At 42.8% G+C, this 69,803-nt stretch overlaps 1 protein-coding gene and 1 pseudogene across 4 annotated transcripts; one reads left to right on the forward strand and one right to left on the reverse strand.

Moving 5' to 3' along the window:
* Positions 1–1,459: 1,459 nt before the first annotated feature.
* On the forward strand, positions 1,460–37,695 carry NAP1L4 (nucleosome assembly protein 1 like 4). Of its 3 annotated transcripts, none has more exons than XM_083723194.1 (16): positions 1,589–1,799; positions 8,272–8,305; positions 11,021–11,082; positions 11,905–12,004; positions 12,254–12,395; positions 13,263–13,349; positions 14,765–14,896; positions 15,720–15,791; positions 18,504–18,643; positions 21,006–21,151; positions 23,988–24,010; positions 25,300–25,419; positions 26,852–26,881; positions 27,695–27,751; positions 29,141–29,178; positions 36,143–37,695. In XM_083723194.1, the coding sequence occupies exons 2-15, from the start codon at positions 8,292–8,294 to the stop codon at positions 29,144–29,146; spliced, it is 1,131 nt and encodes a 376-aa protein (XP_083579320.1). In that variant the 5' UTR covers positions 1,589–1,799; positions 8,272–8,291; the 3' UTR covers positions 29,147–29,178; positions 36,143–37,695. The 3 variants fall into 3 exon arrangements, 2 of the variants coding, with proteins under 2 accessions (XP_083579319.1, XP_083579320.1); XR_014560436.1 differs by having other exon boundaries at positions 1,590–1,799; positions 25,300–26,322; positions 26,681–26,881; XM_083723193.1 differs by lacking the exon at positions 29,141–29,178 and having other exon boundaries at positions 1,460–1,799.
* Positions 37,696–55,898: 18,203 nt separating this feature from the next.
* On the reverse strand, positions 55,899–59,564 carry LOC310837318 (pleckstrin homology-like domain family A member 2 pseudogene; annotated as a pseudogene). Its single transcript, XR_014568724.1, has 2 exons — positions 58,862–59,564; positions 55,899–56,344 (listed from the first exon to the last, which is right to left on the reverse strand). The product of XR_014568724.1 is annotated as a pleckstrin homology-like domain family A member 2 pseudogene (transcript).
* Between the last annotated feature and the right edge of the window lie 10,239 nt (positions 59,565–69,803).

Raw genomic sequence — 69,803 nt, forward strand, 5'->3', positions numbered from 1 at the left:
TAAGCAAGCATGCAGCAACTCCTCGCCAGCCTGCTCTCTCCAGAGTGGTTAAGTGAGCCAACGTCTCACCTGCTTGCCTGCCTACTCTTGCTTGAACCCAGAAGGTCCAGATAAAGCTGAAAGGGACCCGGGTTTGAAACCATGGAGAGCTGCTGCTGGCCAGTGTAGACAATATTGAGCTAGAGCCTGGATGAAGAGCCTAAGGCCCGGGGACCAAATACAGGCTTCTGGGCCTCTTCATTTGACTCTCAGGACTCTTCCCCAGACCACCCCTTCCTTGAGTACTTTTGCCTGTCTGGAAGGCAAAAATATAGGTGTTGTGTGCCATGCTCTGCATGGCTGAAATGTAGGCTTGAGGCACATCAGTCGCTCTGCCTACTGTTGCTTCTGGCCGTATGCAGCCCCCGTTAAGTTGACCACAAGGAAATGTGGTCCTCAGCCTGAAAAGGGTTCTCCACACCTGAGCTGGAACAACCAATTTTCTGACTTGCTATAAGGCAGCTTCCTGTGCCTCTGTGAGGTGTGCACTGAAATAGCTGGATGCTCTGAGGGCATCTTGCCTTAAGGGATGCTCTGAGGGCATCTTGCCTCTGCAATCTGGAGTTGGCACTGCATGGCAGGAGAAACTTTCTGCCCCAAGGGGTTTTCTAACCCTTTCTCCTGCAGCAGCTGTCACCACAGCCCAATCCTATGTCAATTTCAATGGCGTTTCATTCTAAATCAGACATATTGGCACCCTCTGGAACTCATGGTAAAGTTGGCCTTGGGCCTATTTGCATGTTCATTTGTGATGCTCACGCATAGCAAGAAGCCCAACTTTGAATCTGTGAATTAACTACTTTTTACAAAGTTATTACACTTCACAGCGGGGATTACTGTGTTCCGTCTTACACGCCTGTGATGGATTTCTAAAACGCTGCATGTTCAGGGTAGGAAGTTGCGAATGTAATTTCTTGCCAGGATGTGAACACGTGATTCTGCACAAATGTGCAATACGTTTATTCTTTCCTTGATGCTTTCTTGCATTATCCGTCACCATAGCACACAGTCCCTTTCAGACGGGAGTAGGGAACTGTTGCTGATATCCAGCTCCCATAATCCCTGACTATATGACGTAAAGGCTGGAGCTGATGGGGGCGGAATCCAGCACAAGTGGAAGGGCCACTGGTTCCCACTAAATTACCTGCCAGTAAATTTACTTATGCGTCGAAGCACTGGCACAATACTCTCCCTTTCACTTTAAAACGCCCTCAGCCTCGAGGTGAGAGTCGACTAGCTCTAGCTTGGCGCCAGGCGCTCAGATGTTGTCCATCACAAACGTTGCCATGGCAAAACGCAAGCATTAAGTTAGTGCAGAGCCGACCGCCCCTTTCACCTCCCCACCCATTGTTTCCTTAAACAGCTCCTGCTCCTTTAAATGCCGCGGCGCGTTCCAGCACCTCCCTCGCTCCACCGGACAAGCCCCGCCCACCCCACTGCTCTCGCCTCGCCCCCTTCCCCGCATCGGAGAATTCTCTCGCGCTTAGAGCGGTCCCGCGCACGCGCGAGCTCTCCCACCTTCCCCACGCTCTGATTGGCTCATCCCCTTTCTGCCGGAAAGTCAACATGTCCCGCGTGTGGAGCAGCGGCCGCCGCTAAGCCTAGGCCAATCCGAACGGCTCTTACTGCGTGCGGCGCTGTCGCGTCGGCCAATGGGAGGCGGTCTTCTTTAGGGCGGCGCAGCCCCGAGTGAGTCGGAGTGAGAGGATCAGCCTGGGCGCTGCTATTGCGGGCGTGAGGAGACGCAAGGGCCGGGCCAGGTGAGTTGGGGATAGCGGGGGCTGGGCCCGGGCGAGGCGGGGCGCAGCGCGGAGCGGGCCTGTTGTGCTGCTGCTGCACACCCGGGCTGAAGGGCGGAGAGGAAGGCGAGCAGGCCCCGTTGTGCTGCCGAGGCCCGGCTGACGGGGGGGAAACAGGCAGGGGAGCGGGTGGGGCAGTCCGGTCCCAGCACGGGCACCATTTTAAGGAGCGGCCTCGCCTCTGGGCGCGGCAGAGCGGCTATTAAGGCTCCGAGATGCGGCGCTTCAGCGAAGGGGCGGACGAGGCGCTTCCTCGCTCTCTGGCGGCGATTCTTCACACGGGTTGCCGCAGGCGGATGGGAGGAGAGCCGCTTTTTTCCGCCGCCTCAGGGCGGACCCCGGGCTCATCCACACACGCGCGTATCGCTTCCTCTCTCTCCCGTACCTCTTCTCGGCCATGTGCTCTGCGATTTCTCTTCCCGTCCTGCTGTCTAAGCCACGCCGCTTTAAAAATGGCTATCTAGGAAGGTGTGCCGTGGGAAACGGGGGCGGGAGTTGCGGTGCGGGGAAGTCAGTTGGCGCCGTGTGTGCGCGCCTTATGAAAGGCTTGTCGTATAGATAAACACCGTGAAAAGCGCCCCCCTTTTTTTCTCCCGATGTAGGCCCTGCAGTATGTAACCTGGCAGGCCCTTGTTTTTCCTGCCAGCGCCCTCTAGTCACTGCTCCTCTCTTCCTCTCAGCCTCCCCCCACCCGCTGTATAGAGCAGTGTTTCCCAACCTTTTTTGGGCAAAGGCACACTTGTTTCATGAAAAAAATCTCGAGGCACACCACCATTAGAAAATGTTTAAAAAATTAACTCTGTGCCTATATTGACTATATATAAAGTAACTCTCTTTAATAGGAATCAAATAAACACAAAGAAAGTATTTTATAATTACTTTATTATGAAATAGTAAGTAAACAGAAATATGAAAAATTATAAAATACTTTATTCAGTGCGCCTTTTGTCCCTCTCCTCGAAATGCTCCAACTCAATGTTCCTCCGCGGGCTGGCCATTGGAGAGCCGTGTCGCCCACACCGCAGCCCAATACAATATGAATCCTCCCCTCGCAAGCGGCAACCCCTCCCCACTCCCCACCTTAAGCCTCACAACAAGCCCTGCCCAAAGAGATGCCCGCCCGCGCGCGAGGGGATCCTTTACCTCAGCATCCCGCCCCCCCAAAAAAAGAGGGCGGGAGACTGCGGTCCCTCAGAGGCTGGGCGTTAGGAAGAAGCAGCCGCCTTCATCCAAGCAGGAGCAGCAGCAGCTGTAGCTGTAGTAGCGCCAAGCTGTGCCGGGGACTCCGTGCCCATGAGGGGAGGGAGGGGAGAGAGAGGAGAGAGAGGAGAGGCAGCAGGTCGCCCTCTTAAGTCACGCGCGCGCAGGCACCACCACGCATCCCTCGCGCCCTCTCGCAGAGCCCCTGCTCAGCACCTCCCGCCTCGGGGACGCCCGTCATGAGCCGCTGAGAGGCCGCCAAGCCTCCAGGCTGCTCCCATTCAGCCTTAGGCGCGCGCGCGCCTCGGGAAAAGCGGTGCTGGGAGGCGGAGAGAGAGAGAGAGAGAGAGAGAGAGGACGCCGCTGGCCGCGTCCCACCCTCAGTCAGTCGGCTCGGAGCTACTGAGGAGAGGGAGGTGGGGACGACGGCGCGTCTGTTCCGCTCGGGGCCAGCGCGCCCCCGCCCCCCTCTCCAGAATCCCCAACTAAATACGATGCGCTAAGGGAGGGGGGAGAACCCACCCACAAAGAGGACGCCTTTCTGCAGGGCGCCTAAGGCCTCTCGCCGCCCGACTTGCCCGCCTCCCTCCCACGGCACACCAGGCAACGTCTCGCGGCACACTAGTGTGCCGCGGAACACCGGTTGGGAAACACTGGTATAGAGAACACATAGTTTTGTTCCTGCCCGAGGGTTTCTGACTGCAAGTTCTGTAACGGAAGCCATAATTTTCCTTTGTGGTTTGGCATCGCTACTTGTAGCTCTTATTGCAGGGGCCGCACCATCTTCCAGGCTTAGAAAGATAATTGACTCGCACTTGATGCAAGTTTTGAAAGAGTCTGATAAATGCAAGACCTTGGGGACGCAAGTTTCATCATGCTGGACTGGTCAGTCAGCTCGGACAAACTTTTAAATGTAACACCTAGCTGAACAATGTGAAACTCAGTCAAAAAAAAGAAAGAAAGAAAAGAAAAGAAAAGGGGGGGGTTGAGTCAGTTTTAAACTTACTGCACAGAAACCCATTCCTTCAAAAATAGGTGGCATTGTGGAAGATAATATTCAGTAATGAATTGTGTACACAATAACACCATATGGGTTGAAATCTTCCTGTAGTAGAATCTCAGCATGACTACTGTTCGTGTTCCTTAGCATACGGATTCTTTCCCCTGTTAGTTTGCAAACGTTTGCTCCTATTTACCATTGCTTCATCTTGATTCCTCCTATTTGAATACTCAGGGGATTGATAGGAGTTGAAGTCAACTGCAGCTGGATAGCCATGAGCTCCTATACATTATAAGAATTAAATTTCACTTCATGACAGATGCTCTCCAATAAGTGTGCACAAGCCCCATTAAACATTATGGAATTATATCTGAGTAAACTTAAACAGCTATCTTAGATCTTAAACCAATTTGAGGGGTTTTGTGGTACAGTCAAGCAGTATATAGATGTTATGAAATAAAATATGGAGTCAGGCCATTTAGTTTGTTTTGCACATTTATTTCTAATTGGCTGTAGCTCTTCAGGGTTTCAGATGCGATATTCCCAGCTCCACCTGGAAATGCTGATAGTTGAATTTGGGACCTTCTGGGTGCAAAGCAGATGTTCTACAACTGAACTGCAGTCCTTCTCTCGTTCATATGAATAGTAATAATTAGTAGTTGTATGTATGTATTCAGTGTATATCCTGCCCTTCCTCCCAGAGGAGCCCAGTCTACAAGACTTGATGAAACAAGATGCAAATCTTGTAGTTTAACTGTGGTTGCATTAATTATAACAAATAATCCACTTTTGGAAGGCTCCCAAAATATAGACACTTACCAGCAGTTTTCTTTAATTATTTTCGACTGACAGTGTAGATGGTCTCTTAAAATGCTCTTGCTTCTTAGGTATAATTCTTTGCATACTTGACTGGCTTTTTAATAAGTATGTACTATTGTAACTGATGGGGCAAGGAAGAAAAGAAAGAACTGTCAGTCCTTTGTTGAAAACCAAATTAATATTGGTTGGAAACTAAATTATATTTTGCTTACAACTTGCTGTCAGTTACTCTTTGAGATAAAGTGGCTAATTTTGTTGCATAGCAGTAAAGACAGATGTAAGTTTACATCTTCTGCTAAACATGTGCATATGATCCTTAAAAGGCCTAGTTCAAACAAGCCCTTGTTGGCTACAAATTCCACTAGGGACATTGCAGAAAATCTGTCTCAGTTCTACACGTTTACAAAGTAATTCTGAAATGAGTAAGCAAATGAAATTAGTAGATTTCAGGTATCTTGTTGATCACCATGTTGTTGGTTGGTGGTATTCAGGACAGTTACTGTGAAGGACTATGGCACTTACATAACATTAAGTATAACTTGATTACCTATGAGGACCGAGTTGTGTTCAGGATTTCCATGAGTAGAACTCCCACCATAAGATGATCCCATCAGAGGAGGGAGTGGAAGCAATTCCTGCCAATACTTTCATTCCTCTGTACCACCTGAATATTCTGCAGAAGGTTGGGGGCCCCTCCAAAACATGGTGGGAAGTGTTGTGAGGAGCTGGAGGAAGAAGGTCCCATCTGTAAATGGAAAGAGCCCTTCCATTCACAGTAGGACAATTCACTACACAACATGTTTTGTTTGTGGGTCTGCTTTATAAAAGTTTTGAAATATGGTCATGTTGACTGATATCTAATTTAATATACATTATAACCATAATCCTACAGATTTCTGGCAATTCACCTTGCTGAAATACTTCTGCAAGTGTTTTTGGAATTTGTTGACTGTTGCTGTTGGTGAAAACATGCTTATAAAAGCATTGTGTTCTACCTCACATGACCGAGAATTTGGTGTTAATACACATTGTCACTTAACATTTTTCTTTAAACTACTTTGTGTAGTTTTAATGTTATTCTATGGATATTTTATTTATTGTATTTATTTTTATTATTTATTGCATTTTATGTCCCATCTTTTTGTCCAAGGACCTCAAGGTGGCCTACATGGTTCTCCCCGCTCCTCAAATAATTCCCGCAACAACCCACTGAGCGGCGGTGACTAGCCCACAGTCACCCAGTGAGCTTCATGACATAGTGGGGATTTGAACCCTAGTCTCATGGGTCCTAGTCCAACACTCTATAATCACTATAACACACTGGCTGTCAGTGTGGATAATGATGGGGGAAAGTCAAAGTAGAATTTAGCATTCCATCTATGAAACAATCTATTGCTGACTGAATTGGTCAAACTTTGTCTTATTATTTGATAGCAACTTCACGTAAAGTGCCTTTATTTTTAATTATGTCCCATATATTGACCATTCAGTAAACTTTAATTCAACTACCTTTGCAGGCTACATATCTTTAGAGGTTGCTTATAAGTTGTGATTATGGTTAAATATTCTGATGTTTGTCTTCTGGGCTTCTAAGTGGTACTTCTAATATTTTATATCTTTGAAGTAGGTATTTTGCTCTGTTACAGAGGTCATAACTACATGTTGCACATGACACAGGACTGCTGCCAAAAATTGCAGCCCCATATCAAGTTCTTCTCTCCCCACCATCCTTCATCCATATCCCATTTAATGCAGTCATTACATTGTCTGTCACCTCTCCACCCTCCCAGCTAATGCCAGTAACATGCAAGGCAGAAACTCAGAGTATTATATTGACACAACATGGAATAAATTATCCTAAATGGGAAGACAGGGAGAACTTGAGAGAGAGGACTCTTTCAGCAGCCTCATATTGGGTGTAAAGTATAGTTTTAGTATTGTTGCAGTAACTGTTGCTCCGATCACTCCTGCATGTTTAGCTGTTTTCTTAATCTTTCTGACCATAAGTCAGAAATACTTCATCTTAAATTTATGAAACAGTGAGCTGGCCCAGATTTGTGATGAATAGCTTTTTCCCAAATGAGTGGCTCTTTCAGATTTTTGCTCTTACCTGCTTTTCAGTTTGTCATGTGATCTTGTGGGCAGAAGTAGGTAAGAATCTACAAAAGTAGGGAGGGAGGGGGGGTCACGACTCGGCAGAGTCAAAGGGAATGTATGGTGCTATTACAATTTGGTGGAAAAGAATATGTAAGGAAAACAATAAAAAATCACTTGGAAAAAAGTGTCGTGACACATTAGTGTGTTGGCTGCAGTGTATAGGTGTGTCATGCTAAGACTCTTATAAGGGGTTAGTTTAACCTCTGGTTTGCTAATAAAACTGAATTACTGTGTCCTGAAATGATATGTGTCTGAAAAGTGTGTCACCAACATGAAAAGTTTGAAAAACTCTGCAATAGAGTGATACCAGTTGCTTGACAGATGGGTGTGGTTTTGGGGAGATAGCCTCTCAGACTAAGATTGACTTGCATGCCAAAGGTTCCCCATACATGCCTGTAGCCTAGGCCATGACTCTCAAATGCATAACAATGACAATACTGCTTCCTTGCCTGGATGGAGGCATGTGTTTGTATAGAAACCCCCAACTTCTGTGTAGTTGGAATGTATCCCTACTGTACAAAGCAAGAGTTGCACCCATTATTTCACTCACTTTTGCTTCTGATCCTGCCCACAGGAGTAATTTCTTGAGTTTCTCTCTTCAACACTTGCAAATGATTCATTTTATTTATTTACAAGGAAAAAAAATGGAGGGAGGAATGAAAAGCATGCTTAAGCACAAGTTCTTAAAGTTACATTTCTTAGAATGCAGTTAAGAGCAGCAACTCCTTGCAGATGTCAGTATAGAGATATTTGATCTATATACATTACAAAAGTAATAGAGAATAGAGGGCAACTCTGCTATGTACAATGATGCATTTATTCAAGCTCTAAGTTCATTTAAGCTTTTTTCAAAAATTGTGATTGGCTAAATAAGTTCTACCTCTAGTATTGCAAAAATGAAATATATGAACTACCATATAACGTAGGGATTTTAGTTTATGCTATTGTTGTTTGGATGTTTGTTAACGAAGGGGGGGAAACCATATATCTTACACATTCTAGGATTGACTTTTAGTCTGCTAAGCCCAATTCAATAGGCTTTCAGTGGAAAATAACAGAGAGAAATGTATTTCAACTTCTAAAAGCAAGTCCATTCCATAATACAAGATGGTTGAAACCATTTTTAAATGTGATTCAGAAGTGGTTTATGCTGTAATTGGCTATTAGTAAAAATAATATACAAAAATAATACTATTCCATGAAAGTTGCTTTGGAAACATATCAGCATACTTTTAAATTCTTTGCATTGTCTTACAGGTGGATAAAAGATCTCACAGATGGCAGATAACAGGTAGGTTCTGAAAAGTCCTGAAAATTAGAAGAATTAGTGGCAAACGTTTTGCGCTTGTCTGATTGATGTGTGATCACTGACACATGCAGTGTTTTCGGCACAACCACTATGCAAATGGGGAGTTCCCTGTACTTGAGAAAATCTTTCACTGGACTTAATAAAACATATTTTCTATACTGATTTTCTTTGGTTAAGACGTGGTCCCTCTAATGAGTCAGGAGATGATTACCATTTATTAAGTTTATATCCTGCCTTTCTTCCCAGAGGAGCACTGCAAATGACTAAACAGCAAAACAACACAATTGAAAAGCATTAAACATTTCTGAAAATATATAATTGAAAATGTTTGTGCTTTTTTTTTCTTCTAATCTGTGTGAAATTGGTTGGTCTGTGTAGCCCTGTTACTGGGTCATGTTGTGTCAGGGAGTGATGGTCAGTTTATGGTGCATTGTACATTCTTGATACCCTTAAAACATAGAACATGTGGGTCCTTCCTACTAAGGTTTTTTTTTTGTTTTGTTCTTAGTTACCCATGGGAAGCTTACTGAGAATTTTTAGAACCTGTGCTTCAAATTGTGTACTAGCGTTATAGCCAAACTACTATTCACAAAGCAAGAGAGGAAGAATAGGTCCTGAAACAGTAGTGGTCCAACTTCTTGGCAGGTGTACAAAAATCCAACTGAAAATATAAGAGTGCAACTCCAGGGTACAGTACAGTTAAATATGCAATTCCTCATGTTTTATGATGTGTTTCCTTCTGGTCTTAATTAGAAATGTGAAGGCCGGTGGGAAGGGGTGTGGCTTTGAGCTATGGAATGGAATGCAGTCCTGCACTGGAGTGGCAGGTGGAGCTCATTCTGTCTTAGATAGGCACACTAGGTTTCGTTGCTCCTGCCCTGGCATGCCACAAACTCCTGATTTGTCTGTCTCTTGAGGCATCCATACTGTGTGCCATAGGAGCCAACTCCTAAGGAGCAAGATCCCTTCAGCCCCCTCAGTAAAATATTTGAGGGGGCCATCCCCCCTCCCAGGGCATTGCTATTCAAATGATGTATGTGAGCCACATCCAGTTTTAGAAACTTTGATATACAGTGGTGCCTCGCAAGAGTCTTTTCGTCTTGCGAGTTTTTCGTCTTGCGAAGCACGGTTTCCCATAGGAATGCATTAAAAATCAATTAATGCGTTCCTATGGAAACCGCCTTCAGACCAGGTCCGGGGACAGTCTGTCCCCCGACCTCTTCTGAAGGCCGGTGGGGGGCGAAAGTCTTTGCTCCCCCCCGCCTGCCTTCCCGGGGCGGTCTTAAAATGCTGGCGGGCGGCAGCGAAGCCTTCGCTGCCGTCCCCCAGCATTTTAAAAGCCCCTGGGACAGCGGAGCCTTCCCGGGGCGATTTTAAAATGCTGGCGGGCGGCAGCGCTGCTGCCCGCGAAGCCTTCGCTGCCGCCCACCAGCATTTTAAAAACCCCGGGACAGCGGAGGACTTCTCCGCTGTCTGGGGTGATCTTAAAATGCTGGCGGGCGGCAGCGCTGCTGCCCGCCAGCATTTTAAAATCGCCCCGGGACGGTGGAGGAATTATCTGCTGTCCCGGGGCGATTTAAAAGCCCCCGGGAAGGCAGGCAGGGGGGACAAAGACTTTCGCCCCCCACCGGCCTTCCCGGGAGAGCGGAGAAACGCAGCGCTGCGTTTCTCTGCTCTCCCGGAAGGCAGGCAGGGGGGGAGCAAAGACTTTTGCCCCCCGCCCGCCTTCAGAAGAGGTCCAGGACCTCTTCTGAAGGCCGGTGGGGGGCGAAAGTCTTTGCTCCCCCCCCCCGCCGCCTGCCTTCAAAAGCCATCCGGGATAGCGGGAAGCGCTTCCCTGCTATCCCGGACTGCTTTTAAAATGCTGGCGGTGGGGAGCAAAGCCTTTCGGCCCCCGCCGGCCTTCCTGGACCTCTTCTGAAGGCCGGAGGGGGGGGAAAGGCTTTGCTCCCCACCGCTAGCATTTAAAAGAGGTCCCCGGAGATTTCCCTATGGGCTTTCTTCTTGCGAAGCAAGCCCATAGGGAAATTCGTTTTGCGAAGCGCCTCCAAAATGGAAAACCCTTTCGTCTAGCGGGTTTTTCGTCTTGCGAGGCCTTCGTCTTGCGGGGCACCACTGTATAAGCTAGGTGCCAAATAGATCTTTATACAAGGGTTACAGTTTAATTTTCTCCAATTGCCTTTTCAAGTTGGAAATTTAGAAATAGTGATTCGTAACCAATGAAATTCTCCTGGCAAGCTGTTTGGAAATATGTGTCATGGGAATCTTTCCAAACACACCTAGAATGCAGTATAATTCACCTAACAGCATCTTTAGCCTTTATCCTGTGTACAGTCTTGGCAAAAGTAATGGAAAATTGAAAATCTGATTTATTTTTAAGTGCCTATTGTACAGGTTCATTTGAGTGTCAAAACTGCCAACAAGAAATTGATATCTTTACTAATTTTTAAAATACCAGTTTACATTGGGTTGGATCCAGAACTTATCCTGTCATGAATAGAAGGGCAGCCCTTTGGAACAATGGACTACAGAGGAAAGGAGGCATCATTAAAAGTTCTGCTTTTTAGTCCTTCTCCCAACCACTCAGTTTGAGTGGCATTCCAGTGAGCATTACCCTGGATCCACCCCATTTACCAAATCTTACTTGATTTAAGTTATATTATATTATGCAAATATCTCTCAAATATGTTTTTGCAGTAAAACAGAAGATGCTGCCTCAGATTCTGTGGAAGCTGCTAAAGGTACCGGTGATAAAAAAGGTAACTGATTAAAATACTATGTTTCAAAAGTATATTAAAATGCAGAATGAGTGTGTGGTTAGGGTTTCCAGAGATTGTTTTTATCCCTTTAAAAGCTCTGAAAGTGAGAGAAATTATGCTGCTGCTGTGCATCCTATCCTGGTTTTTGTGTATAGCTCCTTCCTGCACCTTTTCCTGATTAGGTAAAAGTTATGTTTTAGTGGACAGAGATGGCAGAACAGCAGGAGCTGTGACCACTGTCTTAAAGGGTATGCCAAGAACTTCCTTGTGCCTTCTGTTATGTTGCATATACATCAAAGGTCTAAATCAGAAGGCTCTTGAAGACTGCTTGCCAGGTTTGCACATTTTCTCTGGAATTCATATCTTTTCAGGAACTGAGATAATATCTTCATATTTGGGCAACTAGTTGATGCTGGGTATGAATAGGGATGGTTCTTTAATCCTGGCCCCAGAGTAAGAAATCTGTTTTGATTACATGTTCTGTTTTGTGCTCTGGGCCTTCAGGGATAGAATTGCTTAAAATTCCAAAGAAATGCAGCTTAAGTTGCTGGGGACAATAAGGGAACTTGAATGAATGGGTAGCTTTTGACCTGTACTTTGTACCTCTGAAGAGCTTTTCTTCAATGTCATCTTATTTCCATCATCCACAGCTTTTGTAATTTGAACGTCTTATATTTCCAGATAGATTCATTGTTCCTTTGGGAGCACAATACCCTATCTAAGAATTCCCTGGTTTGAATTTTATGTGGAAATGATGCCAAAATAAATGCCTAATAAAATTATACCGTTATAGTGAGATTTGTTTAAACTCTTCTTTTACAGAAAAGTTAGCAGACCAGGTAATGCAGAATCCACAAGTCTTGGCAGCTTTACAGGAGCGACTTGATAATGCACCTCACACTCCTTCCAGCTACATTGAAACGTAAGAATGAGAAACACCACTTGTCACAAGTAAAAGATTCACTGGTCTAAAAATGCACTTGCCACTATTAGGTACATTTGTTAATTTGATTTGGCAAGCTCAGCCTGAGGTTAAGGAAAGCCTCCAGCCTTAGAGAGGGACAGGAAATTTCTCTGAATTCTGGAGATACTTGGAAAGTAGTGAAAATCTTATTATGTGGAGGAAGCTAGATGCTGCTGCTATGTAAATTCTAAATAATTTTGTTCCTAGCTTACCAAAAGCAGTAAAAAGAAGAATTGATGCCTTGAAACAGCTTCAGGTGAAATGTGCCCATATAGAAGCTAAATTTTATGAAGAAGTTCATGATTTAGAGCGAAAATATGCAGCCCTGTACCAGCCTCTCTTTGATAAGGTAAGGCATGTAAATTTCCTTGCAGTCTTAACTAATATTAGTGGAACTATGCCTCATCTTCCTGCAATTGTAACAGCTCCTATCATTGCGAGGGGGCTAAAACTGGGTTGTTCTTTACACTGTTTGGTTGCTATTTTATTTCTGTCATCTATATCATGAGAACTTGCATATAGCTATCCGAAGTGTTCTCAAAGCCTGACTACTTAGGTGTGTGTTTAGCATGTGTTGACAAAAGGAAGGTGAGAACAATAGGCAGAGTGGTCCCTCTAAGACAGCTGCTAGATATATAAAACTCATGTTCCTGCTGTTAGTAGCCTTTACCTAAAGCAATAACTATATTAGGGCTTTACTGTTAAGTCTTAATTCTATAATTAATTATTTTGGCATTTAGAATACTGGTATTCATTTATGGTATAGTTATTCAGGATTCTTCTGATCCTGGTCAATTTCATGTTTGAACTGTTCAGCAGCTACACAGCTGTAACCTGCACTTCATTTTCTCTTTTTAGGCATTATAGTGTATTTAGTTTTTGTTCAGCTAAAGTAACTGTTTTCTTTTCTTTTTACTTTAATTTACAATGTTCAAAGGATATTTGTTGCCCTGTACCTTGGTTAGAGTATCTAAAATACCAGAAACCTAAGTCACACTCAGATATTGTTTGATGATAAAGTCATTTGGATGTTAGATTTAAAAAAATGAAGCATATTCCTAATACTTCTGAGATAGTAGTTTATACAGTTCCTTAACTCATTTGAGCATACAATGGGAACCACCATTGTTGATCCATTTTCCACAGTGCTCTCCAGTGCTCTTGGATAACCTTAGTATGTTCTAACTTGTCTACAATTTTTATATTAATTACACAGAGAAGGGATTTTATCACTGGTGGTGCTGAACCCACAGAGGCAGAAGCAGAATGGCACAGTGAAAATGAGGAGGAAGAAAAACTTGCCGTAAGTAGAATTTGCTTCTGAACACAAATTACTAAAATAATTTAAGCTGTGATGTGTAATATTTCTAGTAAACTCTTCAGAAAACCTAATGAAGTGATCTAATTAAAATAATACCTGTCCTACCAGAGCACATCATGAGCTTGAGTTACCAAGATATTTAGCAGTTTTTCTCTTTCTATAGCTGCATATAATAGCTGCATGCCTAATGAAATTGGCCAGGAACCTGCTTTGATCTAGTCATTTGCACTGTTCGTAACCTGTTGACAGCCTCTTCTGCTTATGGGTTCCATTCCAGTGCTACAGTAACACCCAGGATGAGAAAAAGCAGGCATTTTTTGCATGTCTGTTATCTTCGTTTTGGGGACACGTCATTATTGATCTATTTTATTTTTGTCTTTCCTGCCTGCTTTTCAGCAAAAGGTTCAGGACGGGTTACAGCAACTCAAAAGCAATAGTTTTATTCAACACATTTTAGGGAGGATACAAAAAGATAGGGTACTTGATGCACCTGTGTTGTAAGGGAGCTTCACATTCTTAGGATCATCACTGAGAAAGCCCTCTCACAAGCTACTGCTGCCAGAACCTGTGAGATTGGTGGATCTGCGAGAGGGCCTCCTCCAGTGATCTTAATCTCTGAACTGCTCTAAAAGGGAAATATTCCCCTATTTTTTATTACTGTGTCTGCATGCTTCCTGAAATTCTCCCAGTTGAGTTACAAAGTATGAAAGAGTTCAGGTTTGGAAACCTTAGTGCTTTATTACTGTATAGTGGGTAGGGGGCATTCTGGAGAGCAAGAAAATGAAAATGTGTCCTTGTTAAACTTTTTAGATGCTGGTTGTTTTTTTTTTTTTTAATTAGAGACTAATTTACTTTTGCATACCCTGGAACTTTCCAGAATATGGAGAAACCATTGCCTCATTTTTTTTAGGGCAAGTGCCGGGGGTGGGGTTTCATTTTGTTTCCAAATTGATAGGCGCAAAACCACCCAAGGTTATATTTTCGCCCATCATAGCATTTAACAAATAATAATAAACAAAATACACAGTCACAGTACATACATTTCAATGATATATATTGAGAAGTTATACAAATTTACTTAAATCTTCTCAGAATCCATAAATCACCATGTGTCAATGAGATATAATGTATGACCCAAGCTGTTTACTTGTGTAATAAAGCAATACCAATCTGTGTTAAAATTGCTATTTTTGCCTCTTATAGCCCTTAGCCTCACAACCACCCAAGTTTTGTTTTAGATGCAAATACTTTTTATAATGACAATGTTTCTGCATTAAGAACATTAAAAGAACACCTAGGAAATGGGGCATTTGCATTTTACAAACAACTTTGAATTTATTTGTTGACTAGCTTCTGGCCAAAACATTTAAAGAAGTTTCTCTCTTTTCTGTTATTAGGGAGATGTGAAAAATAAAGTAGTAATAGAAGAAAAAGAAGCAGGAGCAGCTGAAGAGACAAATCCCAAAGGAATCCCAGATTTTTGGTTCACAATATTTAGAAATGTAGATATGCTGAGTGAATTAGTACAGGTAATGCCTATAAAAAGGATGTTTGTTAATTAGTGTTTTTACATGTCATGCTATCTCAATTCAAATACCAACTGATAATGATAAATACGAACAGGAAAGGGATCTGTGACAGATTTGCCTGCAAATAAGTATTAATGAACATGTGTTCTGGTTCACTCATCACATTAAAATAGTATTGCTCATGCTGCTCAGAAGTCCTCAGTTCACTTGTCTCCCACTTCTCGCTGCAACAGACCATAAGCTTTGACTTGTACTGTTGTCCAAACCTGCTTTCATGGGTTTGGACTACAAAACAAGTCTAGGCTTGTTCCAGCATGTCAAGAGTCAGGAAGCAGCAAAACGGACTTTGGGGCAGCCTGCATCAGCACATGTATGTGTGAGCCCAGGCCACTGTCATGCTGTTTGTTAGAATTTTGCCGGGCTTTTCTAATTACTTTACAACTTGCAGATTTTAGTAAGCTACTTCTGTCCCTGTTTTGGCCTTTTCTTGATTTACCTTCTCCTTATTTGCTGTCTCGGTGTTTTCCAAAAATTGGGGTCTCTCATCTCTCCTCTTAAATTAGTGCACACCTAATCATATATCCCTCTTGACCTTCTGAGATACATTTATTATTGAGTCAACTGTATTGGGAGTGGAGGGGGGGGTTAGTGTGTTAGTAAATATATAGAGTTGGCTGAAGAACTATCTGAAGCAGAAACAGTTAACTTGAAATTGAAGATGTTATCTAAGTAAACTTGAGAACTTGCATTGGAGGCATTTGACTCTTTATGAGATGCCAGCCATTTCTTTCATCTTAATCATAGCTTTACCATTTTTGTTTAGGAATATGATGAGCCAATTTTGAAGCACCTGCAGGATATCAAAGTAAAATTTTCTGAGCCAGGACAGCCTATGGTTAGTATGATTTAACTTCTAAGAATTTAATATGATTTAACTTGTGAGGGGCATGGTATCCATTAATAGTTTGAGTGTGGAGGATTTCCATTTTTATCTTACTGTATCAAGTTTCACTTTAGAAGATGAACTCAGCTGTATATCCCACTGGGGACTTCTTTATTAGATCAGGCATTTAAAACTACAGTTATAATAGCACCACCTACTGACAATTAATGAAACAATGTTTTAAAATAATATGAGCTTGTACTTGAATTAGGTCTTTATTAATCCTTTATTGAAGCATGTTTCTTATATTGATATAAACTAAAACAAAAACTTTACCAGCAAATAAACAAAATAAACAAAAACGGAGCAGGGAAGGAAAATAGGGAGAGATGTTGGTCGGTGTTCATAGGTTTTGCTCATTTTCAATCTACGTGAGTATCATAAGCAAAATAACTGAACTCAGCAAGGGATAGAGTTCAGTATAGGTTTGGTAATCATTTATGTAAACTTAAGATGTGCCGCTAATTCATGTATGGTGAGTGAGTATAGGTTTCTTCTGCCATTGGTGGGTTGTTGGGACTGTATTTTAGTTTTCCTTTGTTGCAAAATGTTACATGCAACAACTAACAAAGTGAAACTAATCCATTTCTGCTGTCCTGGGGAAAGGTTCCAAAAAATAGGAGTAACCTTTTGTTCTGCTTCAAGGACCAAGTTAATACAATGACTCAAGAATTGAAAAACTAGACAGAACCACTTAATATGTGTTAAGAAGTCTTCTGTATCATTGCTTCCCCATCAAGGAAGATATTTTTAACATATTTGAACTAGTTTTAAACAACCTCCACAGAGCAAGGGAAGATGCAGATCTTTCCTAGTACCTCATTTAGAATGTTAATGGCATTAATTAGTGAATTAGGTTCTCTGGGAGCTGTTTCTGTTGGGCTACATGCAGTGAAAGTAGCTAAAAATATATATTGCTTAGTGCGCCACTTCAGAAAAACTATTCAGTAGTCCACTGCTCTTAGTGAAAGGTTTTGCTCAGTAAATAGAGTTTTATACTGTATTGATCTCATAGAAGCACTCTGAGGAAGTTGTGCTCAGTAGCATTACATGGCTTCACCTTCAGAGAGTTGACCCCACATTATTAACAACCTCGGCTTTGATTTTCCTTGGAAAAGTTTTAAGTTGGTTACACTGCTCAGTCTTCTATTAGTATCTTACATGCTGGGTTTGCATTTTACTTCTATTTATATGTTAAAGGATTAGAATTACCTTTTTAAGAGGGTGGGAGAAGCTTTTATCTGCTCTCTAGTGAGAACTAGCTCTAGTAATATAAACAGAAATCAGTGGCTGGAATAACTGTTCATATGGCATCCTGTTGTTCCTGGAAGTACTCCAAGCTCTTGACTTCACTTGGCACATAAGAGCAGTTTGCCACTAGAAAACTAAGCAATATGTGAGAGTTCTGCTAGAATATATTTAAGCTTCTGTTCTTTGAATGCACTGTAGTGAAGCTTTTATCCATATTGTGGTTACTTAAGTAAAGTTGTAATTCTCTCCTGGTTGTCAGACCTGAAATAAGATAATTGATTTTGGATTATTTTTCACCAAAGGTTTTGCAGTTTCATGCTTTTCTTGAACAAGTTAGCAGTTAACTGCTCCTTGTGAATGAGCACCTGCACAGCAAACTGCCTCTGGCTCACATGGGGGTGTTTGCCCTCCATTTTTCTTGTAGCTTGGAAATGTTAGCAAATTATTATGACAGTGGCAAGAAGGTGGAATAGCAACAGTACAAGCTAATGAGGGAAATGCCTGGTGACTAGTTCTGAAATATTTCTTCACTTGAGCAATATATAATCAAATAATTCATTTGAAGATGTTTTCAAATGCTTTGACTCATTCTCTAAACCATTTTTTTTGGGGGGGGGATCTGATACTCTGCTGTTCTTACCTGCCCTGCCATTGCTGCTGACTAAAGCAATAGATAACACTTGTGCTTTTAGATATGAATGTAGGATGTTTATGTCATTGTCCCCCAACCAACGTTAAAGGTTGTAGCCAATTGTTGTTCCTCCACTGACTGAAGCCTGGTGGAGTGAGCAATGTGACCTTTGGCAATTCCCCACATCCTATCCCCCCTTCCCCAAAAAATCATGGAGTCAGGGGAGGTAGCACAGGGGAATTGTTAAAGATGGCATTAATCCCTATTCCACTCACAGAAGGCTCTTTGGTCCAGCAGAGGCTTTTATCAGCTGAGGGACATCAGTTGGATACAGCTTTAAATGTTTGTTTTCAACTGTCAAAGTTTGAGCTGCCACTATGCTGGTTCTTGTTTGCCCTGTATGTGTGCATATCTGCTTGTGAATTAAGTGTGCACTGTATTAAGATTAGCCGTTAAGCTTTGTTTGAAAGGCAAAAAAATAAAAAAGCAGAACTTTGTACATAAGGTTGAAGTACTGTGAATAGCTGTAATACAAAACCTGTCAAGAAAACATATAGCACGCTAATTGTTCCAAATTATTTATTGTGTTTGTTTTTCTTATTCATGTTTTATTACACTTTAATAGAACAGTGTAAAATGAGACTGTTACAATGTAGGATCTGAACTTTTATTTTTGTAAAGGGTGCATTGCCAATACAAATATTGTTTACTAATAACACTTTATCACCTTCTGTCTGCCAAAAATAGTTGAGAGCTTTACAACAATAATGGATCTCTTTTAGTCTTTCACATTAGAGTTCTACTTTGAGCCCAATGACTATTTTACTAATTCGATTCTGACAAAAACCTACAAGATGAAGTCAGAGCCAGATAAGACGGATCCCTTTTCATTTGAAGGCCCTGAAATTGTTGACTGTGAGGGGTAAGAAAATATTCTTGAACATTTTTGAGCTTCTAGTCTGAAGTTTAAGGTACTATTATAAATATATGTGGTCAAAATATAAAATGATATAAAATATAAAATGTTATGAATGAATGTAGTATATTGGATCAGCAATCACAGAACTATTGCCAGTAGTACAAGTGAAAAGGATCGGGGGGGGGTGTCTTAGAGGACCATAGGTTTAACATGAGTCAACAATATGATGCAACAGCAAAAACAAGCTGTTTTTCTGCCTTGGTCAGACCACACCTGGAGTCCTGTGTCCAGTTCTGGATCCCACATTTTAAGATGGATGTTAACAAGCTGGAATACGTGCAGAGGAGGGTGGTCAGGATGATAAAGGGCCTAGAAACCAAACCTTACGAGGGACGGTTGAGGGAACTGGGTATGTTTAGCCCGGTAAAGAGGATACTGAGAAGAGATGGGATATCCAGTATCTTCAGATATCTAAAGGGCTGTCACATGGAGATAGAGCAAGCTTGTTTTCTCCTGCTTCATAGGCTAGCACCCAAACCAATGGATTTACCGGTAAGTTAAAAGAAAGGCCGGGATGGATTTACAGCTGTGTGAGTGGTTCACATGGACTGGATGCTGAACCAAGGGGTCACCTTCTCAAAGGGAGGTGCCAGTTTTTGGGAAGTAGGTGTGAGGTTCTGACAAGGTCCTAGAGTCCTTCCTCCTCCTTTCCTCTTACCAAAGCCCCATAAGCGCCTGTCCAGCTTTGAGATGGAGATAGCAGGGCTCTAGGATCATGCCAGAGCCTCGTGCCTCCCTGCCAAAGCCCTGTGCCTCTCTTACCTGACTTTGAGAATACAGTGCAAGGGCTGGGCATCATGTTTTGGCTTGAATGGGGGGCCATAGTACCCAAGTCCACCACTGAGAAAAGAGATTCCTACTAAACATTGGAAAGAACATTCTTGACACTAAGAGCTGTTCAACAGTGGAACGGACTCTCTCAGGAGCTGGTGGACTCTTGTTCCTTGGAGAGTTTTAAGCAGAGGTTGGATGGCCATTGGTCATATATCTCATAGTTGAGATTCCTGCATCACAGGAGGTTGGAGTAGATGACCCACGGAGTACCTTCCAACTCTACAGTTCTATAATAATAATAATAATAATAAATTTTATTTATATCCCGCCCTCCCCAGCCGAAGCCGGGCTCAGGGCGGCTAACAACACTAAAACAGTACAACATTATAAAACATTATAAAAATGAATTAAAATCAAAATTGATGGCAACCATAAACTAAAGTTTTGTAAAGATTGCCAAAGGAGGGAGTCAGGCTGCACCCTGACCGAAGGCCAGGTGGAACAGCTCTGTCTTGCAGGCCCTGCGGAAAGATGTCAAATCCTGCAGGGCCCTTGTCTCTTGTGACAGAGCGTTCCACCAGGTTGGAGCCGCAGCCGAAAAAGCCCTGGCTCTAGTTGAGGCCAGCCTAACCTCTCTGTGGCTTGGGACCTTCAAGGTGTTTTTATTTGAAGATCGTAAGTTCCTCTGTGGGGCATACCAGGAGAGGCGGTCCCGTAGGTACGAGGGCCCTAGGCCGTATAGAGCTTTGAAGGTTAAAACCAGCACCTTAAACCTGATCCTGTACTCCACCGGGAGCCAGTGCAGCTGGTATAGCACCGGATGAATGTGATTTCTAAGCGAAGACCCCGTAAGGAGTCTCGCTGCGGCATTTTGCACCCGCTGGAGTTTCTGGGTCAGTCTCAAGGGCAGCCCCACGTAGAGCGAGTTACAATAATCCAGTCTGGAGGTGACCGTCGCATGGATCACAGTGGCTAGGTCAGGGCGAGAGAGGTAAGGCTCTTTGATTAAATTAAACCTGGATCCATGGTTGTCTTAGATGAGCAGCAAGGCATTTCTCCCCTCACTCCAGTGTCCATGTTGGTAGGGGGAGGGACCAGGAAAACCCCATTGTGGGGAACAGACTTCCCCTCATCTGTCTTTGGATCCACCCAACTAGCTTTAATTTTGGAGATTCTGACCATTTTTTAAAAACCCATCAACTACTAGAGTTTACAGGCAGGGCACAATGCAGTGAAAAATCACAATTCCACCTGCCATATCTTCTTGTTCTAGTTGCAGACTTTAGGGAAAGGGGATGAAAGGTGCAGGGAGGTCACTTTCCCACAAGCAGAACTTTAGGAGCTATTGCACTGAAATAGGTTTATGTATTGGAATATTATGTCACACAGTGTAGACGAACTCTAGCAGCAGTACTAAAGAAAACTGCCGTTATCCTTACAGGACTTGACCACTGGCTTGAAAAGCTACCAGATGTTCAATGTGACACTCTCCTTTTTAAATGTCACTCACATATAAATTCTTCATCTCCAGATGTACTATTGATTGGAAGAAAGGAAAAAATGTTACAGTTAAAACAATAAAGAAGAAACAAAAACACAAGGGCCGAGGCACAGTTAGAACAATTACTAAACAAGTTCCCAATGACTCATTTTTTAACTTCTTCAGTCCAATAAAAGGTAAGTTTGGTTAAATTTCATCTGTTCCTATTTAGGAATACTCATATTTATTTTAGCTAGCTATTTCCATATAACAAGCATGGACCAAATAAACAAAGAATAGCAGTCAGTTATGGCTGTTACTAGTTTTGTAAAAACTTTAGTATCAGGAGCCTGAGTATGTTCTAAGACAGTTTGTGGACCCCTTTAAAAGTGGGGTCCTGCAACAAAATGTGCCCCCTCTTTGTCCCCCAGCTATAGCCAGCCTCTAGTAGGAGCTCTGTAGATTTCATAGAGGATGCCATTTCTCTTTTTTGTATGAAAGCTGAATCAAAATGGCTATTGCCATTAAGATACCACAGATGATGCTTTTTGAACACTTATTTGCAAGAGGTTTTTCTGGGAGTGGTTGGGTTATCCATACAGTTGGTGATCAAGACTTTGAAAAGTAATTTGAAAATCCTCCCTTACCTACCTTTCATAGGTTGGCTTTTTTAAACAAGGAATTAGGCTCTTGACTCCTCATAGAGGAGATGAAGATAAAGGGGTTCTCTTCCTGCCTCAGTCTCTTCCAGTTACAGTCGTACCTCGGGTCCCTAACGCCTTGGGAGTCGAACGTTCCAGCTTCCAAATGATTGAAAACTGGAGTGAGTGTTCCAGTTTTCAAACTTTTTCCCACTATTGTTACCGGTGTACCTGCACAATTGGAAACCAATCGGAAGCCACTCCTTGGTTTCCAAGTGTTTCGGAAGTCGAATGGACTTCTGGAACGGATTCTGTTCAACTTATGAGGTATGATTGTACTTTGAATCAGGTATGCAGGGAAGGACTTAACCGGGCATTGCATACTCAGCTTACTTTCTTGATAGGCAGTGATCTTTAAAGGGAAAAAAGGCGAAACCTTTTGTAGGTAACTAATGGCCAAGATGTTAGATGTCATTAGTAGGGATCCGAAACCTTCTTGTTGTCACTCATAAATCAGCGACATACATCTAAAATAGTTTAGGCTTCCAGTACATCTTATCTTGAAACATGTTACATACCACAAATTCAGCTACAGTTATGAGCTGCCTTATTTTAGCTGCCTGAAAAAGGTATAAAGTTGTTTAAATATTGCATACATGTTCCAGTTTTTACCACATGAGGGCTGTAGAGTTCTAAATCCAAATAACTGCATGGAAGATTAAAATTGATTTAATAGCCTGTGGTGATTAGGCTGCAGAGTTGACAACAGGGCATTCTGTGACTTGAAAAAACTATTATTATTAAAAATGCATCAGGATAGCATTGCTCATAATGGCTTCAAGGGGATTTTACAGGTTTCTTTCTTTCTAGGAGAGCCCATCTTTCTTTAGCAAACAAGAACTGAAATATATTAACTTTTGCACTGCTCTTGTCTTGAGAACCTGTGTGTCAGTGTTCAGTTTTTAAAAACCAAACCACAACATGATGCCAACTTTTTCTTGCATATGTTGCTCATCAAAATATTAAAATGATCTCTTTCTTTGCATATCACAAAGTTCTGATTAGAAGGCTTGTCCATCCGTTCTGTGGGTGGGCATAGAGAGAAAGCCAATTGTAAATTTAAAAAGGAGTTTCTGGCTAGTTCAGCTGAACTTCTCTTTTCAGAATGTTCTAAATTCTGGGACACTCATACATGCTTTGGGCAGGAAATAAGGATGGGGCTTCATGAGACCCTGTCTTTTTCAGAGCTTGTTTTGCTATTGATGTCCCTTGAACTGCCAAACTGCTCTTTGAATCACTATGTTCAGAAACAACATTTTGAAGGGCAAAGTGGAAGGTAGCACTCAAGTGGTGGCTTTTTCTCTCTTGAAGCAGGAGATTGGTAACTCTGCAGTGCATGGTGCTCTCCAGATGTTTTGGGCTACAAGTCACGTCCGTCCTGGTCAAACATGGCCAAGAGTCAGGGATGGTGGCAGCTGTAGTTCAGCACCATCTAGAGGGCATCATGCTATCTTTCCTAGTGCAGCAGCAGCAGCAACAACAGCAGCATAAGAGCCAACAGGATCATTCTACTGTCTCATGCAGCCTTTCTCAATCTCAGGTCCCCAGATGTTGTTGGACTACAACTCCTATGATTTCTAGCCATTCTGTTTAGCAGTCAGGGACAGTGGGAGTTGTAGTTCAAGAACATCTGATGGCCCAAGGTTAAGACAGGCTGGTCTAGTAACTATTCATACAAGCACAGGAGGGTTAAAAAGAAGTGGGGAAGTCTGTGTGAATTGCTGCTAGGATCCAATGCAGTCATGTTGGTTCATGCATTCATTCTTCCATGTAGTTGCAACAAGAGGTATGAGCTATATGGGGGCAATTATAAGGCTTATCATAGGGACAAGACCTAGATTTGAAATTCAGTTTTTATCTTCTGGATCAATGTGTTACTATGTGGCTGGATCAGAGTGATGATGATTGCATTTTAACTTTTGTATTATAGAAAGTATTTTGAATTCCCATTATTTGAGGTAAATGTGGGCTTGGGGTGAATAACTTTCCTTTCTGATGCTGTAAACATTCATCCTGTGTGGGTTTCAGTTGCAAAACTGCATCTTTTGTGTTGAAACATGGCAGGGTGTGTTTTGCAAACTTCATTTTTACCTGTCCAATTTTTCTCACATGCTGTTTTGGCCCTAAGCTGTTGACCCAAGAGACAAATAAAAGGACCTATTTGAAAGTATAAGCTTTGAAAATGGAGTCCTAGCTCTCCATTAGCAAAGACACCCAGAGAAAGCTAAGGATATTTCTTGCTCCATCTACACGTAGCAATAGCTTTCACACTAGAACCTGCAGCAGGGTTGGGTTTTTAAACAGTTTAGATTGACTTCTTGTCTTTTTGTAGTTTCAGGAGATGGAGAATCACTGGTAAGTTAATTTTAATATTTTTATAGTCGGTTCCAGCCTTACCATTAAACATGTTGAGGTAGACTCTTTTCTGGCAACAGACTTCAAAGGATAGCAAATAATCAGTTACTTAATATGGGTTGGATCCTGAGATAGAGTTGTGGATTTCTGCTCAAAACAGGTCTTCCCAGCCTCCTGTCTCTCCTTCAAAAGCTCCTCCTCGGGGTTGAGGGACCTTCCGCAATGGAGTTTGGTGGGACATTGTGGCAGGAGAAATTGCAACAAGACTGGGGAAATTCTGTGGGGCTTTCTTGCATTTGCAGGAAGTGCCTTTCCACTCATGTATAACTTTTATCTGTGCCAGTGTACAATTTTATCAGCATCAGCTGTGGTCTTGAGCCATCTTGTGTTTTGTTGAGTCCTGTACTTAAACTCTAGTCACTGTTTTTGGACTGCAGGTACCACCCCCTTTGTGGAACTGCATACCCAATTCTTTTATTAGTAGTGCAAACAGTTTTCAGTAATAAACAGGAATAAATTTTATTTATTTATTTAATATTTCCTTTTCTTCTCTGCTGTTTTTCTCTTAAACAGTATTTTATCTTCCCACCTATCCTCTGGAGTTGATTGCTGATTGTTTCAGTACAGGGAGTTAGTATTTTTCCTATATGTCAGTTTATTATTATAGAACAGACTAGCATCTAAAGGTCTGTCTAGTTCTTTAAAAATTGTTCTGACGTTGCCTGATGTACTGTTGAAAATTGTCACACTGTTATAATTCATTGTTTGACTTCTAGTGATGTTAAATAAGTGGTAGAAGTACAAACTAAAAGGTAAAGGGACCCCTGACCATTAGGTCCAGCCACGGACGACTCTGGGGATGGGCGCTCATCTCACTTTACTGGCTGAGGGTGCCGGCGTACAGCTTCCGGGTCATGTGGCCAGCATGACTAAGCCGCTTCTGGTGATCCAGAGCAGCGCACGGAAACACCGTTTAGCTTCCGCTGGAGCGGTATCTACTTATCTACTTGCACTTTGACGTGCTTTCGAACTGCTAGGTTGGCAGGAGCTGGGACTGAGCAATGGGAGCTCACCCCATCGCAGGGATTTGAACCGCCGACCTTCTGATCAACAAGCCTTAGGCTCTGTGGTTTAACCCACAGTGCCACCCGTGTGCAAACTAATACACCTATTAAATACTTTATTAAAATAATAAATACTTTATTAAAACTAATAACCTAATAAATACTTTGACCAAGAAATCAGTTGTGGTTGTATATTTTACCTACATTTTCCTCTTAACTTTCCAGGATGAAGATTCAGAGTGTACTTTAGCTATAGATTTTGAAGTTGGACACTTTTTCCGTGAAAGAATAGTTCCCCGTGCTGTACTCTATTTCACTGGGGAAGCTATAGAGGATGATGATAATGTATGTATACTTTAATATTATCTTAATTTGTGAATATTCCATGTGTAGAGGGTGTATGTGTGTGTGCTTTAAGGGAAAGATAACTTTATTCATAAATGGTCAGCTTTTGGCTGGATAACTGATTGTGTCCTTATCACTCCCTCAAATAGCCAAGTGATGTGGTAAATTCCAACAAAACTGGAGTAATAATGGGGCCTCTGAATATGAAAAGGGAAGTATCTGCATGCTCAGGGAAACCAGAAAGCTATCCTTCACACATGTTTTGGATGGGGAAAAAATGACCCAAAAAGAACCCGTTTAAAATTGAGGATACTCAGTAGACATGGAATGCTGAGTGTCTGCTGAAAAAGAGCTCCTTATAGCTCTTTAGTATCTGGATGGGGTAATGGCTGCTTGGCTGGAACCCTGGACAAGAGCATTCCTGCTAGCAGGTCAGAATACTGCAACATTTTGTTGCAGGGCCCCCTCTTCTAACTTCCTGCTTCTGGAAAAGCACAATCCTTGCTGCAGAAATACTTGCTACAGAAATACATTTTAATAACTAATAGCATTATGGCACGGTATAACAGTAATCATTAGTACAGTATCCCTGTAGTGCAGGTGGAGGCTGAAAGGATAACAGCTTGCCTAGCACTAGCCATTGAACTTGTAGCTGAGGTGAAATTTGACTGGGATGTCTCAGCACAATATCCTAAGCACCACACTACCGCACCTTTAAGACAGTGACCTGCTGGCCTTTTCCCTACTGATGTAATTGCTCTCTAATTTCTCTTAACTAGTCTTAAAGAATAAACAGATGACTGGAGATGAAGCTGGTTATGTTAGTGAAAATTGATAAGGTTTGTTAATACTGTGACCTCATATAGCCATTCAATTTTGCATTTAGCTTAAAAGACTACAGTGGTGCCTCGCTAGACGAAAAGAATTCGTTCCGCGATTCTCTTCGTCTAGCGGTCTTTTCGTCTTGCGAAGCAAGCCCATTGACAGCTTAGCGGATTAGCGCTACAGCTGTCAAGCGGCTTCCAGCGTTCAGCTGTTAAGCGGCTTATCAGCGGAACAGCTGATAAGCGGCTTAGCGGCTTAAGAAAAGGGCAAAAAAGCGAAAAAACCCCGCGGGGGATGCAAGATTTTTTTCGTCTTGCGAAGCAACCCCATAGGGAAATTCGTTTTGCGAAGCACCTCCAAAACGGAAAACCCTTTCGTCTAGCGGGTTTTTCGTCTTGCGAGGCGTTCGTCTTGCGGGGCACCACTGTACATTAAGTCCTTCATTAGGATATAAATGAAAGTGTTAATGTATGGACTTGAGATGAAAATATTAAGTACTTATATACCCAAGTGCTGGGGACCTGATCTGGAATGCGTATCTTCAAATATTGTGTTTCATCTGCTAATGGTTTAAATTAGGATCTAAACAAGTTTCCCCCCTTTTTAGTTTGAAGAAGGAGAGGAAGGAGAAGAGGAGGTGAGTAAAATACTGTTTAATCTACTTGTCACATTTTCCTATGGGGGGAAAAAGGTAATATTTAGCTTTCTATGAGAGAATCCAAGGAGGCACATGTTTCAGTCATGTATGTTCCGTAAGTCAGTGTGAGAGCTAGCCTGTCTTGGTGCTTGGGGAACTGGGAACTACAGTCATGTTAGGAAGCATTTGTCAAGCCATATTCTGTCAAGTAAGTCTGGTGAAAGATAATGGTTTTCTGATAGATTTGTTAGACATGTCGAGACATGTTAGGGGGTAAATGCAGCAGGGTGGGGGCAGTGAAGCTGTCTGTAGCAGCACTGGAATTGGGGGGGTTGAACGGAGACAGGGAATAGGTTTTAACAGTTAGACTGGGGATCTTTTCACTATCTGTAGATGGACAACAAGCCTACCCATTGAGAAACAATGGAGGGAAGAGCTGGAATACAAGTTTCCCAAAGACCAAACCTACCTTGGGTTTGTCACTGCTAAGTCACCAGATTTTACCTTTTCTCTGATGCTAGCATGTGTTTGTTTGTTTGTTTGTTTGGAGTGTTTACTCCACCCTATCCCTCCCTGCCTTGGAAAAATTACTGCAGACACCCATGGGAAGGTTGCTTAATGTCAAGAGCCATGAGAATATATGAAGGTTAAGGAAATTCTGTAACTAAATATTTCTATTTGCAAACAATTTCAGTCTTAGCAGTAAAGCATCATTGAGTTTAGTTCAGGACATGTTATTGTTGTCATCAGTTAAAAGTATTGCTCCTTTAAAAAAGCATTCTTATCCTACTTTTTTTAAAAAATAAAACATAGGAATTGGAAGGTGAAGAAGAAGGAGAAGAGGACGAAGAAGCAGAAAGTGAACCTAAGGTTAGTTTTATTAAAGCACTGTATGCCATGTAACCTTTAAATCGTAGCATCTTAATTTTATCATAACTCACTTTTACAGTCGTACCTTGGATCCCAAATGCCTTGGTACTCAGATGTTTTGGCTGAGTGTTCCAGTTTGCGAACGTTCTTTGGAAGCCGAAAGTCTAATGGGGCTTCCGATTGGCCGCAGGAGCTTTCTGCAGCCAATCAGAAGCCATGCCTTGGTTTCTGAACATTTTGGAAGTCGAACAGACTTCCGGAATGGATTCCGTTCGACTTCCAAGGTATGACTGTATTTTTGTTGACATGAATTGGGGTTGAAGAATTTCTATGCTGCTGCTTTTTAGTGACCAAGTTAACAGCTGTTCATTTCATTGTCTTTAACAATACCTTTTAATGCTCCTTCATTAAGGCACAGAGGCACAGACATAACTAACAACCTGGCTGTTGTCACATAAACACTCGTAAACTACAGATAAGCAAATAACACACAGTTTTATTGAACCTAAGTGTTACATATGCATATTTAACAAGCTTTGAAATCCTGTTGCAGAATGTTTGACTTTTTTGTTTTTTACTTTGGCTTTGTTTTATGTACATTAGTATTGAGTCTTTTGTTGAAAATGGTAAGGCTGCTTCATGCATAACACTTCCCTTACACGTGCAAAGGGCAAAAATCCTCAAATTGCAAATTGCATTTTAGCTTGCAATGGGTAATTTGCAATGAAATGTACACTTGTCTGATTCTTCTATAACATTTTTCAATGCCTCCCAAATTAATAATATTGCCATGTAGGAAAAGTGTCATGGGTGAAGTGGACCTGAAAGGATATTCAACTTTTCTATTTTCTTTCTTTCCCCATAGTAGGCTTGTTTTAAAACCTCTGCATGGGCAAGACTCCCTCATGATCAGTTCTCAAACATATTTTGGTTACACTGATACTAAGACGTCCAGTCTGTGTTGATTTGGGGACCTATCTTAAAACAAAGAGCAAGTTATACATAAAATATATTAGCATGCAAAAATAGGATTTGTGTCATGATGAAAACATATACACTTGCATGACTTCCTAACCAGCACATTCTGCACAATATACATAGCTTTCTAGTGGAAATAGTGTTTCTTTGGCTATAACAGAATAATTTTAGTGATAGGGTAGCAGTTACTGAGTTCACAAATGAAATGCATCAATGGCTGTATCTAAAGTCTTGTGGGTGGGAAGATCGAGTTTTATGCCAATTATTTGAATATAATTATTTTGGAGAGCAGCTGTATGTGACAAACCATTTCTTGAATCTTTTGGAACACTAGTTATTACTGTCTTTTTTCTTTGGTCCATTTCACTTTTCTTTCATGCTGACAGTTCCTTTCAATTTTTCCCCATTTAGGTGTAATTTAAGTCTCTTTATCATTCATTCATTTATAGGTAAGGTTGAATTCCATTAATACATAACTTCCAGGCTTCCAGTTTTTGTAGCCCATACAATGTGGTTCATTTTAGTATATGTTTGGTTTCTTTTATTTAGTAAATAGAAAAATTCGGTTTCTAATGGCTACCCTCACGTACCTAGTTGCAGTTTAGAAAAATATGTAGAACACCTTAACTGTAAAATCATGAATGATGTCAGTGTTTATAGGAATTTCCATTTCTTCCTGATGCACATTATGTTCTTCTTGCCTTAGTTATGTGCTCTTAAGATGGATGTGTTTTTGTTATGATTGCACTGGCTGTTTGTGTTTCTTTGTGTAGGCTTTAATGTTTAAAATTAGGGGTTAGATTTCTATGTCTTCAAGGTGTTGTTAGGAGGCAACATTTTTCCACTCTCTTTCAGCTAGATTGGACAACTTGGTTATCTTGCCAAATCAGTCACCCATATATCCCATTTAATCCTGCTTACTTGAATTTAGATTCTGAATTTCCCTCACTTCCTTCTTTCTTTGTACTGTGTTACAGTATAATTACATAATTTGTGGTCACTGATATGCCAGTATATCTTTTCTGCTTAATGAACACTTGCACTCATATATTTTGAGATTATTTGTTTCATGCAATAGGCGAGATTGCTGAAACAAGAAATTGCATTCTTATTTAGTTATTCTAAACTTGAGTTTGTGACTTGCAATTTTTACAGTTAGGCTCTTGCCAATGTTGTCATGTCTTCTGATAGAATATTAACTTCTTTCTCTTGCCCTGAGGCAAAAGCACATTCTCTTTCTCTCCTAGGACCCTCACATGCACTCATTCTCTTGTACTTGCACAGAGTTTATGACTGTTATCCATAAAATATCAACGCTGTAGTTAGGCTTGTTGACTTTTCTCATTGTCTTTGCTGCCCTCTCAGTTGTGCTTTTTCAAAGCCATAAACTCAGGTTCTTCTCTTAAAATCTAATTTTCTATCCCAGCTTCTTTCTAAGCTGTTCATATTACCTCTACATGGCCGATGGCTGACGCAAATAAATTTTATTAAAATTAAAAAATTAAATTACCTCTACATGGGTTCTCTGCAGTGTTAAAAACTGTGATATGAAAGCTAGGAGCTAAATGGCACCTTAAACCTAGATTATGGGTGCAACAACAGAATGTCTAGGTGTACTTTTTTAATAACAAAAATACAATTCTGAAAATGAATGAACTGCAGCTAAAATATTATATTTATTTTTCACGTAGTCTTAATATTCTTAAGAGGGTCTCTTCTCCAGTCTTCAGAGAGTAGCTGAAAGTGGGGAGGCAGAAAAAGGTCCTCCTTTCCTTCCACTCTGCAACCAGTGTGGTGTAGTGGTTAAGAGCGGTAGGCTCATAATTTGGTGAACCGGGTTCGCGTCCCTGCTCCTCCTAATGCAGCTGCTGGGTGACCTTGGGCTAGTCCAGTGTTTCCCAACCTTGTGCCTCCAGATGTTTTTGGCCTACAACTCCCATCATCCCTAGCTAGCAAGACCAGTGGTCAGGGATGATGGGAGTTGTAGGCCAAAAACATCTGGAGGCACAAGGTTGGGAAACACTGGGCTAGTCACACTTCTCTGAAGTCTCTTAGCCCCACTCACCTCACAGAGTGTTTGTTGGGGGGAGGAAGGGAAAGGAGAATGTTAGCAGCTTTGAGACTCCTTCAGGATATCAAATCCAAACTCTTCTTCTTCTTCTTCTTCTTCTTAATCTGAAAACTTAGGTGCAGTACCGCACCCAGAGCTCAGAAACTGCTTGCGCTAATGAAATTTTCTGTCGCAAAATGCACCTAGAACAATGGGAGTTTCAAACACTGGTTCTCTGTTCTTGAAAAGGTACCGCCTCTCCAGGTTAACAAGCGTTTCAAAAAATCATGGAGAGAGTTAAGCCAAATGGCTATTGCACATTGGAAAGATCTCATCCAGTGTGCAAGATTGTAAGGATCCCTTTTCAATGATCACTAAATCACTGTTCCTTTACCTCAATATGGGTAACCTGCCTCTCCCCAGATGTTGTTGCACAACAACCCCTATCATCCCCGACCATTGGTTCTGCTAGCTGGGGCTGGTGGGAATTGGGGTCAACATTTGGAGAACCACAGGGCCCCCATCCCTGCTTTCCTGTCAGTCAAGGTGTTGCTGTTTTTAACCTGAGGGAGATTGATTGCAGTTTCCATTTTGTGCTTAGCGACACATATATGAAATAAAATCCTAATTCCAATAGAATCCAATTAGAAATACAATCAAATTGGTTTCTGGGATAATGAGGCAGTTAGATACTGGAGTAATTTGTGTTAAGTAAGATTGAGATTACCCACTTCTGAGATTCTTCATGCTTTGAATTGTGGGATTGTGAAGTAGCTAAAAATGGCACACTCCCCCCAACGGCTGGAATGTGCTGTGTGTTGGTGTAATGATCTCTCTATATGTCTCTGTTTTAATAACTATGGACACAAAATAGGCTCCTTGATGTTCAGCATAAAACCTGCCTGCCTGCCTCTTTCCAGTATCCCTTTAAATTACTCTGTGAACTACCTGTTTCACTATTTGACTTGCTCTGTAAATATTAGAATCAACATAAGATTTTTGCAGGTGCTGACTCACACTTCTATAGCCTTGTATGTTCCAAGTTTATCTCGTACTGGATTGATGTTGGGAGGAATCGTGTTATGAATGTGCAGAATGCACAGTCTGTTTGACTTGAGTGTGTAAATACTTTCAATAAATGTTGGTGTTGGCATATTGTGCAGTTTGGAAGTCCTCGGCCCCTGTAACCTACCCATCATATACTGCAACCATGACTTTTACTTGGCCTGTGCTGAATTCCAGCTTGGTCAGCACATACACGGCTGTGCCAAATGCTGAGTTCATCATGGGCCAGTGGCTTCCATGCGTTTGCCTCAAAAGGCTGGTGTAGCTGGAAGTTATCATGGGCTGACTGTCTCAGCTTGTGGCAGCCATCAATCATGGCAGTGGACTTGTAGCAGACCTTTGCTCTCAGAATATGTGAACTTGAGTCAGTAGTTACTGAATTCTCTCATGTATCCTTTGAGAAGACAACTGATGTTTCACCAATTCCCAGAGTATAAATCTTTCATCTTGAAAATTAATGTGATTTCTAATACAGATTAATAAAAACTTTCAGGAATTTTGAATCTCTTTGTCTTAGTTATTTAAGACAGTGTGTAGATCTCTGGCATTACTGCATAGAAACAGAAGATACTTGGGTTTATAATGTGCTGGTCCAAAAGTTTCTTCTCCATGAAGCCATATTTTGTACTCACAGCTGCTCTTGCATCTCTCTGTAAATGTGAAGATGTTCTGTTTGTCCAAACAGCTACTCTAGCCGCTGCTTTCTTATCACAGTAGTTTATCTCCAGCACACTGTGAATGAGTATGAATATAACATATATATTACCTCTTCTTAATCAATGACGTAGCCCGTAGCCTGTACACTCATGTAAGTGAAAATCATATTGAGGCATGTAGTACGCAACTTTAAATAAAAATGCACAGAAGTCAGTTGCAAGTGTCATCTGTAAAAGTTAGCTATTCTGAACCCATATTTTATTCCACTTCTTGGCAGACTCACAATTCACACTCCTGTACGAAATCCTTGAAAGTAATTCATATTCATTCTGCAATATTTGAAGGGACTTTCCAACATCAAATTGAAGGCTGTTGCTTGTTTATAATCCAGACCTTTAGATTTTGGATCTAAGAGATGTGTAGCAGCATGAACTGATTGTACAAGTATTTTCAAAACAGCTTTGAAAAGTATTTCATTCACCTCAAAAGAGAGAACATTTCCCAAGGGTATTTTGCCCTAAATTTCAAAGTTCTTAATGATGTCTTTTCTTGGGTTTTTTCCTGTCCTTTACACTTCTAATTGAGAGGTAATTTCAGAAGCACCAGTCATGTTCAAAAGTATTAAGGCTGGGTGTTAGGTTTGTAAATACAGTGGTTGTATTTCTAAGAAAATTACTTGAAAAGAAGCAATCAAGACTGCTTTTGTTTTGGTACCTTAGGGCTAAGACGATATTTCCTACAAATTGCATTGTCATATAGCAAGTACCATATTGCCATCTATATAATCTTGGTGAATTTGACCACAATTATACACTATTGTTCCGATTTAGGAGCTGTGAATGGTTCCATATTGTGTGCCGCTAGCCATCCTCTTCAGCTCTTGGCAGTGCAGAGAATTTAAGGAGGAAACTATGTTAGGTTTTTTTTCCGTATCTGCATTAGGATTTAGGGCCTATATGATTCTCATTGCATTAGCAGGGAACAATTCTACATACATTCTATGATTGCATCTGTTTCCCTAACCTTGACAACTGATGTAAAAGAGGAATTGCGGTCTTGAATGCAGGGTGAAGATGTCTAATCTAGTGTAGACCAGACCATAATACTCGAAAAAGCATTGCTGTTGGAGAACCTGTGCATTGTGTGTTGACTTATACTTGCGAAGCAGATTGGAATACTGTGTTTCTCAGTCTTCTCTTGCCTGTGCTTTTTTTCTTACCAAAGCATACTTAACGTGGAGGTCTTTGGTAGAAATCTGAGTTGTTAGAGATGTTGGCATAAGAAAGCTGTTTTTAGGGGTTATTGGCTGATAGTAACCTCAATCTGTTTAGAGCCATGGTATATTTTGCCTGAGGGACGCGGGTGGCGCTGTGGGTAAACGCCTCGGCGCCTAGGGCTTGCCGATCGAAAGGTCGGCGGTTCAAATCCCCGCGGCGGGGTGCGCTCCCGTTGCTCGGTCCCAGCGCCTGCCAACCTAGCAGTTCGAAAGCACCCCCGGGTGCAAGTAGATAAATAGGGACCGCTTTATAGCGGGAAGGTAAACGGCGTTTCTGTGTGCAGCTCTGGCTCGCCAGAGCAGCAATGTCACGCTGGCCACGTGACCCGGAAGTGTCTCCGGACAGCGCTGGCCCCTGGCCTCTTAAGTGAGATGGGCGCACAACCCCAGAGTCTGTCAAGACTGGCCCGTACGGGCAGGGGTACCTTTACCTTTACCTTTATATTTTGCCTAACTTTTAAAACTAGGGATCCATTACATTATGGTTGTGTTCTGTGACATATATTGAAGGCTTTTGTTATAGAGAGGAAAATGTGGGTATTGAACACCTGTTTTTAAAGGAAGAATACAATTTCTCAACTGATTTTTTTCTTATTAAAGTGCATATATTTCACCCATAAAACACAGTATATTATCACATATTCACATTACACTTGAAATTAGAAGGCAACATGCTCTTTTCAGTCCTGCACTTTCATTCTTTCACACTGTGTCTATATGTAATGTTAAACCATGTACACAAGCAGGAATGAATCTGAATAAAACCTTGGGCTTCTACACTCCTCCCCTCCTGCAGAACTACAACAAGGACTTGGTTAGTGTCTGCTTCCATTTTCACAAATTGCCAGTTTAGCACAGGCTCCTTTTCCTAGCTACACACAGAAAGGGAGCCTGAATTTTTGCTCAGGCTCATTGCCCATTATATTTCATGGTTCCCTTTTCATTTTGCATACAAAATATGCAGGAAACTGCTTAGCTTTAAGCTCTGAAAACCTCACAATTTTGGGTTCCCTCTCTAGAATTACAATTGAGGGAGGTGTTGGAAAAGCATTTCATTCTTAAGATCTAGAATTTGCTTCATACCTTTGGAAATTATTGCTTCCTGTGCCTCTAGGAAATACATTAACTGCTTGTTCATTTTCATGACATAGGATCAAGCATATGTTTAACAAAGTAAACTAAAAAATATTAACAGCTTGTTTTGTGATAGAGTTGCAGACAGGTGGCCTGATAACTGTCACCTACTGCATTGATAAGCCTATGCCACACATTAGCTCTAGTGTCACTTGGAACAAAGAGTTGAATTAGCAAGACCAGCAGTCCTCCTTACCACATTTCCATTAGCATTGGCAGCGCTACACAGTATAGCTGTGGGATAATGGCAGCGTATCTCCTTGCCATGAACAAAGATTTGGAAACCAGAGAGTTGTGGAACTGTTTTTAGTATAGGGAAATATATGCTGGAGGATCTCAAACCCTCATGAATAACTTTTCAGGGTGCGGGGAGCTGGGGAAAAGTAGACTAGCCAAAAGTGCTTCCTGCTAGTACAAAACTACCATCAGATACAATCCTATATTTCTTCTGCACCAGATCCTTCAGCACTGCTGACCCATGCTTGTCCTTGTGGGTAGTCACTGCCAAAATACCACCACTTCTAACATAGCCAAAAATAGTTTAAAGCAAAAAAGTATAAAATCTGGAAAAGGGAATAGTTCTCCTGCCACATACGAAATAACATCAGAAGCCTTTTATTTTAATTTGGGAAATTAGCTTTCATAGTACAGTCAAATCTCAGTTGTTGAACATAATACGTTCCAGAAGCCCATTCGGCTTCCGAAATGTTTGACAACCGAGGTGCGGCTTCCGATTGGCTGTAGGAACTTCCTGCACTCAAGCAGAAGCCATGTTGGACATTCGGCTTCTGAAAAACGTTCAAAAACTGGAACACTTATTTCCGGGTTTTCGGCGTTCGGGAGCCAAAACGTTCCAAGTTGGAGGCATTTGGGAACTGAGGTTTGACTGTACCAGTTGTGTACAATGAGTAATATTCTGCCCAAAGAGTCCCATCAGCCCAGGAATTTCTACCTGTGCAACAGGACTTTCACTTCCCTCATCCCTCTTATGTGTTCTCTGTGCTCCAGAGGGTTGGGGAAACACATGAAACAGATTTAGGGGGTGCTTGGAGGGAGGAGTGCAGGGAGAATGTTCTGTTGCTCAAGGAGAAATCCTTCTGTTGATGGAATGTTTGCCTACATTAGCTCCCACAACATAGTTCTCCTGTTGCTTATGAATGTGGAATGAAACTTGGTGTCATGCTTGGGTACCTGTTGTGTAACTTACTCTCTTTTTTTCCTCTTCAAACAGAAAGATGCCAGCCAGCCTGCTGAATGCAAACAACAATAAGGAAATACCACTTCAGAGTGATATTTGAACAACCTGTAACAAATATTTGGATACCTGGCCTGCAGTTCAGGATATTCCATTGCTGCAGCACAATCTTATTAACAACGCTTAAAACTAAATTGTTTTCAAATGCATGATTTTCACTAACTTTTTTCTTATTTTTTTGCTTAACTTGTACAGTGGCAACTTAATGCATTTGAGAAATATGAGGTTTAATTAAAGCACACACTCTACAGCCTTTGGTATACTGTAGCTCAAACTGTTTCAGTAGGCTTTCAAATTAAAATTGGGGGGGAAACTAATTTGCTCTTCTGAAATACTTGCCCTCACTTCAGTGAATTTTTTTATCTAAATATTGTGGAATAGTTCACATGAAAATATATTGAATTAATACAATACTTGCAGTGAAAACAAATAAAGCAATATGATTTCTGCTAGCTCTTATTCCCTCTAAAATAACATGATTCCTGCAACCTACCAATCAGACTAGTGCTATAGAGCAGCTTGAAATATTGTCATCTCCAGTAAAAGCAGTCTGAATTTGAAGTAACATTTCCTTTATCTTCTTTGAAGAAGGTGGTGGTTGACAGATACTTAGTTGTTCACCTTATTTATTCATGTTTGTAAGTACTTTGATGAACTAGTGCTTTTAATAGTTTTAAATATACTTGAAGAATATTTTTCCTGTTTATAAAATATGGGTACTTGTACATGGAAAACATAGTCTGCTCACAGAATGATTGCTCATCAAACATTTCAAAACAAACTGGGAAAGGAGATCTTGAGACGGGCCTCATAGTTGATGGAAGTGGGTTGCAGCAGTAAAATGTATCACTGGTCTAGCTTAGCCTACATTACCAAGCCTGGTTCAGATGGTTCTCCAAAACAAGGATTGGGAATGAGCTACAGCTTTGTCTGCTTCCTCCCCTCTTGTGGGCAGCTTCACTTTTCAGTTTCTTTTTCAGTGTGAGGCATAAATTATTGTGAAGTCTGAACTGGCAAGCTGTGGTTTGCACTTCAAATCAGAATTGTTGGTTTCAAATTCTAGAGGTAAGCAAAGATCAAAGCTTGCCTATTAGATATGACAGCAAACTATGACATGCACAAAAGAGGAGTCTGAAAATGATGCAGGAGTGGGAAGGATGGTATATTTCTGATGGTTTAGGGGATCATCTGAACTGTGCTTATGAGAGTCATTTAATTGGGAAAATATAAATTTAATTATATGTGAGTGTACTTCTGATATTTAATTTGCAATACTCATATCGCACTGTTCCACACTCCAGTGGTTTTAAAGCTCCAGAATCCTTCAAAAGATCTATTCAGAATTACAGTTCTCATTTCTTCAACATACAATGCCAGCTTTTGGCAACAGTTCATTAGCAACTGTATGAATGCTGTTACCAGGCATGTAGAGAGTGCTCCAGCCTTACCTTATACATTTGTAACTTAATACAGTGTTTTCAATTTGTACAGAATAGTTAGAATATTCTATTAAAGTTGTGAAACATGAAGCATATTGTCCTGACAGTTTCTTTGTTAATACTATACATGATACATGGTCTTTTGAACAACTTGGGGGGTGGGCTGGGGGAATGAAAGCTATTAAGATTTCATTCTTGTGCCACTCAGATATTCTGAATGTTAGTATAGTAAATAGCTTGTGATTTCAGAGTTCATTGGTTTGGCAGCTTGAGGATATTTCTGCAAGCAGCAGATTTATAGATAGAATTTCAAGATGCAGCAAAAATCTGAGGGCTGTATCCAACAACATTGTGTGAGTGGAAGTCATTCAGTAGGTGCAGTGGCTTCAATGGATACGGCCTATAGATTACATGCTGTTACATCGAGGGGAGGGGAGGGGGATTCATTTATTAGGACCATGCACTACCAGGTAAAAATGATTTAATGACTCAAAAGGGTAGAGTCAACACCCATCCCCTGTGCTAGGATCAGGCCAGAAACCATTTTTCACACAAGCAGTTCTTAACCATGTTGGCAATAGCAATGAAGTTGTTACTACAGAAGCCTTTCTGCTGAAGGTTGGCCCTCTTTCTCGCCCTGAGTAGCTGAGAGTAAATAGTACATTCTCTTGTGAAGTGAAGACTATTCAAACAGCATAATTGCAATTTGTCCACTAGTTTGCTGGTAATATTTTTATTCTCTGGGGTTTTGCATCAGAATGATAGTTTCCTTATAGCTTTGTTTGGCAACCCAGTTGGAAAATTATTCCATTAAGGAATAATGCAACAAAAGGAAAGTTGTGGAACTGGACTGGGGCTTTGTGAGACCTCCTTAAAGAGTATAGAAGAATTCTTATGATGGTTAAGGTTATTGATGGCTACTGGTCATTACGGCAATATACTAACTCTGGGATCACTGAGGCACAAGAGTGGGAAAGGGCTGTTGCCTTCATGGTCTGCTTGTGGGCTTCCTGGAGTCTTTTGCTGGCCATGGTGGAAAACAAGATGCTGGACTAGTTTGGCCTTTCAGTCTGATCTCGCATGGTGCTTATGAGCTGTCTGGAGGAAGAGGCAGGGCAGCAGTGTTGCTATAACAATCCCAAGAACTAGGGGAAATAATAAGAATGGTGGCTGTATCAAGAGCCATGTGGGTCAAAAGAAGAAGCTCTTTATACTTGTCTAGGTAAGACTGCTCTCTGTTTTGTAGAGACTATGGTTGGATGTGTGCCTAGCTGCTCATGTAACTCTTCTATCTTCCTCCAATTAAATTAGCCTGCAAAAAATGTGAGTTGCTGATTTCTGTGCCTGTTTTAAGTGGTCAGAGGTATGCTTGCCTGTGTAGGCTCCTCTGAATCCCAAATGCTTTCTGTTTCTGCATCATTGCTTATTATTTTTTAACATACCCCAAATAGAAGCCAATTAAGTCCCAAGGAAATGAAGTTTTAAGAAGAGGTGGAGGAAAGAGAAATTAAAGCAAATGCTGCCAAGTAGAATGTCTGAGTCTAGTTCAGGCACAATGAAAGGCTTGATCTAGGCCACAGATTTCTGCATCAGGAATATTTCACTTGTCAGAATCCTGTCTGGTCTGGATGATCTAATGAATAAAAGACATTTTCAGTTTGCTTAATCATAATATGGGACACCATATATCCTTTAACCTGATAACTCCTAGCATATCTCTGATAGGAATCCCTGAATGTTTTCTACCTTTTGTCTCTATTTACCAGTATATCATAAAAGCAGGGAGGGAAAGAGCACTAGGAGTTGTAGTCCAGCAGCAACTGGAGAACTACAGCTCTCCCATGCTTCTCCTAGGTAGTTTGCCTAACGCTTCAACACTGGTTTTTGAAAAGGTAAAGCCAGTAAAGTAGTGCAAGTAGTATTACAACAACTTTAGTCAATGGCTGAGGCATTTAAATTAGCAAAGAGCCAATTCTGCCCCGAAAGATTTCAGATGCTGCCAGAGACTACAAGGCTTACTTGTTTCCAGCGTTCCTTATGTCACCACTTAGGGATGCAAATGTCAGCCCCGTAGAAGGGCATAGAAGAAAGGCCCTTCACATTGTTGCTTCATTTTGGAGTATTTTCTCCCAAATTGTTCATCGCTAGCCACAGACTCGCCCATATGTGCATGTCCCAACTGCCAAGCAATAGACTCATTGGAGGAGGTACTTTAAAAAAGAAAATAATTGCAGACATATGGGTGACTAACCCTGGGTGTCTTGGCCATAGTAAGGTAAAAGCAAAAGGGAAGGCTGAAGGAAGTACCGTATTTTTCGCCCCATAGGGCACATCGGCCCATAGGGTGCACCTAGTTTTTTTGGGGGGGGAAATAAAGGGGGAAAATTATTCCCCCCCCCCCCAGAACAGGCTGCTATCTGCAAGCCGTGGGAGAGCTGCGTGACTTCGTGCAGCTCTCCCACGGCTAGCGGAGAGCTGCCCGAAGCCCGGGGCGTGCTGAGCTCAGCGCGCCCCAAGCTTCTGGGTGCAGGCAAGTTCTCCGCTAGCGGATAGCTTCCTGAAGCCTGGAGAGCGAGAGGGGTTGGTGCGCACCGACCCCCCTCACTCTCCAGGCTTCAGCGAAAGCCTGCATTCGCCCCATAGGACGCACACACATTTCCCCTTCATTTTTGGAGGGGGAAATTGTTGGAGATAAGCAGTGTCCAGTGCACAGCGGAATGATGAAAAGTACGTGCCAACATGCTCTATATTACTTTATTTACACTTCAAAGCTGGTAATTTACAGAAAAATATTTTCCCTCTGCCGGAGCAGAGAAAGGCATCCTCTCTCCTCTAAAGCATGGAGAGAATCACCACTGAACTGCAAAGAACAGTGAAAAACAGGAAACCAGTGTACGTCACATCCAGTCTCCCTTCCCGTGAGAAAACCCAACAGCACTTGACTGTGGAATGTAAACATTGTCTTGTGACAAGCACTTCGCTGCTCAGTGAAGGAAGCAGAAACCAACATCCTCCCCCTTTCTGTGAACATCACTGGGCAGCGTGTTCGTACAATATCAGCACAAACCCAACTTCTGCACATAGGTACAGTGTTGATCCCTTGATACAATCTTGGACAATACATCAGCAGGAATTTCATTACCTGGCATATAGGACACAGTTACGAGTCCCTTCTGAATACGTTCCCTAGCATGTTGCAACTTCAATTGCAAGTGCTTCGTGCTTTGCTTACAACCTTCAGAATTCAGCAAAGCCAAACATGCTTTGTTGTCCTGGTAAACCTGGATTGGACATTTGACAGGAATTTTCATGTCTTTGCACAATTGTAACAACCATTCACAATCCTTAAGTGAATAAGACAGTGCATTCAGTTCAGCTTCACAAGTACTTAAGCTAACTGTTGTTTGCTTCTTGCATGACCAATCAAATAGACCCTGATTGTACTTATAGCAGACTCCAGACGTACTTTTCCTGTCTGTAGTGTCACTTCCAAAACTTGCATCTGCAAATATCTCAAGACCACCAGACTTCTGATTGTTAAATCTCAGTCTGTAATGCATAGTGCCTTTCAAATACCGCGCTATGCGTTTCAGAGCTTTCCAATCCTTAACAGTAGGATTGTTGACTTGTCTGCTTAGCAAATTACAGCTAACAGCAATGTCAGGTCTTGAACATCTGGCAATGAAGTTTAGCTTGCCTAGCACACTTCTGTACAGTGTAGTATCAGAAAATGCTTCTTCAGTGTCATCTACCTGATAACCTGTTGTCATCGGTGTGTCTACAGGGTTAGCATCCATCAGGTTTAGTTTGCTTAACACATCAGCAATTTTACGTGACTGGTGTACTATGATGTTACCATCTTGATCTCTCTCTATTTCCAGAGATAGGTAGTTGTTTACCTCACCAAGATCTTTCATGTCAAAGTGCTCTTTCAGTTGAGCTAGGGCATTATTGTACATTGTGACATCCTTCCAAAAGAATAAAAGATCATCAACATAAAACAAACAATACAGTTTCTTTTGCCCCTCCTCTTTGACAAATACACATGGATCAGCTTTCCCTTGCTTAAAACCTAGAGAAAACAATACTTCAGTGAGTTTTGTGTGCCAACACCGTGCACTTTGTTTGAGACCATAAAGGGACTTCTTCAGAGCACAAACAAATCCCTGTTTTACCTGTACGCCATCAGGTGGAAGCATATAAAGTGATTCATCTAGAGATCCGTACAGAAAAGCTGTATTCACATCATGGTGACTAATGTGTAGATTCTCTTCTGCAGCTAGCTTGAGCATAAGCCTAATGCTCTCATACCTCACGGTGGGTGAGTAGGTCTCGTGATAGTCTTCACCTGGTACCTGTGCAAAACCTCTGGCTACCAATCTGGCTTTGTGTCTGACTATCTTGCCATTTTGATCTGTCTTCGCTTTGAAGACCCATTTGCTTCCAAGCAGTTTCATTCCTGGAACTACTGGAACAAGGTCCCATGTCTTGTTCCTTTCCAAGGAATCAAGCTCAGCCTTCATGGCATTTAACCATGGCTCAGCTTCCTTTGAATCCAAATCCTGGATTTCTTGGAAACTTGAAGGTTCAAATACCTTCTTAGAGCTTTTAACAGCTGTTACTGCTATCTTAGCAAACTCATCAGCAAATCTCTTTGGAGGTCTGCCTTTTGTTGCTCTCTGTGACCTGCGAATTAGCCTTAAGTCTTCAACACTCTCCTCTTCCTTCTTAGGAGAAAAGTGACCTATTGTGAACAATGGTTCCTCCAATTCTTGATCAGAGCTTTCAGAGGGTCGCATAGAGGCTTTCGCACTCTTGAAATCCTCTGAATCACCCGATTCAGTTTCAGACTCAGAATCAGAACCTTCATCAGTGGGTGTGGGTTGTTGCGGTTGCTTTTGACTATCCTCAGTTTCATCACTGTCATCAGGATAACATTGGAAAATTCCCACATTCTCCCCCCACTTGGCATTGTACTCAACACTTCTTGTGAGCTTAATTGTCTTAGAGTCAGTCATCATTATTCTGTAAGACCCTTTCTGATAACCTAGAAAGATACCATGCAATCCACGCTTGTCTAACTTGGAGTTTTGTGGTGAGTGAACCCACATGTCAGAACCAAAAATTTTCATGTGTTTGATGTATGGCTTCTTGCCAAACATCTTCTCATAGGGGGTACAACCAATCGCTGAAGATAACCTGCGATTATAACTGTAAGTGAAACATGAGAGAGCTTCGGCCCAATAACTCTCTGGAAGATTGGCATCATGCAGCAAGGTTTTTAACCCTTGAAGCAATGTCTGATTTGCTCGTTCCGCAAGTCCATTCTGCCATGGCGAGCGAGGACTAGACAAATCGTGTTGAATTCCTTTCTCAGTCAGAAAAGCTTCAAACTGCTGAGAAGTGAATTCTCCCCCGCGATCAGTGAAAAGAATTTTTATCTTCTTACCATGCACATTTTCCAACCAAGCACAGAATTCCTTGAACCTAGGAAAAGCCTCTGATTTCTGCTTGAGATTGTACACATAAATATACCTGGAAAATGCATCAATGAGAACCATGAAGTACCTGTTTCCACCCAAAGAGGGCGCTAGTGGTCCAACCAAATCAGCATGAACAACCTGGTATGGTTCTGTAGCTTGCCTACTAGACACCTTACCTTTCGCAGCCATTTTTACCTTGTTTGCTGCGCATGCCTTGCACTTCATGTGGTACCTGCAGGGTTTAATAGTCATACCTTCAACCAAGGCAGGCATTTTAGATACTGCCTCAAAATGCAAATGACCAAATTTTCTATGAAAATCGTGAATACAATCTGCATGCAAACTTTTGTTAGAACCTGCAATGCAACAAGTGTCATCCTGCACAACATCATCAAAATACAAAACATACAAACGATCAACATATTCAGCATGCAATACATAATCATTTTTCTTTGTGATGATGCACCTTTTGTTCTTAAAGGAAACGTCAATTTTCCGCTCATTCAGCTGTCCAACGCTGAGCAGATTATGCTTGGCATCTGGCACATAAAGCACATCCTGTATCGATAAGTCCAAACTGTGAAGAACAACGGTTCCGTAGCCTTTACTGGGAATTGTGTGGTCATCCGCCTGGTGAATCGCACCTTCCTGCGGTGTAAAAGACACGAACAGTCGCTTATCGTTGCACATGTGATGCGTTGCAGCCGAATCAACAACGAAGAAAGATCTAGACGTCTTCTGGACCTCTGCAACTTTTGGAGTGAAGCGTGAGACCATTGCCTTGTGCTGCGTTGTCCTGGACACCGGACCTTTGCCTTTGCCTCGGCCTTTTCCACGCGATGAGCTTTCGCTGCGCTGCTCTGTCTTGGCCCTGGGATATCTGCATTCCCTCTTCATATGGCCTAGACGTCCACACGTGTAGCATTTCACTGCCTTCAAAGCTTTGGCGCCATCTGGTGGTTCCACTGCACTATGGGATGACGTCTGTGAAGACTCCCCCTTGCCCATGCAGCTATCACCCTGGCGGTCAGCTTCATTCTGAATCATGGCAGTATCACTGGCTACTGTGAGTTGAGCATTTGGCTGATTGGCATCAAATTCCCCACTTGCCTCATCCAGCCTTCTGCAGCTAGCCATCATGACTTTGGCATTAGCCTTCTGCGTCATCTCTGCTGCTTTAAATCAGGCTGCTCCATACAAGCTGTGTCTGTTTACAGCTGCTTCAATCCAAAAGCAAATTCAAAAACAGCCTCTGCTTTGTGAACCTGTGCCTTTCTGCTTAACTGCTTTGCTTATCTGCAGCTGCTTCAAACCGCATTCCAAAGGCAAGTTCAAAAGTGAAAGTTCTCTCTGCTGTCTTAAATTCATGCTGCGACACTGCTGCAGCTGCTTTACTTTCGATTTCCCCCAGCATAGGAAAAATTTATCCTTCTAGCCTTTCGCCTGTGCCACGGCAAAACCGGCTATAAAAGTTCAAAGTCCAGCCATAAAGCCATTAATTAGAAGCTGGCAGGCTGCCCGGAGCTGTAGCACATACCTCATCAAATCATCTTGACGCGCAGAGATATCGTCCGATCCGGCCCTCTGCATTCCGATCCTTTGCCGGCACTCCAATTCTTTGCTCCTTTGTTCCTTTGCCAGGAGCCCGACTTCTGGAGTCCATTCTCAAAACACTGCGTTTTTCTGGGCCCGGAACCAAATGTTGGAGATAAGCAGTGTCCAGTGCACAGCGGAATGATGAAAAGTACGTGCCAACATGCTCTATATTACTTTATTTACACTTCAAAGCTGGTAATTTACAGAAAAATATTTTCCCTCTGCCGGAGCAGAGAAAGGCATCCTCTCTCCTCTAAAGCATGGAGAGAATCACCACTGAACTGCAAAGAACAGTGAAAAACAGGAAACCAGTGTACGTCACATCCAGTCTCCCTTCCCGTGAGAAAACCCAACAGCACTTGACTGTGGAATGTAAACATTGTCTTGTGACAAGCACTTCGCTGCTCAGTGAAGGAAGCAGAAACCAACAGAAATGTGCGTCCTATAGGGCGAAAATACGGTAGTTAGGCAAACACTTTTAAAAGTTGTGTGTTGATCTCAACACATTATCACCAGTTTAGTGATTCTGGGTTCTATGCAGATCCATCAATACTTTGTGTTCAAGCATAACTGATAGGCTTCTCTTCCTGTAATTACACCCGTGTTTTTCAGGAAATAGCCGCTTTCAGTTCCAAGAGTGACAATTGTTTTGCTTTTCCCTCCGGAAAAATGAAGCCGGATTCCTTCTACAAGCATCCTAGTAAAGCTGCTGGAGCCCTATCACTTTGTGTAGAGCCTCATCCCTCCAGTGTTATGGCATAAATAACTGAGCTGTTGCTAAATGGCTCCTCCAAACGGGATTGTCTGTTGAGGAGGTAATGGTGGCATCATTCACAATTACAAAACTCAGATATTCCTGCACTGCAGAAGCGGACAAGCAGCACTTCAAAGTTTGGTTTTGTTGGGAAAGGCATCAAGAGTAGACCTGTACAAAGAGAAAAAGGGGAGGTGGGCATGGAGAGAGAGATTGTTAGAGGCATGGGGAAACAAGGTGAAAAGATGTCTGAGGGATTTCCTAGGCCTGCTACACTATAGGTTGAGGCACCTGCAATTTATAGGCAAGAACGGCTTATGTGTGTACAGTGGTACCTTGGTTTACGAACTTAATTCGTTCTGGAAGTCCGTTCTTAAAGAGTTCTTAAACCAAGATGTGCTTTCCCATAGCAGCGGAGGACTCAATTTACAAATGGAACACACTCAAAAGGAAGCAAAGCATGTTCTACTTCCAAGGCAAAGTTCACAAACCAAAACACCTACTTCCGGGTTTGCAGCGTTCTTAATCCAAGTTGTTCATAAACTAAGCTCTTCTTAAACCAAGGTACCACTGTATTAACTTAGCCTAACCTACCTCACAGGGCTGTGGGGAGATAGCCTTGAACTCCTGGAAGGAAAAACAGGATACAAACGTGGTGCTATAAACAAAAATATAAACATTAGCAAAGCCAGAAAAGCGGCCCCTACCTCACTTTGACTGTAACATTTCATAGTTCTGATATTTACAGCAAACTGCCAAAATGAAAACAAACAAAAAATTGCCAACTGGTAAAAGTTGTACTAGGCATGACTTTTTTGGCTTATCATTAAATCAATTATTTAATGTTATAGTTTAAGCCATCTTTTAAAAAGACAACTAGAGAGAGAGATTAATTCAGAACTCCGAACCACATGCACAGTGAGAAAAATTTGCAAGGCTGGACAATAATATCTTTATGGGAAACGGTTTCATTCATTTTCATCACTGAGCTTAGTGTTCTGACAAAGCATATAATCCACTTCCCTCCTTGCTTTTACACCTACAGCTGTCTTGTTTCAAAAGCCTTAAAATATTTGCACACACAGAATGCTGGAAGCCAATCAAAGTGGTAGCTTGAAGGGATCGGGGGCTGCCATGAATACGAGCTTTATGCAACTTTGTTTTGAAGTCGGAGTGAGTCACAAAAATACAATTTCTACTTTCATTGCACTCAACTTTGACTTTACTGAGAAGGAAAATGGAAATCGGCAAAGCATAAGGCAGTTTTACTGGAGAGACACATCTTAATAACTGAATTTGAATAGGATCACTGGATCCATGTAAAAAGCTAAAATTAGCAGAAAGTACAGAACTGCATACATCATTATTGTTTATAAGATGTATTTTTTGTGGTTTTGTTTTTACATGATAGATGTTTCAAAATCCATTGAGGTTTTAGCATTGCGTGTAATTTACACGTTTCAATTCTCAAGAGCCTTCACAATAAAACACCTATGATACAGCTGTAGCATACAATGTTTTTAATAATTCTAATCCTTTGTATAGTCCTTTTTTTGAGCCCCAGGCTTTACACATGAGGATTACACTCAGCAATCCTTGCAACAACCCTCTAAGTAGGTCAGTACTATGAGCCCCTTGTTTCAGATGGGGCAGGGGGTTAGGCAGAGAGAACAACGCCTTGCCTAAGGCCATCTGCTTGATTTCCCCATGTAACTCTCCAAGAACACCATTACATAACATATATTCACAGTGAGAGGTAAATCCTCACATAACTTCTCCCAAACAAAATATATATCCTGCCCTAGTGGTTTTTGCCAGGGATTCCTGGTATAGCATTGTTACGTGAGAGTAGCAACTCCAACAACCAAATATGGTTTTTTTGAGTTGCAATTTTAAATGACTTGTCAATGGTATGGCCAAAAGGTCTCCCAAATGTCTTCCTCTCACTGAAAACAGCTTTTGCTGCTGAGAAATGTGAGTCCTATCCTGACGGAAAGCAAAGGTAGTTTTGTCAGTCCAAAAAACCCACAGCAGGGCAAAAGCATTTATTTACTGGAACCAACCAAGATGTCACAAAACTGGCTAGATTTTTGAGTTCTCCAGAACTCTTCATCAGGCAAGATGTCATACAAAGAAGTGGGGAGGGGGACAAGGAAAAACAAAAATGAGGCCAGATTTTGCAGCTCCATGCATCTTTACTTTATTGCAAGGTAAGGAGACTTAGAGAACTGCTCCACCCAGCTGCTAAAACTGGAAGAGAACTTGTTTAGTTGTGTCTGACTCTTCGTGACCCCATGGACCAGAGCACGCCAGGCACTCCTGTTTTCCACTGCCTCCCGCAGCTTTGTCAAACTCATGTTCGTAGCTTTGAGAATACTGTCCAGCCATCTCATCCTCTGTCGTCCCCTTCTCCTTGTGCCCTCCATCTTTCCCAACATTAGGGTCTTTTCCAGGGAGTCTTATCTTCTCATGAGGTGACCAAAGTATTGGAGCCTCAGCTTCAGGATCTGTCCTTCCAGTGAGCACTCAGGGCTGATTTCCTTCAGAATGGATAGGTTTGATCTTCTTGCAGTCCATGGGACTCTCAAGAGTCTCCTCCAGCACCATAATTCAAAAGCATCAATTCTTTGGCGATCAGCCTTCTTTATGGTCCAGCTCTCACTTCAATCAGGCCAAAAAGCAGGGACTTAACCCAATAGCATACACACAACTCTTGGCATCCTCCTTTTCTCTCTCTTTCTGACCCCCTCTTCCTCACTGCCCAGCAGGCTGCCAAGAAAAAGATAAAACACCCTGCACAGAAATCAGAACCAACAGCTTTGTTAATGTGTTTCTTTAATACAAGTGCTACATTTAAAACAAAAAAAATTCTCTGGGATGCATCACCACAAACTAACCTCGTTACAAAAAGGGTGAAAACAAATACATACTAGATTGGGCAAAATATTTGTGTGCATGGATCAAAATTCAAGTTGAAGCAGATCCAGCTCTGCTAATTGCCAAAATAGACCAAAATAGGAAAAGATGTGCAGTTGAGAACACCTAATCCCCAGTTTGAAATGCTCCACTGCTGAGTCAGTGCTGCTGAGCTCATAGTTAGGTAAGCAGGTGTGATTCAGGTGAGTTTGCTGGCCCAACCCAGCAATAACTAGCTTTGCTGAGGCCTGAAGGGCTGCTGTAGAAATGTGCAAGGTGCTCATGATTGCTCAGTTTTAAATGCAGTTCAGCTTTCCCAATGAAGGGGGATGACCCGGCTGCTGCTGATGTCACTATGGTCTGAGGTTGCGTTAGAATATTACAACCTCATTCTGAATGGTCATTAAGTACCATGCTATGCAAATGACAATGGGTTTGTCGGCAGTTCCCACACTTGGTTATTCCAGTACTGATTTGGGCTGTGTTTAAATCAGTTCAGCTCTCAGCTGATCCGTGGTGGATTTCGATCTGCTGGGTGAGGTTTTCAGCTTTGTTTATTAACAGCTGCTTCATTAGTGGCCACCTAGCCAGATAAATTAATATTTTAAAAAATGAAGAAATACATAGATGCTTTTGGTTAAAGAAGAAATTCTATACTGCCCTTCATCCTCCTGAGAATCACAGGGCAGTTTACAAGATAAAAATGCAAAAATACATAACATAGTGGCAAATAAAAACAGTAACCCCTTCCCTCACATATAGTAAAAGGCCAGGGGTTGTTTAATTAGCCAAAGACCTGGGAGAAGAGGAATGTCTTTGCCTGGCGCCTAAAGATATGGAAAGAAGGTGCCACATGAGTTCCCTGAGGAGATCATGCCCACAAATGAAATCCCTTGCCCGAGTAGAGTAGTGGCTCTGAATTTGAGCTTTCACTTGAGATGTCTTTGTTTCAAGTATTTCCCATCAGCCCCAGTCAATATGGCCAGGGATGATGGAAGTTATAGCCCAAGAGCATCTGGGGGGCACTGCTGACCTAGAATCTGATCTGAAAATGTTAACTGGGCCTGAATTGGTTGGAATTTTCTTAGGTTGCCCCCATCTATTCCTCTCTATTAAGGCTAAACCCGAAATAGAGCTTCCTGCTTGTTAGATCTGATGCTGGTATAATATTTCTCCGGTCAGATCTAATCATGTCCAGCTTGATTTTAGGCCAGCCCCTTAAAATATGTTTCTCATTCATGAATGGTCTATGTAACAGCAGATCCCCTTCTTTGGAGAGCTAATGGAGAGAAAGCCACAGAAAACCTTATTTGCCCACCACCCATTGGTGCTGCCATTGTTGAGGGAGGGAGGGAGGGAGGGAGGGAGGAAGGAATTTTGTTTTCTTTAAAAGGGCAAGTCTGGGCACAATGCATTGTCATTGCCTTCCATAATACTTTAATACAATAACAAACCAACACAGCATTAGTGAAACTGATATGACTTTTTTCCAACCTTGTAAGGTTCACTGCAAAACAGCAGTGGGTGAAGGGGGAGACGAGAGGAGGGTTTGTGATATTCCCACCAGAGTCTAGTCAAGTCTTAGGCCAGCATCCCAGTCCTGCACTGCTTACAGTTGTGTGTGGGGTGATATTTAAAGTGGAAAAAGCATAGTGTTAGTATGCACATTAGCCGAAGTGCTGGAAGACTTGTAAGTGATAATTAAAGCACTTTAAGATGCATGTGTGATGTATCTGCACTTTGTTCTAAGGTAATTTATGTGTAATGAGCTGTGCTGAGACTTCAGAACTCAGCATTGTGCATAAATTACCTTAGAACAAAGTTTAACCTACATTAGACTCGAATATCTCCCAAACCAATGAATACTGGCTGGGATCATCAGAGCCGGCGTTACACAGGGATATTTGGAAGAAAGTAAATGACCCACATCGTTCAAGAAGCAAATTGAACACATACAAAGAGACAAGGCCCTTTAGCATTTCTCAAGATGGATGTCTTTTCCAGCACACACAACCCATACGCTGCATGATGCCTGTACAAAGAGGCTTAAGTACTCTATGGGCCTCATGTGAGTGGGCTGTGCATGAGAAATCCCATGCTTAAATGTTTTTGCCTGGGATCGCCAACATGGAAAATGGAAAACCTTCATTTTAAGGATACCAGTAACTAATTAAGAGATGAAGCTATTTGGGCTGGTGAAGCTACTTTGTCTGCCATGTTGCCATACATTAATGCCAGCCTAGTTTTCACCATGCCTAGGCCTCCTTGCAATGTGAATGACTCAATTACATGGGTTCAGCTGACTGACTGATTTATTGATTTTCACCCTGCCTTCCTCAAAGGACCTCGAAACAATTTACATATGGTCCTCAAGCAGTCTCCTGTCCAGCCAGTTATACAGGCAACTTACTAAAAACAAACAGGCTATAAGCAGCACGTATTTTAAAATGCACAAGTACAAGTGTTGTGCTGACAGAGATACCGTCTGGTCCTCTGGTCAGGATGTTAAGTGCATGCACAATCTGGCAAAAGTCTATTTTCCTGTACAACTTGCAATAAACCATTTGGTGCCTTCATAACTGGATGGGTAGCATTTCCCTACTTCATAAGCATATTACGGAATACTCTGACACTTGTGATGCAGAATTTATGGGCATCTCTAAGACAGGTGCAACAGTATCTCTCCTTGTTGTTGTTTAGTTGTTTAGTCGTGTCTGACTCTTCGTGACCCCATGAACCAGAGCACGCCAGGCACTCCTGTCTTCCACTGCCTCCCGCAGTTTGGTCAGACTCATGTTGGTAGATTCGAGAACAATGTCCAACCATCTCGTCCTCTGTCGTCCCCTTCTCCTTGTGCCCTCCATCTTTCCCAACATCAGGGTCTTTTCCAGGGAGGTGGCCAAAGCATTGGAGTCTCAGCTTCAGGATCTGTCCTTCCAGTGAGCACTCAAGGCTGATTTCCTTAAGAATGGATACGTTTGCTCTTCTTGCAGTCCATGGGACTCTCAAGAGTCTCCTCCAGCACCATCATTCAAAAGCATCATTATTCGGCAATAAGCCTTCTTTATGGTCCAGCTCTCACTTCCTACATCACTACTGGGAAAACCATAGCTTTAACTATACAGACCTTTGTCGGCAAGGTGATGTATCTGCTTTTTAAGATGCTGTCTAGGTTTGCCATTGCCTTTCTCCCAAGGAGCAGACGTCTTTTAATTTTGTGACCGCTGTCACCATCTGCCGTGATCATGGAGCCCAAGAAAGTAAAATATCTCCGGAAGTGTGCAATTGCACTTGTTTTTCTTCTTTATGATGGAGAGTTTTATTCACTGTTTCCTGAAAAATCTCAGTTTGACAGATGGAATGTGGAAATCTGGTTTGTTCCCCCCTTCTCTCCCTAGACTTTCTGGAACCACATATTCTCATGCTGCATCAACTATATTGGCCAAGTTTGCTGAAGGAATTGACCAGCAAAGATACTCCTCCCATGACTTCCTAATTCTGCAGTTCTAAGCAAAGAAGCAGGTCTGTAGTGCTGCTAACAGAAGCAAAGTTGCTGCTGGCTCTCTGCTCCTCCCAAATTATGCCTATTAGTTGCAGATTTAACCTTTGGGGAGACAGGGCAAATTTTATTCAGCTGGTGCAGACTTTTCTCCTGATCATAGGCACTGGGGTTTTGCTGAGTCAGGCATCTGTCACATGTCACCCTTTTGAAAAAACCATTACTGAGATGCACAAGCTACATGCTGGGGCTCAGCATGATCCTTGATTTCAAGCTAGGGACTGGCAAATCATTCGATTTCCATTCCTTTCCATTTCTCGTATCTCTCACCTTAAGTTTGTTTCAAAAGCATTTTTTTAAAGTCCCCCTGAAAATTCATCAGCATTTTAGTGCAAATTTCTCCCAACAAGCACATTTCCCATGCACTCTTGCTTAATATGCACAATTTTGCAAATTGGCTTCCCCGCATATGAAGCATTTTAGTATATTATGTTTGTGACTACATGTTCCTTGGCTGGAGAAGTTCAAAGGATGGCTATGTTTTGGTTCGTGCATTGTTTCAGATCAGAAAGTGAAAATTCAGTAGGTCACCTGTAAATGTGGACAGAATCAATTCCCCCCCTCCCTAGTTCCAGCTTTGTGGGCAGAGCACTAAGTGGCAAGATCTCATGCTTTCAATCTCTGTTTCAATCTCTGGCAGTTTCAATCTCTGGCATCTCCAGGGCCTCTCTGCAGAGGCTTTGCCAGTCAAAGACAAGAGCAGAGCGAAAGGGGGAGAACGCGAACACCCTCTCTTCCTGCATTATAGTTTGCAGGCAAGTCTTTGAAGAAACACCAGCGCTCATTTGCAGCACTCAGAAAACTCGTTCTACTTCAGATCCCCAGGATAATTTTCTTGGTGTGTTCTTTTGTTTTCAAAGGGTAATCTCGATGCCTTTCTACTGAAATTTTGTTCAGCAAACATCAACAATCCTAATGAATTATGGTGTGGCTGAGCAGTCTCGATGCCTTTCTACTGAAATTTTGTTCAGCAAACATCAACAATCCTAATGTATTATGGTGTGGCTGAGCAGTGCCCAATTTAAAGCCAGAACAAGGCAACTAGGCCAACATTCATTTGCAAGTGGCCACACTGAAAGCTGAGCAGGCACCAATTTCCCTTATAAAAGCCCCTTTGAGATGAAGCCTTGATGAGTTCCAGATGCCAATCACCAGCCCTCCCCCTCAGTTCCATTGTTTTGGAGCCAGCTGTACTGAGCAGTCCAAGACTGTCCAGTCCTTAACTCATTGGTTGACCAAGCAAAAGAGCATCCAGCTGTTTTTTAAATGCAACTCACAGGCACAGATTCCTCATAAGGATGACTGTGGAGAGTTTTAGCCTGGAAATATGTGGGCTGGGGAAGGGGAATGATAAAAGTTTCATTTTTTTCTTGATTGTCCTTCTGAGAAACTCATTAAAACAGGAAGATACAAAATAATAATTATGTGGAATTTTCATCCAAGAAAATCATACAATACAGATAGCAGTGGTTGGTAAACATTTTGACTTGGTATGGCTGCAATTTTTAACTTTGCTGTTTTCATCACAGTAGGATGTGTACATCATTTATTTAGGAAAGTGTGCCATTACAGATGTGCAGTGTGCCACTGTCTCCTCTCTAAGATAAAAAAAATCCCCATCAATTATTTGCTGCACATCTATGGACAGAGAATGAGCTTCCATGTAAGAGGGCCCAAGTATGATTTTCAGACAAGATTGATGCCATCTTGCTTATTTAGAAATGAAGTCATGCTACATTACAGTGGTATCTCTGGTTGCGAACGGGATGCATTCCCAAGGCCCGTTCGCAATGTGAAAATCCTACAACCTATAGCTCCATATCTGCGCAGGTGCACGGTGCGATTGGGTGCTTGTGCGCATGTGCGAAGCGCAATTTAGCGCTACTGTACATGTGTGGGCCACAAAACCCAGAAGTAACCCTTTCCGGTACTTTCAAGTCGCCATGGGAGGCAACCTGAAATAACGTAACATGAAGCAAACGTAACTTGAGGTATGACTGTACACATTTCCAGGGCTAGCCCATCCATGAGACAAGATGGGGCAATTGCCTCAGGTAGCAGGGTCCACCGGAGCAGCAGATCCTGATGTTGGTCTTTCTCCCCCCACCCCACCAAGCAGTTCCTGATCTTCCCTGGCCCCTTCTTCCCTAGAAGAGAGGAGGAAGGGTTGGGGTCATTTTGGTGTCCTCCTCAGGTACCAAAATGTATTGGGTAGGCCCTACATGTTACTATCACATGGCATGTGCTATATGCACCCTCTTGCCACCCTCTAGACTTCCTGCAGTGCAGTTGGGGCAGGAATGGTGTTATATGCTCCAACTCTCTTGCCCCAGTGAGCAACCTGGCCTCTGAATTCTGCACCAGCTAAAGTTTCCAAACCATCTTTAGAGGCAGCCTCATTTATAACACAATGCAGTAATCAAACCTAGAGGTTACCAGAACATAGATGACAGAAGTTATCTCTGTCCAGATAGGGGCGCAGCAGGGCTATCAACCAAAGCTGAGGGAAGGCACTCTGTGCCACTGAGGCCACCTGAGCTTCAAGCAACAACAGCGGATCCAGAAGTACCCGCAAGCTGCATACCTGTTCCTTGAGAGGGTGTAACCCCATCAAGAACAGGCAATCTCCCATCCATCTGGTCTAGGGACCCACCCACTAGCAGTGCCCCAGTTTTATCTGGATTGAGCTTCAGTTTGTTAGGTCTCATCTAGCCTATAAACAAGGCAAGACAATGCATCCATCATATCCACTGCTATACCTGCAGGTGTAAAGAATTAGAGCTCTGTGTCATTGGGCATGTGGCTGACAATATTCTGCAAAACTCCGGAGAACCCCACTCAGCAGCTTCACATAGAAATTAAACAGCCTGTGAGATGAAATGGAACCTGGGGGAACCAACACAGGGCTGAAGAGCACTCCCCAAGCACCACCCTCTGGAAACAACCATCAAGTAGGACAGGAAGCACAGCAAATTGGGCCACCCACCTCTAACGTGGACAGCTGCTCCAGAAGGATACCATGGCTGATGGTACTGAAAGCCACTAAGAGATCAAGGGAAATTAACAGGGTCCATTTCCCCTGCCTCTCTCCCGAAAGAGGTCATCACACATGCATGAGGCAAGCGCAAGTCTGGATGAGCCTTTACTTGAGCTCTCCAGCAAGTGTGACTTGTGTTCTTCTGCTTAAAGGCATCTTCTTCTCTGGAATACAGTGGCAGTGCCTGCACTTGTCTTCCTGCACACTCTGATCTGAAATCTATGGGCTAGTCTTGTTCAGATGGAAGAATTCTACTTTGGGTCTCCTGCATAACCAGATATAGGATCACAATTCATATATGTCAGTAGGGCACTCAAAGTATTTTATTTAAAGTATTTTATTTCAAGTTGAAAGCTGTTGCTGCTGGTGGTAAGAATATAAACCTCAATTTAAGCTTGGGGCAACTGCTCTAGGAAACAGTGAAAGATGAACCTAGTGCCTAGCTTCTCTGCTCTGTAATATATTAAATTGCAACAACTTCCAACTACCGAAACATGGTCTTCATGACCCTATGGGTAAAGGTCAGTCATCCTAGCTTGCCATTCTAAATAGACTTTAACTCCTTTTGTACAGGTGGAAGGGCAGGCATGCTGGTGGAAATCCATCTCTCTCTGCAGATTTGATCAGTGCAATATCTACACAGTCATACCTTGGTTTTCAAATGCCATGGGAGTCAAATGTTTTGACTCCCTAAAGATTGAAAACTGGAGGTGATTGTTCCGGTTTTCAAACATTCTTTGGAATCCAAACGCCAAACGCGACTTCCTGCAGCCAATTGGAAGCCGTGCTTTGGTTCCCGAATGTTTTGGAAGTCGAACAGACTTCCGGAATGGATTCCGTTTGACTTCCAAGGTACCACTGTACTAATAATTTTACTGCCAACATCTTTCAGTCTAGATCAAAATCTAACTGCTAACAGCAATTACAAAGAGAGGCTCATTTCAGATATGTGGTAAAATAAAGTGAACATATCACATCATTTATTTGGAATGGCTACATTAATGCAAAAAGCAACATTAAGACAGCTATTTGCTTAAAAAGCATTCATAAAAATAAATACAAAATATTGATACTACAAATAATTTAAACTATGTCTTTCCTCCCCACCAGGTGGTGTAGGATAGTCTTTGCATCTTATAAATATAAAACAAAATAGCAGTTTGCAAAGTGGGCCTCCTCTTCAGTTGGCCAGACTTTGTGTTTGCCAAAAGTTTCTTTGGTTTGCAAAAGCCTTTCAGCAAAGATTTGGCTCTTCTGCTCAGCAGCCTCATCAGATCCGAAGAGATCTAGCAGTCGCTGGCATCCTTCTTTGCTTTCCTTCATTGGTACCTAGCTCCGGTGCACTTGAATCACAGTCAAAGACACTTGGTCCTGTTGTCATCCAGAATAATGTTCTATAGATGGGGAGGGAGAGAAAGGCAAGAGGAAGTCAGCAAAATGACAAAGACCAAGTAGAAATCTCAAATTGGTTTTTTAAAGATTTAAATAAAAAATAATAAGAGCCTTGTGGCATCTAAAAGCAGGGGTGGCAAACTTACAGGCTATGTAAGAGGTCATCTGTGGTCTCTATAACCTCACTATATATTTTTTGATATTATATTGCTGGTTTGTTTGTTTTTTAAATGATTCTTTCTATAGGTCCCCTGTTGTAATACCATGATGACAAAAAGTCCCTACAACTTTTTTTTTTTCATTTTTATAATAAACAAATGTTTTTTACTGACTATTCCCATGGATCCTGATGTGATTTTTGGCTGCAGCCATTTTGACTCATGGGCAACACTTTGGGAGTCAGTGTGGTCCTTGGCCTCAAAGTATCCAGTTATCCTTGCCTGAAGAATTAACAAGTTGATTTACAGCAAAGGTTTTTATGGACCAAAATGTGCAAATGCTTTTGCCATGATAAACCTATTAATTTTTAATTAATAAATTTTAAAAGCTCCATAAGGCTATTTTTTAATGCAGCAGACTAAAATGACTACTCCTCTGGTAAATGCCTGAATACAAAATGAAGCAGCAGCTAATGCTGCATTTCTTAAGTTTCAGTGTAGGTTGCAGATGAGTCTTTCTTCCATATAATTAGTGGGATTAGGGTGAGAGGAGAACAATTGCTATTGAATGTTTTAGGCAGAGTCTCCAATCTGCAGAAACTAGAGTCAACAGAAGCAGTGCACTGAAATTCCGCCCCCCCCCCCTTTTCAAATGGCATAGCAGGCAGCATTCAAAGTTGTCCAAAGGCACATTCACAATAAATCCCCGAGTTGACATTAGAGCACTAGGCAGTGGCTCTGAAACATTTACTACCACAGACCACATGAAACCTGCTGAGGGTGTTGGCAGACCACTTAAATGATTTTTCTGCCTGTGTAGGAATTGTAAGGTGCTGTGTGCTAGATGCGTATGATTTTTAAATGCATTTTTATTGCTTCATTTCTTTCTTATATTGTACTGTATTACATATACAATGTTGAATATAAGAAATAAAAGAAGCATCAAAAGTACATTTAAAAATCAGTATATTTAAAGTGATCAGTGTGCCGGCTCCTGCCTTCCGCCACACACCCTGTGGACCACCTGAATGAAGCTCATGGACCACAATTCGGGGACAGAGCATCTCAGCAATGCAATCCTAAACATATCTACTAAATCACTAACAGTTCAGTTTGTAGGAATTGTGATCAGGACTGCAAAAAACTTGCTCTGGCATAATAAGCACTAAGAGCTTACAAGGCCATCAACCTTCATACTTTGAAATATCCTTGCTGAAGCCCAACATGTTCTGCGCTTCAAGAGCAACTAAACACCCCTCCCAATACACCTCCATTATAGTTTAATTACATTTTTACAGGAAAGATTTCTGATCAGTCAGAAGAGAAGCACACACTTACATAGTCTGTGTGGGCCAGCCCTATGTGGCACCAACAGGCTGCATAAAGTTCTGTGCAGGAAAGACCCTTTGAGTACATACATGCCACTTTCCAAGAATTATGGTCTAGTATCACTAGAGAACATGGACTTTGGCTCGAAACACACATTCAAGACTTCTTGCTTACTTTTTCCCTGCCAAAAACCGCTCTCCCTGCAAAGTCAGTCCTCCCCCACCTCCCCTTTTGGTTTGCAGCATACATGGCTGCAGTTTTGCAAAACAAAACACATATGGATAAAGAAGAATCATGGACCACCACATGTTCTGTAATTGTTCTACCCTTAAAAGTCCCAGGGGTGGCTGCTTGCAGGTAGCGTCACCCTTGGCTCGCTCCAGCTGAGTTAGCGCAAACTTCAGCTTTGCCTGCATGTTGCACAAACACATTTTGTGCATTCCGATAGCAATGGCTCTTAAAGGAAGCTGCCTTATACAGAATCACCCATCTCAGGGTTGTCAGCAGCCCCCTCAGGGTTTTTCTCCCACTCCTACCTGGAGATGCCAGGGAGTGAACTGTGCCCAAAGCAGATGCTCTACCCCGGAGTGACTGCAATTCTCCTCCTCCCAAGTGCACTGGGCACTTTGGCTGACGCTGGTCCGCCAACAAGCGGCAAGAGGGGCTTGGGAGGAGGAAGAGAAGAGGCAGATCAGCAACGGGGCGCCCTAAGGCCTGTTCCCTCTAGGCTGCTGCTGGTTCTTTGTCTCCGCAGCCCAGGAAGCTAGAAGTTATCCCCAACCCCGCACCTACGGTGGAGTTTGCGGAGTGGATTTCCAGTGGATCCAGTTCCTTGTCCCTTCAAATCTCGCCCACCTCCGCCTTTGCTACTAAGCTTATTCCAACTGCAGCCTACATATGCAAAAGCCTCCTCGATCGGGACTAACTCCAGCCCACTTTAGTGCACAAAACGAAGAAGCCACCGGCTCACGATTGGCTATGGCCCTTTCCCGCCCCTCCATCCCGCCGCGCATCTCCTGCTCCCTCCTTCACCTTTGGTCTCTCGCTCGGGGGCGCGCGCGTGTCGGGCTCAGGGGGCGCGCGCGAGGCGCCTGTCCCGGGTGGCGGCGGCCGCGTGCTCGGCGGCCTCCTGGCGGCTCTTGAAGTCCTCGATGGCGCGCTTGTTCTGGAAGTCGATGAGCGCCATGGTGATGGAGGCGTTCCAGCAGCTCTCGCCCGGGCACCGAAAGTCGATCTCCTTGCGGTCCGTCGTGACGATGGTGAAGTACACGTACTTGCCCGTCCGCTCCACGCAGTCCACCTTCTGGATGGAGCCGAAGCGCAGCTCCTTCCCGCCGCCGCCGCCCCGGGCCTTGCCGGCCTCGGGCGAGAAGAGGCTCAGGCTGTCCTTGCTCAGCACCACCGCCTTCTTCTTCCACAGCTGGAAGAGGCTGTCGCTGCGCTTCTCCAGCTCGCCCTCGCGGATCACCTCCGACGGCGGCGCGGCGGCCGGGCCCTTCATGCTGCTGCCGCTGCTGCTGCCCGCGCTCGCCAACAGAGCCGCCGCACCGAGATCGCCTCGAGGGACCAGCGCCAAGGCCACGCTCGCCCGCCCGCCTGCCCGCCTTGCTTTCCTGCCTGTCTTCCGACGGGGACGCTGGCCTCTCCCGCCGGCTCCGCGACGCTGCTGGGATTCGCTGTGCGCTTTGCGGGAGAAGAGAACCATTTATGGCCTTGGAGAGACGTCCCAGGCCCCGCCCTACGAGCCCCGCCCACGCCTTCTGGCTCCATCGCCCCGCCCACACCAGACTGCCTCCCACGCCGCGTTCTCTCTCTCAATTCCCCACGGTCTAACCCTGCGTCGTTCAACTCTCCACTGACAATCTTCTTTTAGCCATCATCACCACTGCAGGTGTTGCTCTGCAATGGTCATTGCAAAAGTGGGGTGCAGGACCTGACAATGACTTTCCCATTCCCCACACCCTTCCCAGCTAGGAGTGCTGGCTTTCACTAGATTCTCGATTATTATTGCACCCTTTGTGGGTTAAACCACAGAGCCTAGGGCTTGCCAATCAAAAGGCCCGTGGTTCGAATCCCCGCAATGGGGTGAGCTCCCGTTGCTCGGTCCCTGCTCCTGCCAACCTAGCAGTTTGAAAGCACATCAACGTGCAAGTAGATAAATAGGTACTGCTCTGGCGGGAAGGTAAACGGTGTTTCCGTGTGCTGTTCTGGTTCGCCAAAAGCGGCTTAGTCATGCTGGCCACATGACCCGGAAGCTGTACAGGAAGGTAAACGACGTTTCCGTGTGCTGCTCTGGTTCGCCAGAAAGCAACTTAGTCATGCTGGCCACATGACCCGAAAGCTGTACGCTGACTCCCTTGGCCAGTAAAGCGAGATGAATGCCGCAACCCCAGAGTCGTCCACAACTGGACCTAATGGTTAGGGGTCCCTTTATCTTTTTTATGGCTGGTAGCCAAACATGTGACCTGATGACACTAAAAAACGTTGCATATACAGTATTTGTGATGGGCCATTCAGAGGCACCAACTCTCACTTCAGCCTTTTCCAGGTACATCCAGAGCTGTGTGGAAAGTGGATTACCATGGCAGGCTTTGTTAGGTCCAGTAGATCCTATGCTAGTACCACTGAAGGTGCATAGTCCTGTGGACCAAGAGTCCTGCTTTTGGGAGAGGGGTTGGGGGGATTGACTCTCTCAGCCTTCATGAATTCATGGAGTGCTGGATCTTGTCTGCAAAGGGCTTTGATGTTGTAGCCAACACATGCAGAACATGCATGTCTGAACCAGCCCCAAAGGGATGCTTCACAGATGACATCTTAAGGAGTAAACCTTAAACGTTTTGTGAGTTATATGCAAAAAAGTGAGAGCAGCAAAGCTGTGTTTGCAAACATGTATTATACACTTGCTAAGTGCACTCAGCAAAGCACTGGAATGAAGTGTGGCTCTATAAACTGCAAAAAGAAAAAAGGGGGGAAAGGAAAATGAGATGGGCCTGTGGCAGACAAAAATAGAAAAGCAAAACAGAGAAATCCAACTGAAAATGTACAAAAAGGAATATGTAATTGAAATAGCCCACAAATAATGGGGGAAATTATTGGGACTATGTTGCTGCAGATTGATACCGTGCACAATAAAACATAACATAAACACATCAACTGATACACAGAATAATTATGAATTTACAAGGTGATTTTACAGGCACAAGTGCTGGACTTGTGGGTATACATGTAAAAAGTTCTTCCCACTTCCCACTAATTCCAAATGAGTTCAAGAGCTGCATAGCTGAATGTTAAAAACTGCAACTGCATGCCCAAGTGTTTTGATAGGGATTAAGTGTCCCAGTCTCCTGAAGTCTTAATGTACACAGACAAAAAGTTGTCAATTCCATGCCTTGGAAATGACGATAGGGACAAAGAAAATGACGCAGCAAGGGAGAAGATTAACAGCCAGTTCTTTAGTCTGCTATTTCTTCACCTTGTGTGGATATTGTATTTGGGATTGATTGTTCTCTGTGTTAAGAGAGTGAGCCACGAACCTGCAAGTCCCTGGTTTGACTTAGGTGAGTGGCCTTAGGAAAGCCACCTGCACCTCTCTCTGCCTCACAGCCTCAGTCCCTGCCACATCTGCAACAGGGCAGATAATGGCCAGATTCAAGTACAGTGGTACCTCGGGTTACATACGCTTCAGGTTACAGACTCCACTGGCCCAGAAATAGTGCTTCAGGTTAAGAACTTTGCTTCAGGATGAGAACAGAAATTGTGCTCTGGTGGCATGGCAGCAGCAGGAGGCCCCATTAGCTAAAGTGGTGCTTCAGGTTAAGAACGGACCTCTGGAACGAATTAAGTACTTAACCTGAGGTACCACTGTAATAAGTTCCACTGGCAGAAGCCCACACAAGGGCTTCTGCTAGTGTAATGGGGCTTCCCCCCTCTTCCCCTCTTCCCCTCAAACTGGCTCTCAGTGGGTTGGGAGAAGCGCAGAGTAGTGCACAGGAGAGCAGGGGCGTCATTCCCTCGGGCAAGGCAAAATGCTTGCACTGAAGGAAGGATTGCCATCATGCTATGTTGAATTTCTCCCTCCAGTTTCTGACTTACAGTAGCAGTGGATAACCCACCTCCTGCCAGAAGTTGGACTCTAAACTCCCATAAGCCGCAGCCAGTGGCGCTCCATTGTGGAATGCCTTGCCTAGCTACAGTATGTTCACCCGCTTCCCGAACAGCAAAGTTTTTCTGTGTTTCGGGAAGGAGTTTCCAGATGCCACCCCTTTACGCTACAAGCTGATCCTTGTTGAGACTGAGCAGCTGAGTATTCGTCACTGGCACCCCCTCTGCTTGCTTTCTTTCTTTCTTTCTTTCTTTCTTTCTTTCTTTCTTTCTTTCTTTCTTTCTTTCTTTCAACATTCTTTTAAGTTTCCATTTTATATAAATATAGCACACTCAAATTTTTCACCTTATATTCCACTCTCGCGAGCACTCGACTCCCCTCCCTCCCAGCCCATGATTATCTTAAATTATATCTTTTTTAATTGCATTTCATATTTCCCCTCTTTACTTTCTATTCAATTCTGATAATCACAAAATTATATTAATTATAAATCAGTGCTTTCTATAAACTATGAAGCTATAAATCAGTCCTGTCAGTGTTGTTAAATGTTTACAATTATCTTTCATATACTCTGTAAACTTATTCCAGTCTTTATGAAACGTTTGATCTGTCTGCTTTCTTTTAGATGTCTGGCAAATACGTTTTTATTCAACTGGGCCCTTCAAACACCTTGGTCATTTTAAATTCTGATTTTTTATTTGCTGCTTTTCTGCAATCCTATCCATCAGCAATGGGTTGGTTTCATTTTCTTTGTTCCCCTCAGAAATAAAGGCTCTGTGCAGCATTCATTTAAAGCATATTACCACCCCACCCCCCATGAAACCTGCGAACTATAGTTTGTTAAGGGTTCTGGGAACTGTAGCTCTATAAGTGGTAAAATACAATTTCCAGGATTATTTGAAGGGTGTGTGTGCACTTTGAATGTATGGTGTGGATGCAGACAATCTCGCAAGTACACCAAATGGCTCTCTACGCCTTCAGCTCACCTTCCTTTATAATGCGACAGTCTCTATCCCTTCTGCTCCCCTCCTTCATTTTTCCTGCCAACATATTGCATTGCCCACCTCTTCCCCCTCATAGCCTTTACTTCAAGGCTGACTCAAGGCAATTTGTGGCCTGAGGCAAAAAACAAGATGACATCTTCCACTTTCCCTTTCCATATTCAGAAACTGCCTAGAATGGCATTTGACGCTTCTTACTTCAATACTGGCGAACAGCCACAAGGCTGCTGCCCCCCACCCCCAGCATTGACGCCTGAGGCAGCCACCTCACTTTGCCTAATGGCAGGCCAGGCCTTGCTCTCCTTGCCTCTGTTCTCTTCAGACATTTTCTTCCCGCTCCTTCTTTGGCTCCCTTGTACCTCGCAGGATGACTCGCCTCAGGAATGCGGCTGTTGCCTAGCCCACTATCTATGAGTCAGCGGCGGCCTTGGAATTCTCTCTGCAGGTTTCATTCAGCTGTTGGGCTGGGCCACCCGGATAGTGGGAGAAGAAGAGGTAGGCCTTTTGAATGCAAATGCCACGGAAAGCTGTTCTTTTGCTGCAGGAAACGTGGAAGATGACTTCACTTTTAGGTTCGCTAAATCCTTATCCGATCAACTTAGTCATGCTTTTCCTGTGAGGATGCTTTTAGAGGAGGACTTGGTCACCTCAATGTTTGCCCATTTGGGTTGGCTCCCTCACTGATGTGTTCCCTTCCAAAGAACCCCATTTCTTCATGGTCTAGGTTCATAGAGGTACAGTGGTACCTCGGGTTAAGAATTTAATTCTTTCTGGAGGTCCGTTCTTAACCTGAAACTGTTCTTAACCTGAAGCACCACTTTAGCTAATGGGGCCTCCTGCTGCCTCCGCGCTGCCGAAGCACGATTTCTGTTCTCATCCTGAAGCAAAGTTCTTAATCCGAGGTACTATTTCTGGGTTAGCAGAGTCTGTAACCTGAAGCATATGTAACCTGAAGCATATGTAACCAGAGGTACCACGGCGATACATGTGCAAGCTAGTCACTTGTTTCAACAAGCCTCGCCAATCTCAGGAGGAGATTGGTGTGGTAGCATGTAAGCATTCAGAAATACTGTAGGTTTTGGGTGCCTATCTCAATGCACAAATGGGTGGTGCCAATGCTTTGATATGGAGAATGTATTTCATACGTTCATTCATTAATTTGAAACATACACATCCTTCTATTCTTCAGAATGGTGCCAAATATAGGCGAGCAGCTTGTTGTAGTTGTTGTACTTGGGAGACTGGGGTTCAAATCCCCTCTTAGCCATGAATCTCACTGGGTGACCTTGAGCCAGGCACCGTCTCTCAGTCGAACGTACCTCACAGGATTATTGTGAGGATAACATGGAGCAGAGAGAAAACCATGTATGCCACCTTGAGCGCCTGAGAGATGGGCGCTAAATGCCACAACATCAGTAATAATATGTTAGTGCTTTGGAACAATTTCTGTATTTGGACTATGTCTGTCCGAAGTTGTGTTCCCACCCTGTCCTGCTTTTGAGAGCTAGGAAGGTGACCAACAGCAGCCTTGGCCTCAAACCAGTTAAAAGCTCAGCTACCTTCGGTACTGGAATTACAAGAGCACAGCAGTATCACTTGCAGCCACTACTTTAGCTGACAGGGCTGTGATGGCATGAGGCTGAGGATTCATAAAATGGGAGAAGGGAAGGGTTCCCTTCCTTTGAAAGGAGAACCTGACTGCTCCAGGCATAAGAAAGGAGCAAGAAAGGCAGTGGGAAAAATGCCAAGAGTGAGAGCATTCAGAAATGAGACGAAACAAATTGAGGGCTGCAGGAATGCACGTCTACACATGCCCTGCCGTAGCTTGGAGGGTTAAATTATTATATGTGCTTTTTCTAGGTGAGACACACACTTGCTATTTCATTTCTGCATTCAAGAGTTTGGTTTCCAAACCTCTCACCTCATTGGTACTTTTTTATAGCTCCTGTCACGCATATGGCCATGTTTTTGGGGCTTTGAAAATAGCATAAACAAAATATTGTTTCAGTACTTTGGTTTTGGATTTTTATTGTAATGGTAACAGTATGTGTTTGTTTTGAACACTCATCCACCCAGATAGATCTATACACACTGATTAAGATTAATTTATCTACCGACTGCTTAATATTGTTATGAGTCTTTTTGCGGGGAAAGTAGGCTGTATGCTGAGACCCTTCTAATTCCTGGATCCAGCATGGATTCAATTGCTGGAATAGCCAGGCGAGCCTGGTAATGGCCTGCTAAGTACAGGTTGTTAAGAGAAGAAAGGGAGTGGCTCTGTTCCAGAGGGCAAGTGGGTAGGTTTCCCTCCCTGAATTTTCTGTTAGTTAGAAAGACAAAAGACCAGAGTGGAGAGTAGAGTTGTGCGAGCCAGAAGCTAAAAGAAAAGCTACAGGCCGGAAAGGCAGAGAGAGAGGTATGCTTGATTTCTGTTTGAATTAAAGGCTGCGGCTATGGGAGAAACAAGACCCTCTTGTAAGTGTTATTGCTGCAAACCCCTCCATCACAGGCTCAGGTTGTATATGTGTGTAAATAAACCATATATCATAAAGACACCACCGTCTCCGCTGTGCCTCATTCCAAAAGGAGTCACAAATCCTGGGTAAATGCCTGGAACCCCTGGGATCTCACACTGCTCAGAGATTGGGGTATAAGCAGTTTACAAATTAAGAACCATAAATTCACAAAGCTAAAACATCAGCCAGGGTAATGAATAGTGCAAATGTTTCTGACATTCTACAGAGGGTGTTACTACCTATTGCTATCAAAGGCGTTACCTTCACAACCGTGTGTATAATTTGGGGTACCAACATGCCAACAGTGATCCAACGCTGCAATACTATGCTTGTCAACTCAGAGGTCAATCCTATTGTGTTCAAGGAGGCTTATTTCCCAGGTCAGTGTACATAGAATCGCCAGCCTAAATTCCTAAGTCTTTGTTGAACAGCTTGCCAGCGAAATTCAATTCAGTGAAATATGAAAAGCTACATAAAAATTAATGTGACAGCTGAGGGGCCACTAGGGGCGCATTGGAAGATGGCCGACAATAACATCTCTCCGACCCACATGAGGTAATTAAGAGGCTGCGATGGGAGCAAGCAGCCTCCCTGCCCCCCCAAGTGAGTGGGGGGGACTGCCCTTGCCTGCTGTGCCCTATACCACCCCCGAACTTGAGGGAGTAGGGGCACTAGGCAGAAAGCCCTTGTGTGGACCGGCTCTCCTGGACGCTGTCTCTGATTCGCGCCTCTAGCTGCAGCAACTTCAAAAGAAACAATTAGGAGGAAGCTAATGCACATATTTCAAGGAAGAATGGGGAGTAAAGACTGCTAATTGAAGAGATCTCTGAGAAAGAAGAAGGGTTGGATAAACAGGAATATATCATGAGAAGACACACCAAGGCTCGGTATGTCAGCAACGGGACTGGATGGGGGGGGGGGAAAGCTTTCCTTTCTTTTCTTTATGTGATTAATCAATAATCCCCCCCCCCACAAGTCAGAAATGCCGCTTAAATGACCTAAGCTGATGATTTAAGACTGTGTGGAGATAATTTCTAACCAAAAGCATGTTTTAAGGAGATCGTGGAAAGTTTAAGAGCTTTGGGATGACGCAGTAAAAAAACAGCGTCGCCATTTTGGCAAGTTCTGTCAAAAGACCTATGTCTAGGAGGAGGAATGGATCTGTTTTCATATTGCGGGCGAGCCTCCTCAGAGGACTAAAGAAGGCGACAGATTTGCGAAGATTAATGATGGAAAGAGTGCTTTTATCTATGGAAGTGATAATATATGGAAACCATCTCGATATGGTGATTGGACAAACGGAAAAATTCACACAGGATTATAACTGGTGTTTACCTGCTTAAGGAGATTATCAGAAGAGATCACAATGAAAAAAGAAAAATATATGAATAAGATGAGATGTGGGAATAGCAAGATAGGACTGGATAGAAATATGAACATTATTTGGACAGATTTGTGGATATTAATGCAGCAGCAAGAAGATGATTGGAATCCCCTTCGGAACTTGAAATATGGGTACCCCCAACAAAAAAATTAAAATTTGGCTTTGTAATTCGGAGTTTATGTGATATGATTTGATTTGATTGGTCGGTTAATAAAAATTATTTTTTAAAAAATTAATGCGACAGCTAGGATGGATGGAAGTGAAAAGGGGCTTTGATTGAAGCAACATGTGATGCCTACTTTGTAGCAATGAAGTAATATTGGAAAGTGTGCTTGCAACAGTAGATATTGGGAAATAATTTCCATGACATCATTTAGATTTTTACTCTTACATTCAATGACTTGCATCCTATTATAATGCACCCCGTGTGGGGCTGCCTTTGGAGAGTTTTCGGAAACTCCAGCTGGTTCAGAATGCTGCAGCCAGGTTGCTATCGGGGCCAGTTATAGAAAGGATGTGATCCTCATGTTTCAACAACCCCATTGGCTACCAGTCTGTTTCTGAGCACCATTCAAAGTGTGGGATATGCCATACAAGACTTGGGACCCAGATTATCTAAAAGACTGCATTCTTCATATAAATCTCCCTGGGTTTAAAGATCCTTTCTGTCTGTCCCACCAATGACTATAGCTTGGTTTTTAATGCTTTTGTCCTTGTGTTTCACTACATTTTATTGTATTTCTGCTGTTGTTGTGAGCCACCTTTAACATCATTTGTTAGAAAGGCAGGATGCAACATTTTTAAAAATGCACACATAAATTGGAATCCATTTCACAGTATCTTATTGTGGCACCAACATTTAATGCTTTATAGGCAGACAAATGGGCTTCATAGTCTATGGGAAATGTATCCTTAATGCATGTTAATGAATGGATGGCAAAACCCTGCCATCATTTCCCAAGACCTTCTCCAGTTCAAATGATTTGTACTCATGTGTGTATTCAAAGCAGAATACCACATGGACTATCAACTGTGTGTGTTTGTTTGGTGGACCCAGTAAACTGAATACTTCCAGGATGAGTCCTTGGGCATTTTATACATGGGAAGAGTTGCTTTTTTGCAAGACTTAAACAAAGGAAATGGTGGTATTTATTTGCCTGGACTGTGAGAACTTCCCTGTGCCTGAAGCCATCAACATTAAATAACCTAATCAGCCAGTATACTAATATTTATTTGATATGCATACTTTTCCCTAAGCAACCTTTAAGTCTTTCTCAATTACTGTTACATAACACTGCACTGTACAAAACTTTTAGTGAGAGGAAACTTGCCATTTTCCATAAAAAAGGGATCATCTGCATGCTACGTATTCATGAGTTTGTTAATTGTGAAAATGAACATAGAGGTTCTTTCACAGGGTGTCCACTCAGAATCTCCAAAGACGAAAGAAAAGCCCTCATCACGTAGTACGTTTATTACTGGACTATGTCTGTGCGTCAAGGGCAGCTTCAAACATAATGCATTTCCTGCGAGGGAGCATGAGATCGATATGCAGAACGCACACATGGCGATTTCACAGCATGTAGATGCACTGAAATAAATGGGTCTGCAGTGTGTTGGATGTTGATGTCAACACAGACACCTGACCAATACCAGTGGTTATTCAGCCTCTTTCATACACACAACACTTCCAGGGATATATTTATGGTTGTTCAGCTTGCATGTATCATGGATATAATGTGTGTATCACTTCTTGAGAAGTGACACAGAACCAACCAACAAATATGTCTGAGGATCTTTGCTTTAAAATGCATGACCAGGACGTGTCGATATTTGTCTTAACTTCCACTGGGGTTTGTTGTATGCTCACATAAACCATGAAGAGTTGTAGAGGTCTTTTATTCAGCAACAGTTTTGAATTTTTTGTCACACCTGACAAGTGCATTTTAATAAATTCTGTGCCAAAATTTTCTCCCACTTTTTTTTTATTACCACACTCCATTAATCAGTGAGAAAAGTAACTGCATTCGAAAATTATCAAATGAAATGGTTGATGAAAATCTTATGGGTGGGGTACAATTTCTTTTTGTGTGTGTAGCACTTGCCTTATTTATGAGGTGGCCAAGGGGTGTCGCAGAATTCTGGATAAATGTTTACTAGAAAGAAAAACACACAGTACCATTGTTACCTTGTGATAATAAGTTCAGGCTCCATGCTCCCATTTCAGCCTTTACAAATCTCCATGCAGTCCCCTTTTTAAACACCCCAGGCTTAAAAGGGGAGTGTGGTGAGGTTTGCAAAGCCCTAAAGGGGGAGTGGGGGTAGGGATGCTCACCCTGTTTGGCTCACATGTCCAATCCCGATAGGGTTACTTACTACTGTTGTAAACACATTGAATGTCTAAAACCAGAGGTGCTCAGGTCTTTGCACCATCTTTTAATGCTAAATGGGGCCATCTGATAGCAGTGGCAGGAGGGCAGGTGCTGGCTCCCTCCCCAGTATAATTCAAGTTCACACACCCTACCTTGCAACTCTCTCCAACCTGTCTCCTTCCAATTAAAGGGTGTGGCTTAATTTTTCCTACTGACCCTGTGCTGTAATTATAGAGATCTCTGAACCAGTAGAGCGCGGAAAAATGTTCAGGAGGAAAAGTAAACGCCTAAGTTGTCCTCATAGTAGGGATGTTCAAATGGCACCCCCCCCAAAAAAAACCAGGTGAATTGGGTGGTGGGATTGAACCTACTGTTTTTGATGTTGTGTTTACACCAGCTGCACCTCCTTGCAGCAGTGCATCCAACATGAACAGGAAGGAGCGCTATGAGCACGTCTATGCATGTGTGTAGGGTTTTTATGTGCAAAGAAGAACCTTGGTCAACTGGGGTTCCCTTCTACACACCTTAGGCATATATGGACCCTTCACCCTAATACACAACCTGCAGCTCAGTCAAAGGCAGGGCCAGTGGGATATGCA

The sequence above is a fragment of the Podarcis gaigeae genome (assembly GCF_964106915.1).
Source record: "Podarcis gaigeae genome assembly, chromosome: 1".
Classification (NCBI taxonomy): domain Eukaryota; kingdom Metazoa; phylum Chordata; class Lepidosauria; order Squamata; family Lacertidae; genus Podarcis; species Podarcis gaigeae.

Excerpts from the sequence above, each read along its gene's own strand:
- NAP1L4 (XM_083723193.1), top strand. Across the intron at positions 21,152-23,987 it reads CTTCTTCAGTCCAATAAAAG|TTTCAGGAGATGGAGAATCA; the intron begins GTAAGTTTGGTT and ends GTCTTTTTGTAG. Across the intron at positions 24,011-25,299 it reads CAGGAGATGGAGAATCACTG|GATGAAGATTCAGAGTGTAC; the intron begins GTAAGTTAATTT and ends TTAACTTTCCAG.